The sequence below is a fragment of the Rutidosis leptorrhynchoides genome, chromosome 1 (assembly GCF_046630445.1).
Source record: "Rutidosis leptorrhynchoides isolate AG116_Rl617_1_P2 chromosome 1, CSIRO_AGI_Rlap_v1, whole genome shotgun sequence".
Classification (NCBI taxonomy): Eukaryota; Viridiplantae; Streptophyta; class Magnoliopsida; order Asterales; family Asteraceae; genus Rutidosis; species Rutidosis leptorrhynchoides.
This window is the reverse complement of record NC_092333.1, coordinates 320,331,105-320,403,193: the sequence shown is the minus strand read 5'-3', so window position 1 is coordinate 320,403,193 and position 72,089 is coordinate 320,331,105.

The following is a 72,089-nucleotide window of genomic DNA, read 5'->3' as shown; positions in this document are numbered from 1 at the left end:
TCCTTATCCTTATCCTTACTATCGTAACAATCATTCTCCTTTTCCAACTTCCACCCGAGGAATCTGCTTACTTTTACTTTGCTCTTGGGGTTATAGTGCTTTTAATTTTCCCGTGTCTTTATGTTGCGATAAACATTGATATACACGGTTTGTAATTTATGCGTTGTTATCGGGCTTTATATCTCTCCTTATATTTCAATGTCCCCCTTTCTGTTTCCTATAATCATTGTTATCCACAGTTAATACTCCCTCCTATTTGCTGCGATTTATACTCTAATTTCTATTTCAGAGCTTTGTCCCTTCGTTTCTTCTTCTGCCGATTTGGCATCTCTTGTAATGGTCCAGAATTCGCAGATATAAGTTTCAGAATGAACATTATTAATGTTCTAAATAAGAAGGAACGTAATAGCACGATTTGATTTGTCAATTTACCAGATTCACTGAGAATAGAATTATCAAGAATATACTTTCTTGATATGTTCAGAAGTTAAGCAGAATGACAGAGTTATGTAACATGGCACATGATGACGTTATGATCTATGAATCATCACGTCCCATTAGAAACTCAGCATGACTTACTGTAATATAATCACGTTGATCAAGTGTCATTATATTATACTAACTCATGCATCAGTTCCCAACACTACTTCAAAATCCTTCATATTTTATACTCGAAAGTTTACAGAATATAGTAACTAACAGTTTCTATATGATGTAACACTGAGAGTACGAATAGATTAATGATTTCAGATAAGAATAGTTATGAAAATATCTTCAAAAATATGGAGAATATTTATTATGAAGATACGATAATATCTTTGAATATCTAAGATCATTGAATGATGGAGACTATTGTCTGCAAGGGTTTAGAGTAACGAGCAAGATATTCGCTAAAGACTTCAGCAGATATTGAATCATTTAGATTCTTTGAAGTCAAACTTATTCTTTGTGATTTGTCCACGGTTTCCATCATAGTTTTGCATAATCCGCCTTCAGGTACTAATTTTTTTCTATTGAATGTTTCCAATTTAATGATACACGGGTAGCACGAAGAGGTATATAATTTTGGGCAAGAATATTTATGAAAATATCCTCAGAAATATCAAAGATATTGATGATGATATTTTGGGATTTCTAAGTTCGATGGTTGATGAAAAAGATTTTTCCACAAGATTTTAACATGAGTACGGAGCAAGATATTCGTTGAAGGTTTCATCGGATCCAGAATTACTTGGATTCTTTGAATATATGGTATGGTCCTTGTATTTGTCCTTGGTCTCCTTCGTGGTTAGTTCAATCCATTTTCCAGTTCTAACTTTTCTGAGCTTTTCCAACATACTATTATTTATCATCAAACTTCCGATGATTAAGGTCGTTTACGGTTGTCTATGGTTTCTGCTGCTTCCTTCAGCTTTTTCAACATTCAGAGTATTGATTTGTGACTGAGTGCTTTTCAAAATTTCAGAATGAGAGATCGTAATTCTAAGAGATAAATGTCATATATATAACTGTTGATGTAGATATGCTGTGAGTTTTCAAAGTACTGATTGCTGATTCCCGATAATTGTTATGGCAGTTCTCGTTACAAGATACGGATGAGTACATGACGAGACTTCAATAGATAATTATAGTGATTTGTCGGAGGGATTTAAACTAAGGAGCGACAAGGTTGCTGGTACATTTGCTGGTAATGTGGTGGAACATAAAAGAATTCTCCGGTATCAAAAGGGTAATTGTATATATCAGGATTATAGTAAGGCTACTTCGAATGAAAAGTCGAAGTTGATTTGATGGAGCTGTGACAAAATTGGCTACTTTGAAAAGGGATCGCAAAGTTATTTTTGCTAATAAATGCCAAAGGATCTGACGCGGCTACGTGTTAAACTTTTACTCAGTTGCCGAAAGTTTTTCAGGTGCATAACTATATGCATAAATCTTTCCTTCCGCAGGTGAAGTTCGGTTGGTTCATCCTCTCGATTGAGGTGTTTTCAAGAATCATGAAAGGTTTGAACGCGGGTTGTAATCGTCAAGATACAAATGAGGTTTAAGATGAAATCAAGTGGCAAACTTGAAGAATTGTTTAGTTTCATATGTTATAATCAATATTTTAATTCATTTTAATTGTCCAGTGTTGGTAGTCCACAGTTGATATTCCACAGTAACAGTCCAGTAATTCATATATAATTTAATATATAATATTCGAATTGATTAATAAATATCGTGACCCGTGTACATGTCTCAGACTCGATCACAACTCAAAGTATATATATTATTTGAGAATCAACCTCAACCCTGTATAGAGAACTCGATCATTACTGCATATAGAGTGTCTATGGTGATTCCAAATAATATATATAGATGCGTCGATATGATATTTCAAAACCTTGTATACATGTCCCGATATTTAAAGTGCGTAAAATAAATAACCGAAATTAAATGACGATAAATAAAGTGCGTAAAGTAAATAACAGAAATTAAATGACGATAAATAAAATTGCGAGAATGTAAATTGCGATAAATAAACTGCGATAAATAAATTGCGATAATTAAATGGTAATACGGAATTAACAGTTAGCTAGGAACAGTTAGCTAGGATTTTGTCAGCGTGGATTCTTATTAGAATTTCATATTGTTAATTAATCTGTTTCTAATCAATTTTTATTGTGTCCATTATTTCTTCATTATGCCACTTGTTGGATTCTGATAGGTCAAAATCCAAATATGTATTTGGATGAATATGGTTATTCGGTGGTGAACGGATTTGTATATCGGTGGATGTAAGTAGGATAGTATATGACTGTTGAAACAGATTCGAAGAACGTATAATGTAACTTATTAATGTGAAATTTAAATAGTCCTCGGGTATTACCTACCCGTTAAAATATTTTCACCATTAACAGTTTGTACAAGAGAATTTGTAATTACAATCTTTATGAAAACATATATACATATACATATATATATATATATATATATATATATATATATATATATATATATATATATATATATATATATATATATATATATTTTCTTCAGATGTATTCATGGATTTAATGAGTTAATATGATATTAAACTCATTTGCTTTTTGGTTGGAACTAGAATAACTAATCTCTAAAACTTTAGAGATTACATATTCGTCATGTCGAACGAAGATAAATGAGGTAGAACGATACGTAGAACGAAGATCATACTCAAAGTACAGATGATGATATTGAAGCATGGATTGTTGATGGTACTGGTGCTGTTATTGATGGTACTGTTGGTGCCGGTGATGTTGCTGAAGCTGGTACATTTTGCACCATATTCTTCGAATTGATTATTCGAGCGCGAAGTTCGTTGACTTATTACTTCAGGATGATTGTCGGTCGGAACGAGCGGATGAATAAGGTTCAGAATTGTGGATAGAATATAATCTTGTCGAGTTACCCTAGAAATGAGACTGAAAATGGTGTCTCGAACAGGTTCGCTGGTAAATGCTTCAGGTTCATTGTCAAGAGGTGAATTCAGTTGGTGGAAGGGATTGCCTTCTGCGCATTTCCATTAAATAAGTCGACTACGAACCCATCAGATATAATCACTGATTGGTTGATTCATGCCGATGACGCTGTTTTCGGAGCTCAGGTGAACATCTATGTCGGAATAGCTGTAGTGACCCGAACTTTTCCATGTTTATATATATTAATTGAGATTGATATTTACATGATTAAATGTTTCCAACATGTTAAGCAATCAAACTTGTTAAGAGTTGATTAATTGAAATATGTTTCATATAGACAATTGACCACCCAAGTTGATCGGTGATTCACGAACGTTAAAACTTGTAAAAACTATATGATGACATATATATGGATATATATATATAGTTAACATGATACTATGATAAGAAAACATATCATAAAGTATATTAACAATGAACTACATATGTAAAAACAAGACTACTAACTTAATGATTTTTAAACGAGACATATATGTAACGATTATCGTTGTAAAGACATTTAATGTATATATATCATATTAAGAGATATTCATACATGATAATATCATGATAATATAATAATTTAAAATCTCATTTGATATTATAAAAATTGAGTTAACAACATTTAACAAGATCGTTAACCTAAAGGTTTCAAAACAACACTTACATGTAACGACTAACGATGACTTAACGACTCAGTTAAAATGTATATACATGTAGTGTTTTAATATGTATTTATACACTTTTGAAAGACTTCAATACACTTATCAAAATACTTCTACTTAACAAAAATGCTTACAATTACATCCTCGTTCAGTTTCATCAACAATTCTACTCGTATGCACCCGTATTCGTACTCGTACAATACACAGCTTTTAGATGTATGTACTATTGGTATATACACTCCAATGATCAGCTCTTAGCAGCCCATGTGAGTCACCTAACACATGTGGGAACCATCATTTGGCAACTAGCATGAAATATCTCATAAAATTACAAAAATATGAGTAATCATTCATGACTTATTTACATGAAAACAAAATTACATATCCTTTATATCTAATCCATACACCAACGACCAAAAACACCTACAAACACTTTCATTCTTCAATTTTCTTCATCAAATTGATCTCTCTCAAGTTCTATCTTCAAGTTCTAAGTGTTCTTCATAAATTCCAAAAGTTCTAGTTTCATAAAAATCAAGAATACTTTCAAGTTTGCTAGCTCACTTCCAATCTTGTAAGGTGATCATCCAACCTCAAGAAATCTTTGTTTCTTACAGTAGGTTATCATTCTAATACAAGGTAATAATCATATTCAAACTTTGGTTCAATTTCTATAACTATAACAATCTTATTTCAAGTGATGATCTTACTTGAACTTGTTTTCGTGTCATGATTCTGCTTCAAGAACTTCGAGCCATCCAAGGATCCATTGAAGCTAGATCCATTTTTCTCTTTTCCAGTAGGTTTATCCAAGGAAATTAAGGTAGTAATGATGTTCATAACATCATTCGATTCATACATATAAAGCTATCTTATTCGAAGGTTTAAACTTGTAATCACTAGAACATAGTTTAGTTAATTCTAAACTTGTTCGCAAACAAAAGTTAATCCTTCTAACTTGACTTTTAAAATCAACTAAAAACATGTTCTATATCTATATGATATGCTAACTTAATGATTTAAAACCTGGAAACACGAAAAACACCGTAAAACCGGATTTACGCCGTCGTAGTAACACCGCGGGCTGTTTTGGGTTAGTTAATTAAAAACTATGATAAACTTTGATTTAGAAGTTGTTATTCTGAGAAAATGATTTTTATTATGAACATGAAACTATATCCAAAAATTATGGTTAAACTCAAAGTGGAAGTATGTTTTCTAAAATGGTCATCTAGACGTCGTTCTTTCGACTGAAATGACTACCTTTACAAAAATGACTTGTAACTTATTTTTCCGACTATAAACCTATACTTTTTCTGTTTAGATTCATAAAATAGAGTTCAATATGAAATCATAGCAATTTGATTCACTCAAAACGGATTTAAAATGAAGAAGTTATGGGTAAAACAAGATTGGATAATTTTTCTCATTTTAGCTACGTGAAAATTGGTAACAAATCTATTCCAACCATAACTTAATCAACTTGTATTGTATATTATGTAATCTTGAGATATCATAGACACGTATACAATGTTTCGACCTATCATGTCGACACATCTATATATATTTCGGAACAACCATAGACACTCTATATGTGAATGTTGGAGTTAGCTATACAGGGTTGAGGTTGATTCCAAAATATATATAGTTTGAGTTGTGATCAATACTGAGATACGTATACACTGGGTCGTGGATTGATTCAAGATAATATTTATCGATTTATTTCTGTACATCTAACTGTGGACAACTAGTTATAGGTTACTAACGAGGACAGCTGACTTAATAAACTTAAAACATCAAAATATATTAAAAGTGTTGTAAATATATTTTGAACATACTTTAATATATATGTATATATTGTTATAGGTTCGTGAATCAACAGTGGCCAAGTCTTACTTCCCGACGAAGTAAAAATCTGTGAAAGTGAGTTATAGTCCCACTTTTAAAATCTAATATTTTTGGGATGAGAATACATGCAGGTTTTATAAATGATTTACAAAATAGACACAAGTACGTGAAATTACATTCTATGGTTGAATTATCAAAATCGAATATGCCCCTTTTTATTAAGTCTGGTAATCTAAGAATTAGGGAACAGACACCCTAATTGACGCGAATCCTAAAGATAGATCTATTGGGCCTAACAAACCCCATCCAAAGTACCGGATGCTTTAGTACTTCGAAATTTATATCATATCCGAAGGGTGTCCCGGAATGATGGGGATATTCTTATATATGCATCTTGTTATTGTCGGTTACCAGGTGTTCACCATATGAATGATTTTTATCTCTATGTATGGGATGTGTATTGAAATATGAAATCTTGTGGTCTATTGTTACGATTTGATATATATAGGTTAAACCTATAACTCACCAACATTTTTGTTGACGTTTAAAGCATGTTTATTCTCAGGTGAATATTAAGAGCTTCCGCTGTTGCATACTAAAATAAGGACAAGATTTGGAGTCCATGTTTGTATGATATTGTGTAAAAACTGCATTCAAGAAACTGATTTCGATGTAACATATTTGTATTGTAAACCATTATGTAATGGTCGTGTGTAAACATGATATTTTAGATTATCATTATTTGATAATCTACGTAAAGCTTTTTAAACCTTTATTTATGAAATAAAGGTTATGGTTTGTTTTAAAAATGAATGCAGTCTTTGAAAAACGTCTCATATAGAGGTCAAAACCTCGCAACGAAATCAATTAATATGGAACGTTTTTAATCAATAAGAACGGGACATTTCAGTTGGTATCCGAGCGTTGGTCTTAGAGAACCAGAAAATTTGCATTAGTGTGTCTTATCGAGTTTGTTAGGATGCATTAGTGAGTCTGGACTTCGACCGTGTTTTCTTTAAAAATGATTGCTTAACATTTTTGTTGGAAACTATATATTTTTAACATATGAATATTATGTGATATATTAATCTCTTAACGTGTTTGATATTATGTGATAGATGTCTACCTCTAGAACAAGTCCCATTGACTCACCTAATAATAATGAAGAGTCAAATGTAAATTGGAATGATTTGTGGACTGATTCACAAGTTCCCGAAGAGGAACCGGAAGAAGAGTCGGAACCGGAAGAAGAATCGGAACCGGAAGAAGAATCGGAACCGGATGAAGAAATAGAACCGATGGGGGAAATAATAAAACGGTTAAGTAAAAGAAAATCCTCAACCAACCGACCAAAGTTAATTATGGTCAATGGTGTTTCCGCCAAGGAAGCAAAATATTGGGAGGATTACCAATTCTCCGATGAATCGGATTCCGACGAGAATTCCGATGATGTTATAGAAATTACCCCAACTGAATTTAAAAAGGCAAAAGAAAATAATAAGGGAAAGGGCATAAAAATAGAGAAATCTAATTCCAACCCCGATGAACTTTATATGTATCGTCAACCCCCGAAGTCCTTAAGTTGTAACAATGACCCGGGAACCTCTAAACCACCAGGTTTTTCTAAACCAATGTGGACAACGACGGCTCGTATTAGGGGAACATCATATATCCCTAGAAACTTGGCAAAACGAACCAAAACTGAAGAAGAAGAAACGAGCAAGTCGGAATAAGATAGTTGTATTCGTGTGGTGTAATATATGTAATATAGTGTTCTTATGCTTTATGATATATGTAAAAATTGCTTGTATTAATAAGTATTTTTTTATGAAACTAACTCTTGTCTATTTTACAGTTTAAAAACACAAAATGGATAGACAACCCAATATTTTAAGAGACCTACCCGGAGACATGATTGATGAAATCTTGTCTAGAGTCGGCCAGAATTCTTCGGCACAACTATTTAAGGCGAGATCAGTTTGTAAGACATTCGAAGAACGTTCCAAGAATGTCTTGGTTTATAAGAGACTTTCGTTTGAAAGATGGGGGATATCACATTGGGAAACCCATAAGTTACGATGTGTTTACTTTGACGCATATATTGCGGGGAACCCAAATGCTATTTTACGCAACGGGTTAAGAAATTATTTTGACTCAATATATCCGAATATTGGACTTCGTGATTTAGAAAAAGCGGCTAACATGCAACATAAAGAAGCATGTTATGCTTACGGATTAGTAATGTTCGCTTCTCACCAAAGTGAGAACAAGAACATCGGGCTACAACTATTAAACAAAACATTTCCACAAGTGACGGAGTCGGTAATTGGGGTAAGAAATGAGGTTTTTAGATTATTACGGGACTGTTGGACATTACGTAACCCTCGTCCCTTTGATGACGTTACAACACGCTGTCTTATCAACGGCCATAACGGTTATGTTGCACAAGACCAAGGATGGGAAGTAGTCCTAGTAAAACCAGAATGCATGACTTGTTTCTGGACGTATGAATTACGTGTCTTTATTGCCTTTGCCGAACGACTTGTGTACTAGCTAGAATTGTCTTCACAACTATCTTGTATCAAAGTTATTGTGTGCTATATTTCATGCTTTATGTAAAATAAGCGGTATTGTAAGTTTGTAAAATATTGTATAAAAGTTTGAACGCGAAATATTATTACAATCAGTTTTTCATATAGAATTGTAGTAGTTGAATTGTATATTAGCTACTAAGTATGAACTTAACGGGTAGGTACTACCCGAATTTAAACTTATAAAACGCTAATATGAAGAAAAAGCTTTTATAAATGAGTTCATATTATGCTATGAAATACTATTAACTACTCTTAATATTCTGTATGATTAACTTGTTCCATTTAACTATTTTGAAGGAAATGGCACCGACTACTCGACACACCGTGAATATGAATGAAGAGGAATTCCGTACTTTTCTAGCTTCAAACATAGCCGCAGTACAGGCTGCGCTACATACCAACAATAACCTTGGATCTAGCAGTACAGGAAATCGTGTAGGATGCACCTACAAAGAATTCACTGTCTGCAAACCTTTGGAATTTGATGGAACCGAAGGACCGATCGGATTGAAACGGTGGACCGAGAAGGTTGAATCGGTGTTTGCCATAAGTAAGTGTACTGAAGAGGACAAAGTGAAGTACGCTACGCATACCTTCACAGGTTCTGCGTTAACATGGTGGAATACCTATCTAGAGCAAGTGGGACAAGATGATGCGTACGCACTACCGTGGTCAGCATTCAAGCACTTGATGAACGAGAAGTACCGTCCCAGAACCGAGGTCAATAAGCTCAAGACAGAACTTAGAGGGTTACGAACCCAAGGATTTGATATTACCACGTACGAAAGACGATTCACAGAATTGTGCCTATTGTGTCCGGGAGCATTCGAAGATGAGGAAGAGAAGATCGACGCGTTTGTGAAAGGATTACCGGAAAGAATCCAAGAAGATATAAGTTCACACGAGCCCGCCTCCATACAACAGGCATGTAGAATGGCTCACAAACTAGTGAACCAGATTGAAGAAAGAATTAAAGAACAGACTGCTGAAGAGGCCAATGTGAAGCAAGTCAAAAGAAAGTGGGAGGAAAACGGTGATAAGAATCACCAATACAACAACAACAGTAATTACAACAATAATCGCAACAATTATCCCAACAATCGCAACATCAATCGCAACTACAACAAACGGCCCAACAACAACAACAACAACAGCAACTACAACAATCATCCCAACAACAATAATAACCGCAACAACAACAACAATCAGAAGCAGCTATGCCAAAGGTGTGAAAAGAATCACTCGGGGTTCTGCACCAAATTTTGCAACAAGTGTAAAAGAAATGGTCATAGCGCGGCGAAGTGTGAGGTCTACGGACCAGGGGCTAATAGAACGAAAGGAACAAATGGTGTCGGAACGAGTAATGGCGGAGCAAGTAGTGTCGGAGCAAGTTATGCCAATGTAGTTTGTTATAAATGTGGAAAACCAGGCCACATTATTAGAAATTGCCCGAACCAGGAGAACACGAATGGACAAGGCCGTGGAAGAGTTTTCAATATTAATGCGATAGAGGCACAGGAAGACCCGGAGCTTGTTACGGGTACGTTTCTTATTGACAATAAATCTGCTTACGTTTTATTTGATTCGGGTGCGGATAGAAGCTATATGAGTAGAGATTTTTGTGCTAAATTAAGTTGTCCATTGACGCCTTTGGATAGTAAATTTTTACTCGAATTAGCAAATGGTAAATTAATTTCAGCAGATAATATATGTCGGAATCGAGAAATTAAACTGGTTAGCGAAACATTTAAGATTGATTTGATACCAGTAGAGTTAGGGAGTTTTGAAGTGATAATCGGTATGGACTGGTTGAAAGAAGTGAAAGCGGAGATCGTTTGTTACAAAAATGCAATTCGCATTATACGAGAAAAAGGAAAACCCTTAATGGTGTACGGAGAAAAGGGCAACACGAAGCTACATCTTATTAGTAATTTGAAGGCACAAAAACTAATAAGAAAAGGTTGCTATGCTGTTCTAGCACACGTCGAGAAAGTACAAACTGAAGAAAAGAGCATCAATGATGTTCCCATTGCAAAAGAATTTCCCGATGTATTTCCGAAAGAATTACCGGGATTACCCCCACATCGATCCGTTGAATTTCAAATAGATCTTGTACCAGGAGCTGCACCAATAGCTCGTGCTCCTTACAGACTCGCACCCAGCGAGATGAAAGAACTGCAAAGCCAATTACAAGAACTTTTAGAGCGTGGTTTCATTCGACCAAGCACATCACCGTGGGGAGCTCCTGTTTTGTTTGTCAAGAATAAAGATGGTACATTCAGGTTGTGTATCGACTACCGAGAGTTGAACAAACTTACCATCAAGAACTGCTACCCACTACCGAGAATCGACGACTTATTTGATCAACTACAAGGCTCGTCTGTTTATTCAAAGATTGACTTACGTTCCGGGTATCATCAAATGCGGGTGAAAGAAGATGATATTCCAAAGACTGCTTTCAGAACACGTTACGGTCATTACGAGTTTATGGTCATGCCGTTTGGTTTAACTAATGCACCAGCTGTGTTCATGGACCTTATGAACCGAGTGTGTGGACCATACCTTGACAAGTTTGTCATTGTTTTCATTGATGACATACTTATTTACTCAAAGAATGACCAAGAACACGGTGAACATTTGAGAAAGGTGTTAGAAGTATTGAGGAAGGAAGAATTGTACGCTAAGTTTTCAAAGTGTGCATTTTGGTTGGAAGAAGTTCAATTCCTCGGTCACATAGTGAACAAAGAAGGTATTAAGGTGGATCCGGCAAAGATAGAAACTGTTGAAAAGTGGGAAACCCCGAAAACTCCGAAACACATACGCCAGTTTTTAGGACTAGCTGGTTACTACAGAAGGTTCATCCAAGACTTTTCCAGAATAGCAAAACCCTTGACTACATTAACGCATAAAGGGAAGAAATTTGAATGGAATGATGAACAAGAGAAAGCGTTTCAGTTATTGAAGAAAAAGCTAACTACGGCACCTATATTGTCATTGCCTGAAGGGAATGATGATTTTGTGATTTATTGTGATGCATCAAAGCAAGGTCTCGGTTGTGTATTAATGCAACGAACGAAGGTGATTGCTTATGCGTCTAGACAATTGAAGATTCACGAACAAAATTATACGACGCATGATTTGGAATTAGGCGCGGTTGTTTTTGCATTAAAGACTTGGAGGCACTACTTATATGGGGTCAAAAGTATTATATATACCGACCACAAAAGTCTTCAACACATATTTAATCAGAAGCAACTGAATATGAGGCAGCGTAGGTGGATTGAATTATTGAATGATTACGACTTTGAGATTCGTTACCACCCGGGGAAGGCAAATGTGGTAGCCGATGCCTTGAGCAGGAAGGACAGAGAACCCATTCGAGTAAAATCTATGAATATAATGATTCATAATAACATTACTACTCAAATAAAGGAGGCGCAACAAGGAGTTTTAAAAGAGGGAAATTTAAAGGATGAAATACCCAAAGGATCGGAGAAGCATCTTAATATTCGGGAAGACGGAACCCGGTATAGGGCTGAAAGGATTTGGGTACCAAAATTTGGAGATATGAGAGAAATGGTACTTAGAGAAGCTCATAAAACCAGATACTCAATACATCCTGGAACGGGGAAGATGTACAAGGATCTCAAAAAACATTTTTGGTGGCCGGGTATGAAAGCCGATGTTGCTAAATACGTAGGAGAATGTTTGACGTGTTCTAAGGTCAAAGCTGAGCATCAGAAACCATCAGGTCTACTTCAACAACCCGAAATCCCGGAATGGAAATGGGAAAACATTACCATGGATTTCATCACTAAATTGCCAAGGACTGCAAGTGGTTTTGATACTATTTGGGTAATAGTTGATCGTCTCACCAAATCAGCACACTTCCTACCAATAAGAGAAGATGACAAGATGGAGAAGTTAGCACGACTGTATTTGAAGGAAGTCGTCTCCAGACATGGAATACCAATCTCTATTATCTCTGATAGGGATGGCAGATTTATTTCAAGATTCTGGCAGACATTACAGCAAGCATTAGGAACTCGTCTAGACATGAGTACTGCCTATCATCCACAAACTGATGGGCAGAGCGAAAGGACGATACAAACGCTTGAAGACATGCTACGAGCATGTGTTATTGATTTCGGAAACAGTTGGGATCGACATCTACCGTTAGCAGAATTTTCCTACAACAACAGCTACCATTCAAGCATTGAGATGGCGCCGTTTGAAGCACTTTATGGTAGAAAGTGCAGGTCTCCGATTTGTTGGAGTGAAGTGGGGGATAGACAGATTACGGGTCCGGAGATTATACAAGAAACTACCGAGAAGATCATCCAAATTCAACAACGGTTGAAAACTGCCCAAAGTCGACAAAAGAGCTACGCTGACATTAAAAGAAAAGATATAGAATTTGAAATTGGAGAGATGGTCATGCTTAAAGTTGCACCTTGGAAAGGCGTTGTTCGATTTGGTAAACGAGGGAAATTAAATCCAAGGTATATTGGACCATTCAAGATTATTGATCGTGTCGGACCAGTAGCTTACCGACTAGAGTTACCTCAACAACTCGCGGCTGTACATAACACTTTCCACGTCTCGAATTTAAAGAAATGTTTTGCTAAAGAAGATCTCACTATTCCGTTAGATGAAATCCAAATCAACGAAAAACTTCAATTCATCGAAGAACCCGTCGAAATAATGGATCGTGAGGTTAAAAGACTTAAGCAAAACAAGATACCAATTGTTAAGGTTCGATGGAATGCTCGTAGAGGACCCGAGTTCACCTGGGAGCGTGAAGATCAGATGAAGAAGAAATACCCGCATCTATTTCCAGAAGATTCGTCAACACCTTCAACAGCTTAAAATTTCGGGACGAAATTTATTTAACGGGTAGGTACTGTAGTGACCCAAACTTTTCCATGTTTATATATATTAATTGAGATTGATATTTACATGATTAAATGTTTCCAACATGTTAAGCAATCAAACTTGTTAAGAGTTGATTAATTGAAATATGTTTCATATAGACAATTGACCACCCAAGTTGATCGGTGATTCACGAACGTTAAAACTTGTAAAAACTATATGATGACATATATATGGATATATATATATAGTTAACATGATACTATGATAAGAAAACATATCATAAAGTATATTAACAATGAACTACATATGTAAAAACAAGACTACTAACTTAATGATTTTTAAACGAGACATATATGTAACGATTATCGTTGTAAAGACATTTAATGTATATATATCATATTAAGAGATATTCATACATGATAATATCATGATAATATAATAATTTAAAATCTCATTTGATATTATAAACATTGAGTTAACAACATTTAACAAGATCGTTAACCTAAAGGTTTCAAAACAACACTTACATGTAACGACTAACGATGACTTAACGACTCAGTTAAAATGTATATACATGTAGTGTTTTAATATGTATTTATACACTTTTGAAAGACTTCAATACACTTATCAAAATACTTCTACTTAACAAAAATGCTTACAATTACATCCTCGTTCAGTTTCATCAACAATTCTACTCGTATGCACCCGTATTCGTACTCGTACAATACACAGCTTTTAGATGTATGTACTATTGGTATATACACTCCAATGATCAGCTCTTAGCAGCCCATGTGAGTCACCTAACACATGTGGGAACCATCATTTGGCAACTAGCATGAAATATCTCATAAAATTACAAAAATATGAGTAATCATTCATGACTTATTTACATGAAAACAAAATTACATATCCTTTATATCTAATCCATACACCAACGACCAAAAACACCTACAAACACTTTCATTCTTCAATTTTCTTCATCTAATTGATCTCTCTCAAGTTCTATCTTCAAGTTCTAAGTGTTCTTCATAAATTCCAAAAGTTCTAGTTTCATAAAAATCAAGAATACTTTCAAGTTTGCTAGCTCACTTCCAATCTTGTAAGGTGATCATCCAACCTCAAGAAATCTTTGTTTCTTACAGTAGGTTATCATTCTAATACAAGGTAATAATCATATTCAAACTTTGGTTCAATTTCTATAACTATAACAATCTTATTTCAAGTGATGATCTTACTTGAACTTGTTTTCGTGTCATGATTCTGCTTCAAGAACTTCGAGCCATCCAAGGATCCATTGAAGCTAGATCCATTTTTCTCTTTTCCAGTAGGTTTATCCAAGGAAATTAAGGTAGTAATGATGTTCATAACATCATTCGATTCATACATATAAAGCTATCTTATTCGAAGGTTTAAACTTGTAATCACTAGAACATAGTTTAGTTAATTCTAAACTTGTTCGCAAACAAAAGTTAATCCTTCTAACTTGACTTTTAAAATCAACTAAAAACATGTTCTATATCTATATGATATGCTAACTTAATGATTTAAAACCTGGAAACACGAAAAACACCGTAAAACCGGATTTACGCCGTCGTAGTAACACCGCGGGCTGTTTTGGGTTAGTTAATTAAAAACTATGATAAACTTTGATTTAGAAGTTGTTATTCTGAGAAAATGATTTTTATTATGAACATGAAACTATATCCAAAAATTATGGTTAAACTCAAAGTGGAAGTATGTTTTCTAAAATGGTCATCTAGACGTCGTTCTTTCGACTGAAATGACTACCTTTACAAAAACGACTTGTAACTTATTTTTCCGACTATAAACCTATACTTTTTCTGTTTAGATTCATAAAATAGAGTTCAATATGAAATCATAGCAATTTGATTCACTCAAAACGGATTTAAAATGAAGAAGTTATGGGTAAAACAAGATTGGATAATTTTTCTCATTTTAGCTACGTGAAAATTGGTAACAAATCTATTCCAACCATAACTTAATCAACTTGTATTGTATATTATGTAATCTTGAGATACCATAGACACGTATACAATGTTTCGACCTATCATGTCGACACATCTATATATATTTCGGAACAACCATAGACACTCTATATGTGAATGTTGGAGTTAGCTATACAGGGTTGAGGTTGATTCCAAAATATATATAGTTTGAGTTGTGATCAATACTGAGATACGTATACACTGGGTCGTGGATTGATTCAAGATAATATTTATCGATTTATTTCTGCACATCTAACTGTGGACAACTAGTTATAGGTTACTAACGAGGACAGCTGACTTAATAAACTTAAAACATCAAAATATATTAAAAGTGTTGTAAATATATTTTGAACATACTTTAATATATATGTATATATTGTTATAGGTTCGTGAATCAACAGTGGCCAAGTCTTACTTCCCGACGAAGTAAAAATCTGTGAAAGTGAGTTATAGTCCCACTTTTAAAATCTAATATTTTTGGGATGAGAATACATGCAGGTTTTATAAATGATTTACAAAATAGACACAAGTACGTGAAATTACATTCTATGGTTGAATTATCAAAATCGAATATGCCCCTTTTTATTAAGTCTGGTAATCTAAGAATTAGGGAACAGACACCCTAATTGACGCGAATCCTAAAGATAGATCTATTGGGCCTAACAAACCCCATCCAAAGTACCGGATGCTTTAGTACTTCGAAATTTATATCATATCCGAAGGGTGTCCCGGAATGATGGGGATATTCTTATATATGCATCTTGTTATTGTCGGTTACCAGGTGTTCACCATATGAATGATTTTTATCTCTATGTATGGGATGTGTATTGAAATATGAAATCTTGTGGTCTATTGTTACGATTTGATATATATAGGTTAAACCTATAACTCACCAACATTTTTGTTGACGTTTAAAGCATGTTTATTCTCAGGTGAATATTAAGAGCTTCCGCTGTTGCATACTAAAATAAGGACAAGATTTGGAGTCCATGTTTGTATGATATTGTGTAAAAACTGCATTCAAGAAACTGATTTCGATGTAACATATTTGTATTGTAAACCATTATGTAATGGTCGTGTGTAAACATGATATTTTAGATTATCATTATTTGATAATCTACGTAAAGCTTTTTAAACCTTTATTTATGAAATAAAGGTTATGGTTTGTTTTAAAAATGAATGCAGTCTTTGAAAAACGTCTCATATAGAGGTCAAAACCTCGCAACGAAATCAATTAATATGGAACGTTTTTAATCAATAAGAACGGGACATTTCAATAGCTATCGGAATAACTATCGGAATAGCTATCGGAATCTGAGGGACTCGAACTGGTTGCAGGATTCATCTCGTACGATCAGATGGAGGATTTTCGATAAGAAATAGATTATAGGATGTAGATTAGTACCCTGCAATACATAATTTACATATGCATATATAATACTAAAATCCCATAAGTTACGGAGGAATCTACGGAAGTTGTCAGGCAAAGTTACAGTAACAGATACGCTAAGATATAAAGTATCAGATACGCTAATATATGAATTTTGTCTATACACTATTCATGCAGTCAATGCAGTAAAACGTGTCTAGACTAAGATTGATAAGCAAGTGATTCCCTAAGAATGATAAGCAGGAAATTTTCGACACGAAATGATAAGCAAAACTTTTGACATGCAGACACGGTCGGAGTCCAGACTCACTAATGCATCCTAACGACTTATCAGTTAGACACACTATTGCAGACCTGGTTCGCTAAGACCACCGCTCTGATACCAACTGAAAGGACCCGTCCTAATCCATCCGGACGAAGTCCATGTCGATTATAAACGATTCACAACAGTTGATTACATCGCGAGGTACTTGACCTCTATATGATACATTTTACAAACATTGCATTCGTTTTGAAAAGACAATCTTTCATTACATCTAAAGTTGACAGACATGCATACCATTTCATAAAATATCCAACTATAATTGACTTAATAATGATCATGATAAATTCAACGACTCAAATGCAACATCTTTTGAAATATGTCATGAATGACTCCAAGTAATATCTTTAAAATGATCAAATGCACAGCGGAAGATTTCTTTCGTACCTGAGAATAAACATGCTTTCAAGTGTCAACCAAAAGGTTGGTGAGTTCATTAGTTTAGCATAAATAATCATTTCATAATTTTAATAGACCACAGGATTTCATATTTCCATTTCTCATAAACATACGTCCCATACATAGAGACAAAAATATCATTCATATGGATTGAACACCTGGTAACCGACATTCACAATATATATAAGAATATCCCCATCATTCCGGGATCCTCCTTCGGACATGATATAAATTTCGAAGTACTAAAGCATCCGGTACTTTGGATGGGGCTTGTTGGGCCCGATAGATCTATCTTTAGAGTTCGCATCAATTAGGGTGTTTGTTCCCTAATTCTTAGATTACCAGACTTAATAAAAGGGCATATTCGATTTCGATCATTCAACCATACAATGTAGTTTCGATTACTTGTGTCTATTCCATAAAACATTTATAAAAGCGCATGCATTCTCAGTCCCAAAAATATATATTGCAAAAGCATTTAAAAAGGAATCAAATGAAACTCACGCATATAAATATTGTAAAACAGTTAATAAAGCATTTGCATGTATTCTCAGCCCAAAAATGTAATGAGTAAAAAGGGCAAATGAAACTCACCATAATGTATTTTGTAGTAAAAATACATATGACATCATTTATCAAGTGTAGGGTTGGTCTCGGATTCACGAACCTATATTAGTTATACATATTAAAACCTATAATAACATTTAAACAAGTTGATATTATTGATATGCTAGTTTTATTAATGATTTATATGTCACTCTTAATAAATATATTAATTATATCTACTTTATATATTTTAAACACACAGTTAACATTTATATATATCGAATGTTTATTAAAGTACTTTAAGTAAAACATATATGATATATTAAAATCTATATATATAGTTATATTAAAATATATTTATATCTTATATGTAATTTAATTAATAATAAATAATAATAATTTATTTTGAAAACAAAAATAGTTTGTAATATTAACATAAGTATTATATATGTGTTAGATAAATTTTAGTAAGTAATATATGTTGTATGATAATAATAATAATAATATAATAATAATTAACTAATAATAATAATAATACCTTAAAGGAATTCATAATCTTCCCTAAAAAGGAAAATTATTTCTGCCACTACCCGGGTTCGAACCCGCGACATCTTAATAAACCGCAACACTCTCTACCACTCGTCTGATTATGTTTTCTTGTATTTAATCATAACCCAAATATACTTAAACTATTCCTTCTGTTTCTACTTCTTCTCAAAAAAATATTTATGCCCCAGACCAGGATTGAACCTGGGACCTTCTACTTCAACGCACGCACCTTTAACCATCAAACTATCAGTTTCTTTCTGTAATAACACCGATTTAATTTCTTATAACTCGTATTTCTGTCCTCTAAATCATCAGCTTATATTCGATATTCCTAAACTATCATCTTCATCATCAATCAACTATATTAAAAATCATTATTAATTTCGTGATCATCTTCATCCAACATCCTTATCACATATCATAATATTATCATCATTCTTGCATTATTTCATCACTATCATCATCGTAGCAGGGGAAGAAATCGAACAGCAAAAGTAAAAATAAAATAAGAGAGTTAATAACCTCATGGACCCGTTTTCCTTAGGAGCTCAACAGATATATCTCGGATTCGAAACAGGAAAAGCAATACCGATATCCACTTGATATCTTTATCGATATTTAAATCCCCACATTCCATTATTCTTAATTCGTTAATCATTAGCATGATTCAACAGCTCATCACTCGTCATCATCCATTAACTTAAATTATGATTAGCCCATATTTACACTAACTTAAACATGGTAATATGCTTAATTAATACCTTTTAGAAACACCATTGAGTGGATGAGGTGGGTTGAAAGCTTTATAAATGTCGGCCATCTAATTCCTTTTTGTTCCAATCATGAAGTTCTATTATATATATATATATATATATATATATATATATATATATATATATATATATATATATTCACGTTGACATCCATAACCTGCATCATCATTCTTCCTCATTTAAAGTGTTCGATATATAGCTGTTACTAGTTTCGTGAGGTTTGGTTGAGTGATTGTTTGTGATGATGAAGGTGGTTATTTTAATGAAGAAGAAGGTGGAGAGAGAGAGAGATAAGGTGACGGGTTATGGTGATGATGCTCGGCAGTGGTGGTAGTTTATGATGGTTGGGCCGTGATGGTGATACATTCTGATGGTGGCGGCTGTTGAGCAGTTGGGATGGCGAATGAGTGGTGATTCTCGATTATAATTAGGAGAAAGAGGGAACGAGATAGAGAGATGGTCGTGTTCAATGATGACTGTAGAGTGGCGGTTATCAAGGGTTTTTGGTTTTGTTGGGCATCGAAAAGAGACACGAAGAGGTACAGCAGGAGTTGCAGGAATTAAAATAAGAACTGCAGTGTATGGTTTATGAGTTTGTTTTTCGTACAAGGAAGCAATCAAGATGAAAGGTAATATTATTCGATGATAGTGGTTGATATGATTTAATCGTCACGAAACAATAACAGTAGTATTAACAATAAGTGGGGGTGTTTTTGGAGTGATAACTAAGTGGGTTTACGAAGCCAGAACAAGAAAGGGGAAGGTGGTTGATGGCGTGAAGAATCAAAATAAATTTAGTAGCAATAGATTACATTACAAGTGTTTTGGATTGGTAATCTGATTAATTAGAAGAAGAAGCAATAAAGGTGCTGTAGGTTTGAGTTATAACACAAGTAGTTGTAAAGTGGCAAGGATGATTAACAATTGAGCTGTGATATTGATTTGGGATTTTGACGTTTAACAACTCCATCAATTACTAGACAAAAACAAAAGATGAAACAGGAAAAAGAAATACAAACAAAATGATGGTTGATTAAATTGATAAACTGTGATTTGAATTTGATATGAACATCAATCAGTTAGACAAATTGAATAGAAAGACAGCGACTTGAAACTAAAGTTGCAATTATCTGTATATGATTTTGTATATAACAGAATATATTGATAACCGTATTTATACATTGATTTATATATCTGTTTATTTAACTGTATTTATATAAAATTGTGTTTACATATATCTGTTTATATCAATTCATTGTATTAAATTTTGTAATATTAATTAATAGTAAAAATCTATCAATAAACCTGTAACTGTTATTATTTTTAATAAAAATACTATTAATAATCATAGAGATAATACTAATCTTAGTGATAATAATTAACAACATCAAATCATACTAATAATAATAGTAAAGATATATAATATTAAAACTACTAATAGTAATTTTCTCAAAAATGCTACTAATAATATTAACAAAGATAACCCTAGCAATATAAATACAACAGGTTATACTTATCAAATCTCATATATTATATACTAGATGAATAATATTAATACGACTGATATTAATACTAATAGTAAATAATTTAATAATATTATTAATATAATAACTATATTTTAGCTTGTAGTTTAATACATAAATTTTAAATATTATTAATTATGTAATATTTAATAATTAGATAATATATACATATAGTTTTTATATATTATACATATATATATATATATATATATATATATATATATATATATATATATATATATATATATATATATATATATATTTACATAATTATTTATACACATTTGTTCGTGAATCATCGAGAATAGTCTAAGGTCAAATATATATATATATATGAACACAGTTCAAGATTTTTGAGATTTCAATATTACAGACTTTGCTTATTGTGTCGAAAACATATAAAGATTAAGTTTAAATTTGATCGAAAATTTTCGGGTCATCACAGTACCTACCCGTTAAAGAAATTTCGTCCCGAAATTTGAGTGAGGTCGTCATGGCTAACAATAAATATGTTTTCCTGACGAATATGAGCTGATAAATAGAGTTTTATCATTATTGAATATTTTGAATAAAACGATTCGATTACTCGAAGCGTACAAGTGAAGCTATCACAAAAGAGTGAAATGAATAAATGAAGTTTCGTTTTAAATGGGATCCTAACATAAGCACCAACTTTAGACAACCATTAACCAAAAAGCAAACTTGTCCCCCCCTTTTGTCCCCCCATAACCTACAGCCTAAGGAGCCTCCTGACACCCTCATTCCTTATAAATACCAAGCTTATTCATTTCATTTTACACTTGATCTCATTAATAATTTACACACACTTACTCTCTTATTTTCTCTCTAGTCTTTCTCACTCTAAAAAGTGTAAGTTTTAAATTTTCTTTTCTTCTTCTTCTTCTTATGGTCACGAAATCATCATCATAGGAAGATCAAAGTGAAAGGACCCGTCCTAATCCATCCGGACGAAGTCCATATTGATTATAAACGAATCACAACAGTTGATCACATCGCGAGGTACTTGACCTCTATATGATACATTTTACAAACATTGCATTCGTTTTTGAGAAGACAATCTTTCATTACATCGAAAGTTGACAACATGCATACCATTTCGTAATATATCTTATTATAATTGACTTAATAATAATCTGGATGAACTCAACGACTAGAATGCAACGTCTTTTGAAATATGTCATGAATGACTCCAAATAATATCTTTAAGATGAGCAAATGCACAGCGGAAGATTTCTTTCGTACCTGAGAATGAACATGCTTTAAAGTGTTAACCAAAAGGTTGGTGAGTTCATTAGTTTAACATAAATAATCATTTCCATCATTTTAATAGACCACAAGATTTTCATTTCTCATAAATATACGTCTCATGCATAGAGACAAAAATATTATTCATATGGATTGAACACCTGGTAACCGACATTCACAATATGTATATAAGAATATCCCCATCATTCCGGGATCCTCCTTCGGACATGATATAAATTTCAAAGTACTAAAGCATCCGGTACTTTGGATGGGGCTTGTTGGGCCCGATAGATCTATCTTTAGAGTTCGCGTCAATTAGGGTGTCTGTTCCCTAATTCTTAGATTACCAGACTAAAAAGGGGCATATTTGGTTTAATAATCCAACCATTGAATGTAGTTTCGATCACTTGTGTCTATTTCGTAAAGCATTTATAAAGCAGCGCATGTATTCTCAGTCCCAAAAATATATATAGCAAAAGCATTTAAAAAGGGAGCAAATGAAACTCACCTAATGTATTTTGTAGTAAAAATACATAGAATGACATTGAACAAGTACAGGGTTGACCTCGGATTCACAAACCTATATCATTTGTATATTCATTAATATATATAATAGTAATCGAATAAATATTTTTATTACAATTTAAATTATATATTATGTATAGTTAATTTGTGTACATATTCAAATTGATTAATGTTTGTATAGTTATATTAATATGCCCATATTTATATATATAATTGTTAAGTGTTACAATTAAAATCGGTAGTTTGTCATTTGTAAGTATTTATATAAATAATTGTAATAGATTTTAATATATATATATATATATATATATATATATATATATATATATATATATATATATATATATATATATATATATAGTTATATGAAATTTTATTATAATTATAGTATATATAATAAGTATATTTTTGTGTAAAATATTTATCTATTTGAAAAGATAGTTTTTGTTAATAATGATGATTTACTAATAATAATAATAATAATAATTTTATTAATAATAATCCTAATATTGTTAATACTGATGCTTTTACAATAATAGAAATTTTATTGATAATGATAATATTTTTATTTCCTAACACTCTTCCTAACATTCTAATATCTTTATATAAAAATAATACAAAGTAAGGTTTAATGTTATTACTAATCTTACTAATAATTGTAACACCCCAGCTTAACATGACCACAATATTGTCCGCTTTGCCCGTAGGCGCACGGCTTTTTCTTGGCGACCACACACGAGAAGCACTTTCCCAGGAGGTCACCCATCCTGGTAGTGCTCTCGCCCGAGCACGCTTAACTGCAGCGTACTCACACATCTGCTCTGCCTGTAGTCCCAAAACGCATTGTGTCATTTAAGCGTGAGTATTACCTTATAATCCCATGATCACTCATGTCCATGGGCGATGTGGGATTTGCCTAAGGTGTTACATTCACCCCCATTAGGGACTCATCGTCCTCGATGAGGTTTGCCCTACCACCCCCAACGGTACATGAGTGGCTCTGATACCATTCTGTAACACCCCAGCTTAACATGACCACAATATTGTCCGCTTTGCCCGCAGGCGCACGGCTTTTTCTTGGCGACCACACACGAGAAGCACTTACCCAGGAGGTCACCCATCCTGGTAGTGCTCTCGCCCGAGCACGCTTAACTGCAGCGTACTCACACATCTGCTCTGCATATGATCTCAAAACTCGTTGGGTCATTTAAGCGTGAGTATTACCTTATAATCACATGATCACTCATGTCTGTGGGCGATGTGGGATTTGCCTAGGGTGTTACATTCACCTCCCCTCAGGGACTCATCGTCCTTGATGAGGTTTGCCCCACCACCCCCAACGGTACATGAGTGGCTCTGATACCATTCTGTAACACCCCAGCTTAACATGACCACAATATTGTCTGTTTTGCCCGTAGACGCACGGCTTTTTCTTGGCGACCACACACGAGAATCACTTTCCCAGGAGGTCACCCATCCTGGTAGTGCTCTCGCCCGAGCACGCTTAACTGCAGCGTACTCACACATCTGCTCTGCCTGTGGTCCCAAAACGCGTTGTGTCATTTAAGCGTGAGTATTATCTTATAATCCCATGATCACTCATGTCCATGGGCGATGTGGGATTTGCCTAGGGTGTTATGTAACACCCTAGGCAAATCCCACATCGCCCACAGACATGAGTGATCATGGGATTATAAGGTAATACTCATGCTTAAATAATACAACGCGTTTTGGGATCACATGCAGAGCAGATGTGTGAGTACGCTGCAGTTAAGCGTGCTCGGGCGAGAGCACTACCAGGATGGGTGACCTCCTGGGAAAGTGCTTCTCGTGTGTGGTCGCCAAGAAAAAGCCGTGCGCCTGCGGGCAAAGCGGACAATATTGTGGTCATGTTAAGGTCGGGTGTTACAGTAATGGTATCAGAGCTGGGGCCCACATCGATGTGCACTGCGGGGACGCAGTGTCCCGAAGGGGGGGAGAGTTGTAACAGACTCGTCCCACATCGGTGGGAGAGGAAAACAAAGCACTCCTTATAAGGGTGTGGATACCTCTTCTGGTATGACGCGTTTTGAGGGTGTTTACCCGAGAAGCAAATCCGTGAGGTAGAAGTGCGATCCAGGGTTGTACTCGTGCGCGGGTTGCCCGTCGGTGATCGGCTTGTGTCTAAAGCGGACAATATCATACTACGGGCTGATGGTGATGTTACTAATTGTATCAGAGCCACTCATGTGCCGTTGGGGGTGGTGGGGCAAACCTCATCGAGGACGATGAGTCCCTGAGGGGGGTGAATGTAACACCCTAGGCAAATCCCACATCGCCCACAGACATGAGTGATCATGGGATTATAAGGTAATACTCACGCTTAAATGATACAACGCGTTTTGGGATCACATGCAGAGCAGATGTGTGAGTACGCTGCAGTTAAGCGTGCTCGGGCGAGAGCACTACCAGGATGGGTGACCTCCTGGGAAAGTGCTTATCGTGTGTGGTCGCCAAGAAAAAGCCGTGCGCCTGCGGGCAAAGCGGACAATATTGTGGTCATGTTAAGCTGGGGTGTTACAGTAATGATAATAATAGTAGTTTTTAAATAAAACAAAAAGTTTGATAACAATAATAACGAAAATAATACTTTTGATACATAACACTTAATGATCATAATAATAATAACAACAATATTTTATTATTAATGTTAATATTTATGATAACGCTTACTTCATGATATTTCTAGTGAGGATAATAATATTGGTAATAACAATATTAATAATGATAAAAATCCTAATTGTAATTGTAACTATAATACTTTTATTAATAACAACAATAATAATAACAATAATAGATATAATAAAAATAATAATAATAATAATGATAATGATGATGATGATAATAATAATAATAATAATAATAATAATAATAATAATAATAATAATAATAATAATAATAATAATAATAATAATAATAATAATAATAATAATAATAATAATAATAATAATAATAATACTTAAAATTGAAACTACCTTCCAAGGAAATCAGCCCAAAAAAAAGTAGTGCCCCATCAGGGACTCGAACCCGAGACCTCTCGAATACTAATCACTCTCTAAACCATACGGGCTGTGCCCGTTTTCTGTTATAAACACCCAGACTAAAACATATAACTCGTACATCTATTTGATCCTTCATCTTCTTCATCATCAACTCAATCGATCCATCTCCCTTTCTAACTATTTGACCAGAAAATCGATTGATTCGAATACAGCCTCAATTTTCGGATTTTATACTCAACATAGAATAATTATATGTGTTAAAATGAATTGAAAAAAAAAAAATAAGAACACAAGCATGCCGTCGCTGTTCTAGTCAAAAAAAAATTACATTTCGATTTTCATAATGTATTAGGTAAAAGTTATAACACAACATACCTTGGAAATCCATCCTAGAAACTATCTCCATTGTCAATTTAACTGGAAACATCAAAATAAGATGGATTTTATTGAAAACGAACGGTTGACTTTTTGAATTCTTAACTTTGACCTTGAAATTCGAATTCGATATAGAAATTTGGAACTTCAAACTTTATAGAAAGTTTTCTTAAAGCATTGCTAACAAAACTACATTTTTAGATTTTTAAAATTGTTACAAAATCGAGTCTTGAAGAAATTGAAGCAAGAACAGGGATAACAGACTAGTTTCCTTACTTTCCGTTTTAATTTCTTGATAAAAATGATTATAATTGGTATTTGATAATACTTGTGATAGACTCAAATGGTTTATGTCTTATATCATCAGTCATTGAATGGTTATACATATAATTAAAAGTCGACAGCTAGAATCAATTAGGAAGGAAAAAAATAAAAGCAGATAACAATTGTCCCACAGAAATTGTTTGTATACATGTACTGAGATCGACTGCTAACTGAATGGGGATAGAAACAAAAAAAAAATAGTACAGATTGATGGGTACGTGACCTGAACTAGTTCCACTCTGATTTTTAAAAAAAATATATATTACTAATTATGATATATAATTATATTTATAAAAAAAATAATATTATCAATATTAATAATAATAACTAATAATAATAATAATGATAATATTATTATTAATAGTAATATTATTTATAATAGTAATAGTAATTATAATGATTTCAATTCAGATAATAATAATAATATTAAGGTAATGTTAACAATAATAAAGATAATGATAAGAGTAATAATAATAATGATAATAATACTTTTAATAATGGTACTAATAAAATTATTTATAATAATATTAACATTATTAATGATAATAATATTAATACTAATATTAATAATGTAACAACTTGTATATATCAAGTTTTTATACATATATTTATATCTCATAATAGAGTTAATAATACAAATATTAATATCAATATTAACCTTAGTAATAATGGAAGTAATAATAATAGTATTGTTATATTCTTTTAACTTGTAATAATATATTAACTTTACATTATATAATAATATTTATTAAATATTATATATCACGATCTATTAATATTTATTAATAGAATTCATGTACAGAATTATAATAATATATATGTATAATAATAATTTATTTATTCTATTTATTATTATTTTTTTATGTTTAAATCCTATTGATTAAAGTATACTTTATTAGTTCATAATATATATATATATATATATATATATATATATATATATATATATATATATATATATATATATTATTTATTTACAACCAAAGTTCGTGAATCGTCGGGATTAGTCAAAGGTCAAATGTTTACATGAACACAGATCAGAGTTTTTGAGTCTTCAACTTTACAAACTTTGCTTATCATATCGAAATTATATAAAGATAAAGTTTAAATTTAGTCGGAAATTCCCGGGTCATCACAGTACCTACCCATTAAAGAAATTTCGTCCCGAAATTTGAGTGAGGTGGTCATGGCTAACAATAAAAATGTTTTCATGAAGAAAATGAGTTGATAACTTGAGTTTTATCATCATTGAGTAATATGGATAAAATAATTCGATTATTCTAAGAGTACGAGTGAAGTTATCACCAAAGAGTGAAATAGGAAAGTAAAGATTCATCTTAACTTTTGACAGATTCAGGGTTGAATTCCGGAATTCAAGGTATTTAAAGAAAATCTTTGAAATCTACAAGATCTGATTCTTCGTTGAATAAGGTAATTAAGATCTTTTAAATTAAATGCGGATATCTGCCTCGATTGTTATGTCGGATAATCTTATTATAAATTTACCTCTACCGTCCCATTATTTTCACCACTTCTATATTTTCTGAAATGTCCCGTTCTTATTGATTAAAAACATTCCATATTAATTGATTTCGTTGCGAGGTTTTGACCTCTATATGAGACGTTTTTCAAAGACTGCATTCATTTTTAAACAAACCATAACCTTTATTTCATCAATAAAGGTTTAAAAAGCTTTACGTAGATTATCAAATAATGATAATCTAAAATATCCTGTTTACACACGACCATTACATAATGGTTTACAATACAAATATGTTACAACAAAATAAGTTTCTTGAATGCAGTTTTTACACAATATCATACAAGCATGGACTCCAAATCTTGTCCTTATTTAAGTATGCGACAGCGGAAGCTCTTAATAATCACCTGAGAATAAACATGCTTAAAACGTCAACAAAAATGTTGGTGAGTTATAGGTTTAACCTATATATATCAAATCATAATAATAGACCACAAGATTTCATATTTCAATACACATCCCATACATAGAGATAAAAATCATTCATATGGTGAACACCTGGTAACCGACATTAACAAAATGCATATATAAGAATATCCCCATCATTCCGGGACACCCTTCGGATATGATATAAATTTCGAAGTACTAAAGCATCCGGTACTTTGGATGGGGTTTGTTAAGCCCAATAGATCTATCTTTAGGATTCGCGTCAATTAGGGTGTCTGTTCCCTAATTCTTAGATTACCAGACTTAATAACAAGGGGCATATTCGATTTCGATAATTCAACCATAGAATGTAGTTTCACGTACTTGTGTCTATTTTGTAAATCATTTATAAAACCTGCATGTATTCTCATCACAAAAATATTAGATTTTAAAAGTGGGACTATAACTCACTTTCACAGATTTTTACTTCGTCGGGAAGTAAGACTTGGCCACTGGTTGATTCACGAACCTATAACAATATATACATATATATCAAAGTATGTTCAAAATATATTTACAACACTTTTAATATATTTTGATGTTTTAAGTTTATTAAGTCAGCTGTCCTCGTTAGTAACCTACAACTAGTTGTCCACAGTTAGATGTACAGAAATAAATCGATAAATATTATCTTGAATCAATCCACGACCCAGTGTATACGTATCTCAGTATTGATCACAACTCAAACTAAATATATTTTGGAATCAACCTCAACCCTGTATAGCTAACTCCAACATTCACATATAGAGTGTCTATGGTTGTTCCGAAATATATATAGATGTGTCGACATGATAGGTCGAAACATTGTATACGTGTCTATGATATCTCAAGATTACATAATATACAATACAAGTTGATTAAGTTATGGTTGGAATAGATTTGTTACCAATTTTCACGTAGCTAAAATGAGAAAAATTATCCAATCTTGTTTTACCCATAACTTCTTCATTTTAAATCCGTTTTGAGTGAATCAAATTGCTATGGTTTCATATTGAACTCTATTTTATGAATCTAAACAGAAAAAGTATAGGTTTATAGTCGACAAATAAGTTACAAGTCGTTCTTGTAAAGGTAGTCATTTCAGTCGAAAGAACGACGTCTAGATGACCATTTTAGAAAACATACTTCCACTTTGAGTTTAACCATAAGTTTTGGATATAGTTTCATGTTCATAATAAAAATAATTTTCTCAGAATAACAACTTTTAAATCAAAGTTTATTATAGTTTTTAATTAACTAACCCAAAACAGCCCGCGGTGTTACTACGACGGCGTAAATCCGGTTTTACGGTGTTTTTCGTGTTTCCAGGTTTTAAATCATTAAGTTAGCATATCATATAGATATAGAACATGTGTTTAGTTGATTTTAAAAGTCAAGTTAGAAGGATTAACTTTTGTTTGCGAACAAGTTTAGAATTAACTAAACTATGTTCTAGTGATTACAAGTTTAAACCTTCGAATAAGATAGCTTTATATGTATGAATCGAATGATGTTATGAACATCATTACTACCTTAAGTTCCTTGGATAAACCTACTGGAAAAGAGAAAAATGGATCTAGCTTCAATGGATCCTTGGATGGCTCGAAGTTCTTGAAGCAGAATCATGACACGAAAACAAGTTCAAGTAAGATCATCACTTAAAATAAGATTGTTATAGTTATAGAAATTGAACCAAAGTTTGAATATGATTATTACCTTGTATTAGAATGATAACCTACTGTAAGAAACAAAGATTTCTTGAGGTTGGATGATCACCTTACAAGATTGGAAGTGAGCTAGCAAACTTGAAAGTATTCTTGATTTTATGAAACTAGAACTTTTGGAATTTATGAAGAACACTTAGAACTTGAAGATAGAACTTGAGAGAGATCAATTAGATGAAGAAAATTGAAAAATGAAAGTGTTTGTAGGTGTTTTTGGTCGTTGGTGTATGGATTAGATATAAAGGATATGTTATTTTGTTTTCATGTAAATAAGTCATGAATGATTACTCATTTTTTTTGTAATTTTATGAGATATTTCATGCTAGTTGCCAAATGATGGTTCCCACATGTGTTAGGTGACTCACATGGGCTGCTAAGAGCTGATCATTGGAGTGTATATACCAATAGTACATACATCTAAAAGCTGTGTATTGTACGAGTACGAATACGGGTGCATACGAGTAGAATTGTTGATGAAACTGAACGAGGATGTAATTGTAAGCATTTTTGTTAAGTAGAAGTATTTTGATAAGTGTATTGAAGTCTTTCAAAAGTGTATAAATACATATTAAAACACTACATGTATATACATTTTAACTGAGTCGTTAAGTCATCGTTAGTCGTTACATGTAAGTGTTGTTTTGAAACTTTTAGGTTAACGATCTTGTTAAATGTTGTTAACCCAATGTTTATAATATCAAATGAGATTTTAAATTATTATATTATCATGATATTATCATGTATGAATATCTCTTAATATGATATATATACATTAAATGTCTTTACAACGATAATCGTTACATATATGTCTCGTTTAAAAATCATTAAGTTAGTAGTCTTGTTTTTACATATGTAGTTCATTGTTAATATACTTAATGATATGTTTGCTTATCATAGTATCATGTTAACTATATATATATATCCATATATATGTCATCATATAGTTTTTACAAGTTTTAACGTTCGTGAATCACCGGTCAACTTGGGTGGTCAATTGTCTATATGAAACATATTTCAATTAATCAAGTCTTAACAAGTTTGATTGCTTAACATGTTGGAAACATTTAATCATGTAAATATCAATCTCAATTAATATATATAAACATGGAAAAGTTCGGGTCACTACAGTACCTACCCGTTAAATAAATTTCGTCCCGAAATTTTAAGCTGTTGAAGGTGTTGATGAATCTTCTGGAAATAGATGCGGGTATTTCTTCTTCATCTGATCTTCACGCTCCCAGGTGAACTCGGGTCCTCTACGAGCATTCCATCGAACCTTAACAATTGGTATCTTGTTTTGCTTAAGTCTTTTAACCTCACGATCCATTATTTCGACGGGTTCTTCGATGAATTGAAGTTTTTCGTTGATTTGGATTTCATCTAACGGAATAGTGAGATCTTCTTTAGCAAAACATTTCTTCAAATTCGAGACGTGGAAAGTGTTATGTACAGCCGCGAGTTGTTGAGGTAACTCAAGTCGGTAAGCTACTGGTCCGACACGATCAATAATCTTGAATGGTCCAATATACCTTGGATTTAATTTCCCTCGTTTACCAAATCGAACAACGCCTTTCCAAGGTGCAACTTTAAGCATGACCATCTCTCCAATTTCAAATTCTATATCTTTTCTTTTAATGTCAGCGTAGCTCTTTTGTCGACTTTGGGCAGTTTTCAACCGTTGTTGAATTTGGATGATCTTCTCGGTAGTTTCTTGTATAATCTCCGGACCCGTAATCTGTCTATCCCCCACCTCACTCCAACAAATCGGAGACCTGCACTTTCTACCATAAAGTGCTTCAAACGGCGCCATCTCAATGCTTGAATGGTAGCTGTTGTTGTAGGAAAATTCTGCTAACGGTAGATGTCGATCCCAACTGTTTCTGAAATCAATAACACATGCTCGTAGCATGTCTTCAAGCGTTTGTATCGTCCTTTCGCTCTGCCCATCAGTTTGTGGATGATAGGCAGTACTCATGTATAGACGAGTTCCTAATGCTTGCTGTAATGTCTGCCAGAATCTTGAAATAAATCTGCCATCCCTATCAGAGATAATAGAGATTGGTATTCCATGTCTGGAGATGACTTCCTTCAAATACAGTCGTGCTAACTTCTCCATCTTGTCATCTTCTCTTATTGGTAGGAAGTGTGCTGATTTGGTGAGACGATCAACTATTACCCAAATAGTATCAAAACCACTTGCAGTCCTTGGCAATTTAGTGATGAAATCCATGGTAATATTTTCCCATTTCCATTCCAGGATTTCGGGTTGTTGAAGTAGACCTGATGGTTTCTGATGCTCAGCTTTGACCTTAGAACACGTCAAACATTCTCCTACGTATTTAGCAACATCGGCTTTCATACCCGGCCACCAAAAATGTTTCTTGAGATCCTTGTACATCTTCCCCGTTCCAGGATGTATTGAGTATCTGGTTTTATGAGCTTCTCTAAGTACCATTTCTCTCATATCTCCAAATTTTGGTACCCAAATCCTTTCAGCCCTATACCGGGTTCCGTCTTCCCGAATATTAAGATGCTTCTCCGATCCTTTGGGTATTTCATCCTTTAAATTTCCCTCTTTTAAAACTCCTTGTTGCGCCTCCTTTATTTGAGTAGTAATGTTATTATGAATCATTATATTCATAGATTTTACTCGAATGGGTTCTCTGTCCTTCCTGCTCAAGGCATCGGCTACCACATTTGCCTTCCCCGGGTGGTAATGAATCTCAAAGTCGTAATCATTCAACAATTCAATCCACCTACGCTGCCTCATATTCAGTTGTTTCTGATTAAATATGTGTTGAAGACTTTTGTGGTCGGTATATATAATACTTTTGACCCCATATAAGTAGTGCCTCCAAGTCTTTAATGCAAAAACAACCGCGCCTAATTCCAAATCATGCGTCGTATAATTTTGTTCGTGAATCTTCAATTGTCTAGACGCATAAGCAATCACCTTCGTTCGTTGCATTAATACACAACCGAGACCTTGCTTTGATGCATCACAATAAATCACAAAATCATCATTCCCTTCAGGCAATGACAATATAGGTGCCGTAGTTAGCTTTTTCTTCAATAACTGAAACGCTTTCTCTTGTTCATCATTCCATTCAAATTTCTTCCCTTTATGCGTTAATGCAGTCAAGGGTTTTGCTATTCTGGAAAAGTCTTGGATGAACCTTCTGTAGTAACCAGCTAGTCCTAAAAACTGGCGTATGTGTTTCGGAGTTTTCGGGGTTTCCCACTTTTCAACAGTTTCTATCTTTGCCGGATCCACTTTCATACCTTCTTTGTTCACTATGTGACCGAGGAATTGAACTTCTTCCAACCAAAATGCACACTTTGAAAACTTAGCGTACAATTCTTCCTTTCTCAATACTTCTAACACCTTTCTCAAATGTTCACCGTGTTCTTGGTCATTCTTTGAGTAAATAAGTATGTCATCAATGAAAACAATGACAAACTTGTCAAGGTATGGTCCACACACTCGGTTCATAAGGTCCATGAACACAGCTGGTGCATTAGTTAAACCAAACGGCATGACCATAAACTCGTAATGACCGTAACGTGTTCTGAAAGCAGTCTTTGGAATATCATCTTCTTTCACCCGCATTTGATGATACCCGGAACGTAAGTCAATCTTTGAATAAACAGACGAGCCTTGTAGTTGATCAAATAAGTCGTCGATTCTCGGTAGTGGGTAGCGATTCTTGATGGTAAGTTTGTTCAACTCTCGGTAGTCGATACACAACCTGAATGTACCATCTTTCTTCTTGACAAACAAAACAGGAGCTCCCCAAGGTGATGTGCTTGGTCGAATGAAACCTCGCTCTAAAAGTTCTTGTAATTGGCTTTGCAGTTCTTTCATCTCACTGGGTGCGAGTCTGTAAGGAGCACGAGCTATTGGTGCAGCTCCTGGTACAAGATCTATTTGAAATTCAACGGATCGATGTGGGGGTAATCCCGGTAATTCTTTCGGAAATACATCGGGAAATTCTTTTGCGACGGGAACATCATTGATGCTCTTTTCTTCAGTTTGTACTTTCTCGACGTGTGCTAGAACAGCATAGCAACCTTTTCTTATTAGTTTTTGTGCCTTCAAATTACTAATAAGATGTAGCTTCGTGTTGCCCTTTTCTCCGTACACCATTAAGGGTTTTCCTTTTTCTCGTATAATGCGAATTGCATTTTTGTAACAAACGATCTCTGCTTTCACTTCTTTCAACCAGTCCATACCGATTATCACATCAAAACTCCCTAACTCTACTGGTATCAAATCAATCTTAAATGTTTCGCTAACCAGTTTAATTTCTCGATTCCGACATATATTATCAGCTGAAATTAATTTACCATTTGCTAATTCGAGTAAAAATTTACTATCCAAAGGCGTCAATGGACAACTTAATTTAGCACAAAAATCTCTACTCATATAGCTTCTATCCGCACCCGAATCAAATAAAACGTAAGCAGATTTATTGTCAATAAGAAACGTACCCGTAACAAGCTCCGGGTCTTCCTGTGCCTCTGCCGCATTAATATTGAAAACTCTTCCGCGGCCTTGCCCATTCGTGTTCTCCTGGTTCGGGCAATTTCTAATAATGTGGCCCGGTTTTCCACATTTATAACAAACTACATTGGCATAGCTTGCTCCGACACTACTTGCTCCACCATTACTCGTTCCGACACCATTTGTTCCTTTTGTTCTATTAACCCCTGGTCCGTAGACCTCACACTTCGCCGCGCTATGACCATTTCTTTTACACTTGTTGCAAAATTTGGTGCAGAACCCCGAGTGATACTTTTCACACCTTTGGCATAGCTGTTTCTGATTGTTGTTGTTGTTGCGATTATTATTGTTGTTGGGATGATTGTTGTAGTTGCTGTTGTTGTTGTTGTTGTTGTTGTTGTTGAGCCGTTTGTTGTAGTTGCGATTGATGTTGCGATTGTTGTTGTATTGGTGATTCTTATCACCATTTTCCTCCCACTTTCTTTTGACTTGCTTCACATTGGCCTCTTCAGTAGTCTGTTCTTTAATTCTTTCTTCAATCTGGTTCACTAGTTTGTGAGCCATTCTACATGCCTGTTGTATGGAGGCGGGCTCGTGTGAACTTATATCTTCTTGGATTCTTTCCGGTAATCCTTTCACAAACGCATCGATCTTCTCTTCCTCATCTTCGAATGCTCCCGGACACAATAGGCACAATTCTGTGAATCGTCTTTCGTACGTGGTAATATCAAATCCTTGGGTTCGTAACCCTCTAAGTTCTGTCTTGAGCTTATTGACCTCGGTTCTGGGACGGTACTTCTCGTTCATCAAGTGCTTGAATGCTGACCACGGTAGTGCGTACGCATCGTCTTGTCCCACTTGCTCTAGATAGGTATTCCACCATGTTAACGCAGAACCTGTGAAGGTATGCGTAGCGTACTTCACTTTGTCCTCTTCAGTACACTTACTTATGGAAAACACCGATTCGACCTTCTCGGTCCACCGTTTCAATCCGATCGGTCCTTCGGTTCCATCAAATTCCAAAGGTTTGCAGGCAGTGAATTCTTTGTAGGTGCATCCTACACGATTTCCTGTACTGCTAGATCCAAGGTTATTGTTGGTATGTAGCGCAGCCTGTACTGCGGCTATGTTTGAAGCTAGAAAAGTACGGAATTCCTCTTCATTCATATTCACGGTGTGTCGAGTAGTCGGTGCCATTTCCTTCAAAATAGTTAAATGGAACAAGTTAATCATACAGAATATTAAGAGTAGTTAATAGTATTTCGTAGCATAATATGAACTCATTTATAAAAGCTTTTTCTTCATATTAGCGTTTTATAAGTTTAAATTCGGGTAGTACCTACCCGTTAAGTTCATACTTAGTAGCTAATATACAATTCAACTACTACAATTCTATATGAAAAACTGATTATAATAATATTTCGCGTTCAAACTTTTATACAATATTTTACAAACTTACAATACCGCTTATTTTACATAAAGCATGAAATATAGCACACAATAACTTTGATACAAGATAGTTGTGAAGATAATTCTAGCTAATACACAAGTCGTTCAGCAAAGGCAATAAAGACACGTAATTCATACGTCCAGAAACAAGTCATGCATTCTGGTTTTACTAGGACTACTTCCCATCCTTGGTCTTGTGCAACATAACCGTTATGGCCGTTGATAAGACAGCGTGTTGTAACGTCGTCAAAGGGACGAGGGTTACGTAATGTCCAACAGTCCCGTAACAATCTAAAAACCTCATTTCTTACCCCAATTACCGACTCCGTCACTTGTGGAAATGTTTTGTTTAATAGTTGTAGCCCGATGTTCTTGTTCTCACTCTGGTGAGAAGCGAACATTACTAATCTGTAAGCATAACATGCTTCTTTATGTTGCATGTTAGCCGCTTTTTCTAAATCACGAAGTCCAATATTCGGATATATTGAGTCAAAATAATTTCTTAACCCGTTGCGTAAAATAGCATTTGGGTTCCCCGCAATATATGCGTCAAAGTAAACACATCGTAACTTATGGGTTTCCCAATGTGATATCCCCCATCTTTCAAACGAAAGTCTCTTATAAACCAAGACATTCTTGGAACGTTCTTCGAATGTCTTACAAACTGATCTCGCCTTAAATAGTTGTGCCGAGGAATTCTGGCCGACTCTAGACAAGATTTCATCAATCATGTCTCCGGGTAGGTCTCTTAAAATATTGGGCTGTCTATCCATTTTGTGTTTTTAAACTGTAAAATAGACAAGAGTTAGATTCATAAAAAAAATACTTATTAATACAAGCAATTTTTACATATATCATAAAGCATAAGAACACTATATTACATATATTACACCACACGAATACAACTATCTTATTCCTACTCGTTCATTTCTTCTTCTTCGATTTTTGTTCGTTTTGCCAAGTTTCTAGGGATATATGATGTTCCCCTAATACGAGCCGTCGTTATCCACATTGGTTTAGAAAAACCTGGTGGTTTAGAGGTTCCCGGGTCATTGTTACAACTTAAGGACTTCGGGGGTTGACGATACATATACAGTTCATCGGGGTTGGAATTAGATTTCTCTATTTTTATGCCCTTTCCCTTATTATTTTCTTTTGCCTTTTTAAATTCAGTTGGGCTAATTTCTATAACATCATCGGAATTCTCGTCGGAATCTGATTCATCGGAGAATTGGTAATCCTCCCAATATTTTGCTTCCTTGGCGGAAACACCATTGACCATAATTAACCTTGGTCGGTTGGTTGAGGATTTTCTTTTACTTAACCGTTTTATTATTTCCCCCACCGGTTCTATTTCTTCATCCGGTTCCGATTCTTCTTCCGGTTCCGACTCTTCTTCCGGTTCCTCTTCGGGAACTTGTGAATCAGTCCACGAATCATTCCAATTTACATTTGACTCTTCATTATTATTAGGTGAGTCAATGGGACTTGTTCTAGAGGTAGACATCTATCACTTAATATCAAACGCGTTAAGAGATTAATATATCACATAATATTCACATGTTAAAAATATATAGTTTCCAACAAAATTTGTTAAGCAATCATTTTTCAAGTAAACACGGTCGAAGTCCAGACTCACTAATGCATCCTAACAAACTAGATAAGACACACTAATGCAAAATTCTGGTTCTCTAAGACCATCGCTCGGATACCAACTGAAATAATAGTGGGGACGCATCCCACTCAGTGCCTTCCCAGCTAATCGCCTGGTGACCACTGAGCGTACCTCAGACACTGATTTTACGGCCCGCCTCTCGGCAGTACAGTCAACCCTAATAGGGACCGCGAGGAGTAAGAGCCAATGCTTCGTCACAGGTAACACTGTGAGAACCCCCTCTACGATTAACCCGCTCATAAACGGCATTAAACCAGCTCTGATACCAACTGAAATGTCCCGTTCTTATTGATTAAAAACGTTCCATATTAATTGATTTCGTTGCGAGGTTTTGACCTCTATATGAGACGTTTTTCAAAGACTGCATTCATTTTTAAACAAACCATAACCTTTATTTCATCAATAAAGGTTTAAAAAGCTTTACGTAGATTATCAAATAATGATAATCTAAAATATCCTGTTTACACACGACCATTACATAATGGTTTACAATACAAATATGTTACAACAAAATAAGTTTCTTGAATGCAGTTTTTACACAATATCATACAAGCATGGACTCCAAATCTTGTCCTTATTTAAGTATGCGACAGCGGAAGCTCTTAATAATCAACTGAGAATAAACATGCTTAAAACGTCAACAAAAATGTTGGTGAGTTATAGGTTTAACCTATATATATCAAATCATAATAATAGACCACAAGATTTCATATTTCAATACACATCCCATACATAGAGATAAAAATCATTCATATGGTGAACACCTGGTAACCGACATTAACAAAATGCATATATAAGAATATCCCCATCATTCCGGGACACCCTTCGGATATGATATAAATTTCGAAGTACTAAAGCATCCGGTACTTTGGATGGGGTTTGTTAAGCCCAATAGATCTATCTTTAGGATTCGCGTCAATTAGGGTGTCTGTTCCCTAATTCTTAGATTACCAGACTTAATAACAAGGGGCATATTCGATTTCGATAATTCAACCATAGAATGTAGTTTCACGTACTTGTGTCTATTTTGTAAATCATTTATAAAACCTGCATGTATTCTCATCCCAAAAATATTAGATTTTAAAAGTGGGACTATAACTCACTTTCACAGATTTTTACTTCGTCGGGAAGTAAGACTTGGCCACTGGTTGATTCACGAACCTATAACAATATATACATATATATCAAAGTATGTTCAAAATATATTTACAACACTTTTAATATATTTTGATGTTTTAAGTTTATTAAGTCAGCTGTCCTCGTTAGTAACCTACAACTAGTTGTCCACAGTTAGATGTACAAAAATAAATCGATAAATATTATCTTGAATCAATCCACGACCCAGTGTATACGTATCTCAGTATTGATCACAACTCAAACTAAATATATTTTGGAATCAACCTCAACCTTGTATAGCTAACTCCAACATTCACATATAGAGTGTCTATGGTTGTTCCGAAATATATATAGATGTGTCGACATGATAGGTCGAAACATTGTATACGTGTCTATGGTATCTCAAGATTACATAATATACAATACAAGTTGATTAAGTTATGGTTGGAATAGATTTGTTACCAATTTTCACGTAGCTAAAATGAGAAAAATTATCCAATCTTGTTTTACCCATAACTTCTTCATTTTAAATCCGTTTTGAGTGAATCAAATTGCTATGGTTTCATATTGAACTCTATTTTATGAATCTAAACAGAAAAAGTATAGGTTTATAGTCGGAAAAATAAGTTACAAGTCGTTCTTGTAAAGGTAGTCATTTCAGTCGAAAGAACGACGTCTAGATGACCATTTTAGAAAACATACTTCCACTTTGAGTTTAACCATAATTTTTGGATATAGTTTCATGTTCATAATAAAAATAATTTTCTCAGAATAACAACTTTTAAATCAAAGTTTATCATAGTTTTTAATTAACTAACCCAAAACAGCCCGCGGTGTTACTACGACGGCGTAAATCCAGTTTTACGGTATTTTTCGTGTTTCCAGGTTTTAAATCATTAAGTTAGCATATCATATAGATATAGAACATGTGTTTAGTTGATTTTAAAAGTCAAGTTAGAAGGATTAACTTTTGTTTGCGAACAAGTTTAGAATTAACTAAACTATGTTCTAGTGATTACAAGTTTAAACCTTCGAATAAGATAGCTTTATATGTATGAATCGAATGATGTTATGAACATCATTACTACCTTAAGTTCCTTGGATAAACCTACTGGAAAAGAGAAAAATGGATCTAGCTTCAATGGATCCTTGGATGGCTCGAAGTTCTTGAAGCAGAATCATGACACGAAAACAAGTTCAAGTAAGATCATCACTTAAAATAAGATTGTTATAGTTATAGAAATTGAAACAAAGTTTGAATATGATTATTACCTTGTATTAGAATGATAACCTACTGTAAGAAACAAAGATTTCTTGAGGTTGGATGATCACCTTACAAGATTGGAAGTGAGCTAGCAAACTTGAAAGTATTCTTGATTTTATGAAACTAGAACTTTTGGAATTTATGAAGAACACTTAGAACTTGAAGATAGAACTTGAGAGAGATCAATTATATGAAGAAAATTGAAGAATGAAAGTGTTTGTAGGTGTTTTTGGTCGTTGGTGTATGGATTAGATATAAAGGATATGTTATTTTGTTTTCATGTAAATAAGTCATGAATGATTACTCATTTTTTTTGTAATTTTATGAGATATTTCATGCTAGTTGCCAAATGATGGTTCCCACATGTGTTAGGTGACTCACATGGGCTGCTAAGAGCTGATCATTGGAGTGTATATACCAATAGTACATACATCTAAAAGCTGTGTATTGTACGAGTACGAATACGGGTGCATACGAGTAGAATTGTTGATGAAACTGAACGAGGATGTAATTGTAAGCATTTTTGTTAAGTAGAAGTATTTTGATAAGTGTATTGAAGTCTTTCAAAAGTGTATAAATACATATTAAAACACTACATGTATATACATTTTAACTGAGTCGTTAAGTCATCGTTAGTCGTTACATGTAAGTGTTGTTTTGAAACTTTTAGGTTAACGATCTTGTTAAATGTTGTTAACCCAATGTTTATAATATCAAATGAGATTTTAAATTATTATATTATCATGATATTATCATGTATGAATATCTCTTAATATGATATATATATACATTAAATGTCTTTACAACGATAATCGTTACATATATGTCTCGTTTAAAAATCATTAAGTTAGTAGTCTTGTTTTTACATATGTAGTTCATTGTTAATATACTTAATGATATGTTTACTTATCATAGTATCATGTTAACTATATATATATCCATATATATGTCATCATATAGTTTTTACAAGTTTTAACGTTCGTGAATCACCGGTCAACTTGGGTGGTCAATTGTCTATATGAAACATATTTCAATTAATCAAGTCTTAACAAGTTTGATTGCTTAACATGTTGGAAACATTTAATCATGTAAATATCAATCTCAATTAATATATATAAACATGGAAAAGTTCGGGTCACTACATTTTCTTTCCTTGATTTATATTTCTAAGGATTGTGAAAATGCTTAATCCAGTTCTAATCATTGTTCTTATTCTGACTATCGTAACATTTATTCTCCTCTTCCAACTACCACCGGAGGAATCTGTGTTCTTCTACTTCGCTCTTGGGGTTATAGTGTTTTTAATTCTCCCGTGTCTTTATGTTGCGATAAACATTGACATACACGGTTTGTAATTTACGGGTTGTTATTGGGTTTTATATTTTCCTTTATATTTCAAAGCTCTATGCTTTTGTTTTCTCTTCCTGACTTCAAGTCAAGCGAATAATAGTCCAGAATTTGTAGATATAGAGTTTCGAATAATTATAATGTTCTAAACAGGAAGGAACGTGATAGCACGGTTTGATTTGTCAAATTACCAGAATCACTGAGAATAGAACTATCAAGAATATATTTTCTTGATATGTTCGGAGGTGAAGTAGAATGAACGAGTCGTGTAACATGGCACATGATGAAGTTATGATATGTGAATCATCGCGTTTCATTAGAACTCAGCATGAGTTACTATAATATAATCACGTTGATCAAGTGTCATTATATTATACTAACTCATGCATCAGTTCCCAACATTACTTCAATAACATTCATATTTTAAGCTCGAAAGTTTACAGAATATAGAAACTAACAATTTCTATATGATGTAATACTGATAGCACGAAGAGATTAATGATTTCAGATAAGAATAGTTATAAAAATATCTCCATAAATATGGAGGATATTTATAATGAAAGATACGATAATATCTCCGAATATCTAAGATCAGGGGATGATAGAAACTATTATCTTCAAGGGTTTAGAGTAAGGAGCAAGATATTCACTAAAGACTTTAGTAGACATTGAATCATTTGGATTCTTTAAAGTCAAACTTATTCTTTGTGATTTGTCCACGGCTTTCTTCCTAGTTTCGCATAATCTGCTTTTCGGTACTAAATTTTCTATTGAATGTTTCCAATATAATGATACACAGGAAGCACGAGGAGGTATATAATTTCGGACGAGAATATTTATGAAAATATTCTCAGAAATATCGAAGATATTGATGATGATATTTTGGAATTTCTAAGTTCGGTGGTTGATGGAGAAAGATTTTCCGCAAGATTTTAACATGACTTCGGAGCAAGATATTTTCTAAAGATTTCAACGGATCCAGAATTATCTGGATTCTTTGAATATAGGATATGATCCTTGTATTTGTCCTTGGTCTCCTTCATGGTTAACTTTAACCGTTTTCTAGTTCCAACGTTTCTGAGCTTTTCCAACATACTATTCTTTATCATTAAACTTCTGACGATTAAGGTCGTTTACAGTTGTCTACAGTTTCTGCTGCTTCATTCAGCTTTTTTAACATTCAGAGTATTGGTTTGTAGGTTGAGTGCTGTTCAGAATTTCAGAATGAAGGATCATACTTCTAAGAGACGAATGTCATACATACAACTGTTGATATAGATATGCTGTGAGTTTTTAAAGTACTGATTGCTGATTCCCGATAATTGGTATGTCAGTTCTCGTTACAAGATGCGGATGAGTATATGATAGGGTTTCAATGAATAAATATAATGATTTATTAGAGAGATTTAAGTCAAGAAGTAACGAGGTTGCTGGTACGTCTGCTGGTAATATAGTGGAATATAAATGGTTCTCCGGTAACAATAAAAGAACACACATATAAATCAAGGTTATAATATGGTTGTTTCGAATGAAAAGTCGAAGTTGTCTTGCTGGAGCTGTGACAAAATTGGCTATTTTGAAGAAGAACTGCAAAGTTATTTTGGGTAATGATAACACTAAAGGAATTAGCACAGCTACGTGTTAAATGTTTACTTAGTTGTCGAGAGTTTCTCAGGTGTATGACTATATGCATCAACCTTTTCTTCCCGTAGATGATGTGCGGTTGATTTATCCTCTCGATTGAGGTGTTTTCAAGAATCATGAAAGGTTTGAACGCAGATTGGAATCGTCAAGATACAATTGAGGTTTAAGATGAAATCAAGTGGCAAACTTGAAGAATTGTTTAGTTTCATATATTATAATCAATATTTTAATTCATTTTAATTGTTCAATGTTATTAGTCCACAGTCGATAGTCCACAGTTGACAGTTCAATAATTCATATATAGTTTAATATATAATATTTGAATTAATTAATACGTATCGTGACCCGTATTCGTCTCAGACTCAATCACAACTCAAGGTATATATATTATTATAGAATCAACATCAACCCTGCATAGAGAACTCGATCATTACTGCATATAAAGTGTCTATGGTGATTCCAAATAATATATATAGATGCGTCGATATGATATGTCAAAACTTTGTATACGTGTCCCGATATTTAAAGTGCGTAAAATAAATAACAGAAATTAAATGATGATAAATTAAATGTGTAAAGTAAATAACAGAAATTAAATAACGATAAATAAAATTGCGATAATTAAATTGCGATAAATAAACTGTGATAACTAAAATGTAATCAGTTAGCTAGGAATAGTTAGCTAGGAACAATTAGCGTGGATTCTTAACAAAATTTCAATTAGTTAATTCGTTTGTTTCTAACAACTTTTATTTTGTTCAATGTCTTCTTCATTATGCCACTTGTTGGATTGTGATAAATCAAAATCCAAATATGGAATTGAATAAAAAAAAATGGTTATTCTGCGGTGAACGGATTTGTATCTCTGTAGATGTAAGTAGGATAGTAAATGGATGTTGAATAGAATTCGAAGAATGTACAGTAGAACCTATTAAAGTGAAATCTAAATATTCCTCGGGTATTACCTACCCGTTAAAATATTTTCACCATTAACAGTTTATACGAAAGAATTTTTAATTTCAATCTTTATGAAAATATACTTACTGATATATTTTCTTCAGATGTAATCATAGATTTAATGAGTTAATATAATATTAATCTCATTTGATTTACCATTAGAACTAGAATATATAATCTCTAAAACATTGAAGATTACATAATCGTCATGTCGAACGAAGATAACTGATGTAGAACGATTCGCAGATTGACGAATATGTTTGAGGTACATAATTAGATGTTGAGGTGTATGATGTGAACTTGAGTTGTTGGTGGTACTTCTATTGATGTTGGTACTGGTGATGTTGCTGAAGCTGGTACGTTTTGCACCATATTCTCCAAATTGATTACTAGAGCGCGAAGTTCATTGACTTCTTGTATTACTCTGGGATGATTGTCGGTCGGAACGAGCGGATGAATAAGGTTTAGAATCTGAGTTACGATATAGTCGTGGCGAGATATTCGAGAAATGAGGATGAAAATGGTGTTACGAACAGGTTCGCCGGTAAGTGCTTCAGGTTCTTCGCCAAAAGGTGAATTCGGTTAGTGGATGGGATCGCCTTCTGCGCGTCTCCGTTGATTAAGTCGACTATGAATCCATCAGATGAATTGGGGGTGGATGATTGGTTGATTCATTCTGGTGTCGTTGCTTCCGGAGCTTAGATGACTATCCATCCTGAATAACTGTCGGGATAACTATCGGAATAGCTGTCAGAATCTGAGGGACTCGATCTAGTTGAGGGATTCATCTCGTACGATCAGATGAAGGATTTTTGATAAGAAATAGATTATAGGATATAGATTAGTACCCTGCAGTACATAATTTACATATTCATATATAATACTAAAATCTCATAAGTTACGGAGGAATCTACGGAAGCTGTCAGACATCGGTAACAATAACAGGTACGCTAAGATATGAATTAGCAGATATGCTAAGATATAAATTTTTGTCTGTACACTAATCATGCAATTAATGCAATAAGATGTGTCTAGACTAAGGATGATAAGCAAGTGATTCCCTAAGAATGATAAGCAGGAAATTTTTTGACACAAAATGATAAGCAAAACTTTTGACATGCAGACACGGTCAAAGTCCAGACTCACTAATGCATCCTAATGACTTATCAGTTAGACACACTAATGCAGACCCAGTTCACTAAGACCACCGCTCTGATACCAACTGAAAGGACCCGTCCTAATCCATCCGAACGAAGTCCATATCGATTATAAATGAATCACAACAGTTGATTACATCGCGAGGTACTTGACCTCTATATGATACATTTTACAAACATTGCATTCATTTTTGAAAAGACAATCTTTCATTACATCGAAAGTTGACAACATGCATACCATTTCGTAATATATCTTATTATAATTGACTTAATAATAATCTGGATGAACTCAATGACTAGAATGCAACGTCTTTTGAAATATGTCATGAACGACTCCAAATAATATCTTTAAGATGAGCAATGCACAGCGGAAGATTTCTTTCGTACCTGAGAATGAACATGCTTTAAAGTGTCAACCAAAAGGTTGGTGAGTTCATTAGTTTAACATAAATAATCATTTCTATCATTTTAATAGACCACAAGATTTTCATTTCTCATAAATATACGTCCCATGCATAGAGACAAAAATATCATTCATATGGATTGAACACCTGGTAACCGACATTCACAATATGTATAAAAGAATATCCCCATCATTCTGGGATCCTTCTTCGGACATGATATAAATTTCAAAGTACTAAAGCATCCGGTACTTTGGATGGGGCTTGTTGGGCCCGATAGATCTATCTTTAGAGTTCGCGTCAATTAGGGTGTCTGTTCCCTAATTCTTAGATTACCAGACTAAAAAGGGGCATATTCGGTTTAATAATCCAACCATAGAATGTAGTTTCGATCACTTGTGTCTATTTCGTAAATCATTTATAAAGCAGCGCATGTATTCTCAGTCCCAAAAATATATATAGCAAAAGCATTTAAAAAGGGAGCAAATGAAACTCACCTAATGTATTTTGTAGTAAAAATACATAGAACGATATTGAACAAGTACAGGGTTGACCTCGGATTCACAAACCTATATCATTTATATATTCATTAATATATATAATAGTAATCGAATAAATATTTTTATTACAATTTAAATTATATATTATGTATAGTTAATTTGTGTACATATTCAAATTGATTAATGTTTGTATAGTTATATTAATATGCCCATATTTATATATATAATTGTTAAGTGTTACAATTAAAATCGGTAGTTTGTGATTTGTAAGTATTTATATAAATAATTATAATAGATTTTAATATATATATAGTTATATGAAATTTTATTATAATTATAGTATATATAATAAGTATATTTTTGTGTAAAATATTTATCTATTTGAAAAGATAATTTTTGTTAATAATGATGATTTACTAATAATAATAATAATAATAATAATAATAATAATAATAATTTTATTAATAATAATCCTAATATTGTTAATACTGATGCTTTTACAATAATAGAAATTTTATTGATAATGATAATATTTTTATTTCCTAACAGTCTTCCTAACATTCTAATATCTTTATATAAAAATAATACAAAGTAAGGTTTAATGTTATTACTAATCTTACTAATAATGATAATAATAGTAGTTTTTAAATAAAACGAAAAGTTTGATAACAATAATAATGAAAATAATACTTTTGATACATAACACTTAATGATCATAATAATAATAACAACAATATTTTATTATTAATGTTAATATTTATGATAACGCTTACTTCATGATATTTATAGTGAGGATAATAATATTGGTAATAACAATATTAATAATGATGAAAATCCTAATTGTAATTGTAACTATAATACTTTTATTAATAACAACAATAATAATAACAATAATAGACATAATAAAAATAATAATAATAATGATAATGATGATAATAATAATAATAATAATAATAATAATAATAATAATAATAATAATAATAATAATAATAATAATAATAATAATAATAATAATAATAATAATAATAATAATACTTAAAATTGAAACTACCTTCCAAGGAAATCAGCCCAAAAAAAAAAGTAGTGCCCCATCAGGGACTCGAACCCGAGACCTCTCGAATACTCATCACTCTCTAAACCATACGGGCTGTGCCCATTTTCTGTTATAAACACCCAGACTAAAACATATAACTCGTACATCTATTTGATCCTTCATCTTCTTCATCATCAACTCAATCGATCCATCTCCCTTTCTAACTATTTGACCAGAAAATTGATTGATTCGAATACAGCCTCAATTTTCGGATTTTATACTCAACATAGAATAATTATATGCGTTAAATTGAATTGAAAAAAAAAAATAAGAACACAAGCATGCCGTCGCTGTTCTTGTCAAAAAAAAATTACATTTCGATTTTCATAATGTATTAGGTAAAAGTTATAACACAACATACCTTGGAAATCCATCCTAGAAACTATCTCCATTGTCAATTTAACTGGAAACATCAAAATAAGATCGAATTTTATTGAAAACGAACGGTTGACTTTTTGAATTCTTAACTTTGACCTTGAAATTCGAATTCGATATAGAAATTTGGAACTTCAAACTTTGTAGAAAGTTTTCTTAAAGCATTGCTAACAAAACTACATTTTTAGATTTTTAAAATTGTTACAAAATCGAGTCTTGAAGAAATTGAAGCAAGAACAGGGATAACAGACTGGTTTCCTTACTTTCTGTTTTAATTTCTTGATAAAAACGATTATAATTGGTATTTGATAATACTTGTGATAGACTTGAATGGTTTATGTCTTATATCATCAGTCATTGAATGGTTATACATATAATTAAAAGTCGACAGCTAGAATCAATTAGGAAGGAAAAAAATAAAAGCAGATAAAAATTGTCCCACAGAAATTGTTTGTATACATGTACTGAGATCGACTGCTAACTGAATGGGGATAGAAACAAAAAAAAAATAGTACAGATTGATGGGTACGTGACCTGAACTAGTTCTACTCTGATTTTTAAAAAATATATATATTACTAATTATGATATATAATTATATTTATAAAAAAATAATATTATCAATATTAATAATAATAATAACTAATAATAATAATAATGATAATATTATTATTAATAGTAATATTATTTATAATAGTAATAGTAATTATAATGATTTCAATTCAGATAATAATAATAATATTAAGGTAATGTTAATAATAATAAAGATAATGATAAGAGTAATAATAATAATGATAATAATACTTTTAATAATGGTACTAATAAAATTATTTATAATAATATTAACATTATTAATGATAATAATATTAATACTAATATTAATAATGTAACAACTTGTATATATCAAGTTTTTATACATATATTTATATCTCATAAAAGAGTTAATAATACAAATATTAATATCAATATTAACCTTAGTAATAATGGAAGTAATAATAATAGTATTGTTATATTCTTTTAACTTGTAATAATATATAATCTTTACATTATATAATAATATTTATTAAATATTATATATCACGATCTATTAATATTTATTAATAGAATTCATGTACAGAATTATAATAATATATATGTATAATAATAATTTATTTATTCTATTTATTATTATTTTTTTATGTTTAAATCCTATTGATTAAAGTATACTTTATTAGTTCATAATAATATATATATATATATATATATTATTTATTTACAACCAAAGTTCGTGAATCGTCGGGATTAGTCAAAGGTCAAATGTTTACATGAACACAGATCAGAGTTTTTGAGTCTTCAACTTTACAAACTTTGCTTATCATATCGAAATTATATAAAGATAAAGTTTAAATTTAGTCGGAAATTCCCGGGTCATCACAGTACCTATCCGTTAAAGAAATTTCGTCCCGAAATTTGATTGAGGTGGTCATGGCTAACAATAAAAATGTTTTCATGACGAAAATGAGTTGATAACTTGAGTTTTATCATCATTGAGTAATATGGATAAAATAATTCGATTATTCTAAGAGTACGAGTGAAGTTATCACCAAAGAGTGAAATAGGAAAGTAAAGATTCATCTTAACTTTTGACAGAGTCAGTGTTGAATTCCGGAATTCAAGGTATTTAAAGAAAATCTTCGAAATCTAAAAGATCTGATTCTTCGTTGAATAAGGTAATTAAGATCTTTTAAATTAAATGCGGATATCTGCCTCGATTGTTATGTCGGCTAATCTTATTATAAATTTACCTCTACCGTCCCATTATTTTCACCACTTCTATATTTTCTTTCCTTGATTTATATTTCTAAGGATTGTGAAAATGCTTAATCCAGTTCTAATCATTGTTCTTATTCTGACTATCGCAACATTCATTCTCCTCTTCCAACTACCACCGGAGGAATCTGTGTTCTTCTACTTCGCTCTTAGGGTTATAGTGTTTTTAATTCTCCCGTGTCTTTATGTTGCGATAAACATTGACATACACGGTTTGTAATTTACGGGTTGTTATCGGGTTTTATATTTTCCTTTATATTTCAAAGCTCTATGCTTTTGTTTTCTCTTCCCGACTTCAAATCAAGCGAATAATAGTCCAAAATTTGTAGATATAGAGTTTCGAATAATTATAATGTTCTAAACAGGAAGGAACGTGATAGCACGGTTTGATTTGTCAAATTACCAGAATCACTGAGAATAGAACTATCAAGAATATATTTTCTTGATATGTTCGGAGGTGAAGTAGAATGAACGAGTCGTGTAACATGGCACATGATGAAGTTATGATATGTGAATCATCGCGTTTCATTAGAACTCAGCATGAGTTACTATAATATAATCACGTTGATCAAGTGTCATTATATTATACTAACTCATGCATCAGTTCCCAACATTACTTCAATAACATTCATATTTTAAGCTCGAAAGTTTACAGAATATAGAAACTAACAATTTCTATATGATGTAATACTGATAGCACGAAGAGATTAATGATTTCAGATAAGAATAGTTATAAAAATATCTCCAGAAATATGGAGGATATTTATAATGAAAGATACGATAATATCTCCGAATATCTAAGATCAGGGGATGATAGAAACTATTATCTTCAAGGGTTTAGAGTAAGGAGCAAGATATTCACTAAAGACTTTAGTAGACATTGAATCATTTGGATTCTTTAAAGTCGAACTTATTCTTTGTGATTTGTCCACGGCTTTCTTCCTAGTTTCGCATAATCTGCTTTTCGGTACTAAATTTTCTATTGAATGTTTCCAATATAATGATACACAGGAAGCACGAGGAGGTATATAATTTCGGACGAGAATATTTATGAAAATATCCTCAGAAATATCGAAGATATTGATGATGATATTTTGGAATTTCTAAGTTCGGTGGTTGATGGAGAAAGATTTTCCGCAAGATTTTAACATGACTTCGGAGCAAGATATTTTCTAAAGATTTCAACGGATCCAGAATTATCTGGATTCTTTGAATATAGGATATGGTCCTTGTATTTGTCCTTGGTCTCCTTCATGGTTAACTTTAACCGTTTTCCAGTTCCAACGTTTCTGAGCTTTTCCAACATACTATTCTTTATCATTAAACTTCTGACGATTAAGGTCGTTTACAGTTGTCTACAGTTTCTGCTGCTTCATTCAGCTTTTTTAACATTCAGAGTATTGGTTTGTAGGTTGAGTGCTGTTCAGAATTTCAGAATGAAGGATCATACTTCTAAGAGACGAATGTCATACATACAACTGTTGATATAGATATGCTGTGAGTTTTTAAAGTACTGATTGCTGATTCCTGGTAATTGGTATGTCAGTTCTCGTTACAAGATGCGGATGAGTATATGATAGGGTTTCAATGAATAAATATAATGATTTATTAGAGAGATTTAAGTCAAGAAGTAACGAGGTTGCTGGTACGTCTGCTGGTAATATAGTGGAATATAAATGGTTCTCCGGTAACAATAAAAGAACACACATATAAAATAAAAGAACACACATATAAATCAAGGTTATAATATGGTTGTTTCGAATGAAAAGTCGAAGTTGTCTTGCTGGAGCTGTGACAAAATTGGCTATTTTGAAGAAGAACTGCAAAGTTATTTTGGGTAATGATAACACTAAAGGAATTAGCACAGCTACGTGTTAAATGTTTACTTAGTTGTCTAGAGTTTCTCAGGTGTATGACTATATGCATCAACCTTTTCTTCCCGTAGATGATGTGCGGTTGATTTATCCTCTCGATTGAGGTGTTTTCAAGAATCATGAAAGGTTTGAATGCAGATTGGAATCGTCAAGATACAATTGAGGTTTAAGATGAAATCAAGTGGCAAACTTGAAGAGTTGTTTAGTTTCATATATTATAATCAATATTTAAATTCATTTTAATTGTTCAATGTTATTAGTCCACAGTCGATAGTCCACAGTTGACAGTTCAATAATTCATATATAGTTTAATATATAATATTTGAATTAATTAATACGTATCGTGACCCGTATTCGTCTCAGACTCAATCACAACTCAAGGTATATATATTATTATAGAATCAACCTCAACCCTGTATAGAGAACTCGATCATTACTGCATATAGAGTGTCTATGGTGATTCCAAATAATATATATAGATGCGTCGATATGATATGTCAAAACTTTGTATACGTGTCCCGATATTTAAAGTACGTAAAATAAATAACAGAAATTAAATGACGATAAATTAAATGTGTAAAGTAAATAACAGAAATTAAATAACGATAAATAAAATTGCGATAAATAAACTGTGATAACTAAAATGTAATCAGTTAGCTAGGAATAGTTAGCTAGGAACAATTAGCGTGGATTCTTAACAAAATTTCAATTAGTTAATTCTATTGTTTCTAACAACTTTTATTTTGTTCAATGTCTTCTTCATTATGCCACTTGTTGGATTGTGATAAATCAAAATCCAAATATGGAATTGAATAAAAAAAAATGGTTATTCTGCGGTGAACGGATTTGTATCTCTGTAGATGTAAGTAGGATAGTAAATGGATGTTGAATAGAATTCGAAGAATGTACAGTAGAACCTATTAAAGTGAAATCTAAATATTCCTCGGGTATTACCTACCCGTTAAAATATTTTCACCATTAACAGTTTATACGAAAGAATTTTTAATTACAATCTTTATGAAAATATACTTACTGATATATTTTCTGCAGATGTAATCATAGATTTAATGAGTTAATATAATATTAATCTCATTTGATTTACCATTAGAACTAGAATATATAATCTCTAAAACATTGAAGATTACATAATCGTCATGTCGAACGAAGATAACTGATGTAGAACGATTCGCAGATTGACGAATATGTTTGAGGTACATAATTAGATGTTGAGGTGTATGATGTGAACTTGAGTTGTTAGTGGTACAGGTATTGATGTTGGTGCTGGTGATGTTGCTGAAGCTGGTACGTTTTGCACCATATTCTCCAAATTGATTACTAGAGCGCGAAGTTCATTGACTTCTTGTATTACTCTGGGATGATTGTCGGTCGGAACGAGCGGATGAATAAGGTTTAGAATCTGAGTTATGATATAGTCGTGGCGAGATATTCGAGAAATGAGGATGAAAATGGTGTTACGAACAGGTTCGCCGGTAAGTGCTTCAGGTTCTTCGCCAAAAGGTGAATTCGGTTAGTGGATGGGATCGCCTTCTACGCGTCTCCGTTGATTAAGTCGACTATGAATCCATCAGATGAATTGGGGGTAGATGATTGGTTGATTCATTCTGGTGTCGTTGCTTCCGGAGCTTAGATGACTATCCATCCTGAATAACTGTCGGGATAACTATCGGAATAGCTGTCAGAATCTGAGGGACTCGATCTAGTTGAGGGATTCATCTCGTACGATCAGATGAAGGATTTTTGATAAGAAATAGATTATAGGATATAGATTAGTACCCTGCAGTACATAATTTACATATTCATATATAATACTAAAATCCCATAAGTTACGGAGGAATCTACGGAAGCTGTCAGACATCGGTAACAATAACAGGTACGCTAAGATATGAATTAGCAGATATGCTAAGATATAAATTTTTGTCTGTACACTAATCATGCAATTAATGCAATAAGATGTGTCTAGACTAAGGATGATAAGCAAGTGATTCCCTAAGAATGATAAGCAGGAAATTTTTCGACACAAAATGATAAGCAAAACTTTTGACATGCAGGCACGGTCAAAGTCCAGACTCACTAATGCATCCTAACGACTTATCAGTTAGACACACTAATGCAGACCCGGTTCACTAAGACCACCGCTCTGATACCAACTGAAAGGACCCGTCCTAATCCATCCGGACGAAGTCCATATCGATTATAAATGAATCACAACAGTTGATTACATCGCGAGGTATTTGGCCTCTATATGATACATTTTACAAACATTGCATTCATTTTTGAAAAGACAATCTTTCATTACATCGAAAGTTGACAACATGCATACCATTTCGTAATATATCTTATTATAATTGACTTAATAATAATCTGGATGAACTCAATGACTAGAATGCAACGTCTTTTGAAATATGTCAAGAACGACTCCAAATAATATCTTTAAGATGAGCAAATGCACAGCGGAAGATTTCTTTCGTACCTGAGAATGAACATGCTTTAAAGTGTCAACCAAAAGGTTGGTGAGTTCATTAGTTTAACATAAATAATCATTTCTATCATTTTAATAGACCACAAGATTTTCATTTCTCATAAATATACGTCCCATGCATAGAGACAAAAATATCATTCATATGGATTGAACACCTGGTAACCGACATTCACAATATGTATAAAAGAATATCCCCATCATTCCGGGATCCTTCTTCGGACATGATATAAATTTCAAAGTACTAAAGCATCCGGTACTTTGGATGGGGCTTGTTGGGCCCGATAGATCTATCTTTAGAGTTCGCGTCAATTAGGGTGTCTGTTCCCTAATTCTTAGATTACCAGACTAAAAAGGGGCATATTCGGTTTAATAATCCAACCATAGAATGTAGTTTCGATCACTTGTGTCTATTTCGTAAAGCATTTATAAAGCAGCGCATGTATTCTCAGTCCCAAAAATATATATAGCAAAAGCATTTAAAAAGGGAGCAAATGAAACTCACCTAATGTATTTTGTAGTAAAAATACATAGAACGATATTGAACAAGTACAGGGTTGACCTCGGATTCACAAACCTATATCATTTGTATATTCATTAATATATATAATAGTAATCGAATAAATATTTTTATTACAATTTAAATTATATATTATGTATAGTTAATTTGTGTACATATTCAAATTGATTAATGTTTGTATAGTTATATTAATATGCCCATATTTATATATATAATTGTTAAGTGTTACAATTAAAATCGGTAGTTTGTGATTTGTAAGTATTTATATAAATAATTGTAATAGATTTTAATATATATATAGTTATATGAAATTTTATTATAATTATAGTATATATAATAAGTATATTTTTGTGTAAAATATTTATCTATTTGAAAAGATAATTTTTGTTAATAATGATGATTTACTAATAATAATAATAATAATAATAATTTTATTAATAATAATTCTAATATTGTTAATACTGATGCTTTTACAATAATAGAAATTTTATTGATAATGATAATATTTTTATTTCCTAACAGTCTTCCTAACATTCTAATATCTTTATATAAAAATAATACAAAGTAAGGTTTAATGTTATTACTAATCTTACTAATAATGATAATAATAGTAGTTTTTAAATAAAACGAAAAGTTTGATAACAATAATAATGAAAATAATACTTTTGATACATAACACTTAATGATCATAATAATAATAACAACAATATTTTATTATTAATGTTAATATTTATGATAACGCTTACTTCATGATATTTCTAGTGAGGATAATAATATTGGTAATAACAATATTAATAATGATGAAAATCCTAATTGTAATTGTAACTATAATACTTTTATTAATAACAACAATAATAATAACAATAATAGACATAATAAAAATAATAATAATAATGATAATGATGATGATAATAATAATAATAATAATAATAATAATAATAATAATAATAATAATAATAATAATAATAATAATAATAATAATAATAATAATACTTAAAATTGAAACTACCTTCCAAGGAAATCAGCCCAAAAAAAAAGTAGTGCCCCATCAGGGACTCGAACCCGAGACCTCTCGAATACTCATCACTCTCTAAACCATACGGGCTGTGCCCATTTTCTGTTATAAACACCCAGACTAAAACATATAACTCGTACATCTATTTGATCCTTCATCTTCTTCATCATCAACTCAATCGATCCATCTCCCTTTCTAACTATTTGACCAGAAAATTGATTGATTAGAATACAGCCTCAATTTTCGGATTTTATACTCAACATAGAATAATTATATGCGTTAAATTGAATTGAAAAAAAAAAATAAGAACACAAGCATGCCGTCGCTGTTCTTGTCAAAAAAAAAATTTACATTTTGATTTTCATAATGTATTAGGTAAAAGTTATAACACAACATACCTTGGAAATCCATCCTAGAAACTATCTCCATTGTCAATTTAACTGGAAACATCAAAATAAGATCGAATTTTATTGATAACGAACGGTTGACTTTTTGAATTCTTAACTTTGACCTTGAAATTCGAATTCGATATAGAAATTTGGAACTTCAAACTTTGTAGAAAGTTTTCTTAAAGCATTGCTAACAAAACTACATTTTTAGATTTTTAAAATTGTTACAAAATCGAGTCTTGAAGAAATTGAAGCAAGAACAGGGATAACAGACTGGTTTCCTTACTTTCTGTTTTAATTTCTTGATAAAAACGATTATAATTGGTATTTGATAATACTTGTGATAGACTCGAATGGTTTATGTCTTATATCATCAGTCATTGAATGGTTATACATATAATTAAAAGTCGACAGCTAGAATCAATTAGGAAGGAAAAAAATAAAAGCAGATAACAATTGTCCCACAGAGATTGTTTGTATACATGTACTGAGATCGACTGCTAACTGAATGGGGATAGAAACAAAAAAAAATAGTACAGATTGATGGGTACGTGACCTGAACTAGTTCTACTCTGATTTTTAAAAAAAATATATATTACTAATTATGATATATAATTATATTTATAAAAAAAATAATATTATCAATATTAATAATAATAACTAATAATAATAATAATGATAATATTATTATTAATAGTAATATTATTTATAATAGTAATAGTAATTATAATGATTTCAATTCAGATAATAATAATAATATTAAGGTAATGTTAATAATAATAATAATAAAGATAATGATAAGAGTAATAATAATAATGATAATAATACTTTTAATAATGGTACTAATAAAATTATTTATAATAATATTAACATTATTAATGATAATAATATTAATACTAATATTAATAATGTAACAACTTGTATATATCAAGTTTTTATACATATATTTATATCTCATAATAGAGTTAATAATACAAATATTAATATCAATATTAACCTTAGTAATAATGGAAGTAATAATAATAGTATTGTTATATTCTTTTAACTTGTAATAATATATTAACTTTACATTATATAATAATATTTATTAAATATTATATATCACGATCTATTAATATTTATTAATAGAATTCATGTACAGAATTATAATAATATATATGTATAATAATAATTTATTTATTCTATTTATTATTATTTTTTTATGTTTAAATCCTATTGATTAAAGTATACTTTATTAGTTCATAATAATATATATATATATATTATTTACAACCAAAGTTCGTGAATCGTCGGGATTAGTCAAAGGTCAAATGTTTACATGAACACACATCAGAGTTTTTGAGTCTTCAACTTTACAAACTTTGCTTATCATATCGAAATTATATAAAGATAAAGTTTAAATTTAGTCGGAAATTCCCGGGTCATCACACAAAGCTTTTTAGCTTTTGATCTTGTTACATCTTGTAGATTCAAACTTAGATTTGAATCCTTCAAGAACATGGAAGATTCAAGCTTTCTAGCTTTGAATCTTCACCTATTTTGTAGATCTAAATCTTTTTAGCTTTTAATCTCTTTATTTTGTTGTAAAAATTCAAACTTTTGTTTGTAATCTTCATGTAACTTAGAGATCTAGCTTCATGCTTCAAGGATCTTCAAGAACAATCAAGATTCAAGATTTCTAGCTTTGAATCTTCATTTCTTTTGTTGGATCTAAGTTTTCTAACTTATGATCTCATTATTTTGTTATAAAGATCAAAACTCGTGTTTATGATCTTCATGTAACTTGAAGATCTAAGCTTTATGCTTCAAGATCTTCAAGAACACCAAAGATTCAAGCTTTCTAGCTTTGTAATCTCATAACTTGTATAAAAAGGATCCAAGATCTCTAGCTTAGGGTTCCATTACTTTGTTTGATCAAGTTTATATTCATACTTGTTTGATTGAATGAAAGTTTGTAACTTTTGTTGTAGATAGAACTTGTAATTGTGTTAAGACTAAGAACATGATGTAACCTAGGTTCATCATCCTTCTAAAACTCTTAAGTGATTTGTAATCTTACTTATTCTTGACATTTTTTGTGTTGATGGTTGAATCTTGGTCAAAGTGATGCTAACACATCAATGAGTTGTACACTTGAAGCTACAAACATCAAGGATGAGAACCGTGATGAGCATCAAGCACCAAGAATCCCACTGGAGCACTTGTTTACTATTTTTTGGGGTCTGATCAGACTCTTTGGGCTTTTTTAAAGTTGATTTTCAGATATTTCGTTTCGGGTAGATGACTTTTCGTTTAAGACTCACCTAAATCCGATATGCGGTTTTAGGATTTATAGCCTTTCTAAAACCACTACGCCTTTGTAATGTTGTGCTGAAATTTCTAACCTACTCGTACTTAAACTGTCGTCACGGTCAAACAAAGATGAGTTAGGTTCTGAAAACTGGTCAGTGGTTAGAGGACTCACATACGGAGCCATGGCCACTGACTACGCATCTTTTTGATTTGTATAGAGGTCGTAACAGCTGTCCAAGTTCAGCCTTTTGTTTCGATCTCTATTCTTGTTAAACTAACTCTAGCTTTGATGAATGATGACGATGATGATGATGACACTTAAAACTTAATTTATGCACTTTTAAACTTATGGGGACAACATACTGACTTAGTGACCTTTGACTTAGGTTGAGGACCTTTTGGATCGACCAACTTACTTGTTTGGACCGACTTACTACTTGCATACTTTTCGTATCGACTTTTACTGCTTATTCACTGTGAGTTATAGCATCCCTTTACTACTTTTACTATTTTTGGGACTGAGAATACATGCGCTTTTTACGTTTTACATACTAGACACGGGTACTTAAACTTTATATATGTGTGGGTTACAAAACGGCACAAAGATTCCCCTTAGCTCGGTAACGTTTAATCATTGGTTTCCTAACCGTGAACGCGAATCTTAGAAATGGATCCATAGGGTTTGACAACCCCACTCGGGCTAGTCGCGCTAGCAGACAATGGGTGTTTAATACTTCGAGGACAAACGCACTCGCCAAGTGCACTTTTAGGGGGTGATAAACATACGTTAAGTCTAGTTACCGGGTGCCCACGGTTAAGCATATACTTTTCATACTGATTTAAACTGCTGGTTGAAGCACTGAAATCTCGTGGTCTACATTACATTACTGATTACAAACAAACTATAGCTCACCAACATTCGTGTTGACTTTTTAAGCGTATATTTCTCAGGTGCTTAGACGTTGTTGCTTCCGCTGTTAGACTTGCTGTCTTGGTGTTATAGACTTGCTGTTATGGACCTGTTGTGTTAGATTTCCGCTGCATTACTTAGAGATATCTCAATCATGAAACTTTTATTTTGCATTCGTAACTTATGTTATTTTCAACAAATGGCTTTGTAACGACCTTTGGGTCACATACTTTGTTAATGCTTCTATTCATCGGAAGCACGTTATCTTTTGTAAAACGCTATCTTTTTATGAATGCAAAACTGGTTTTCAAACAGCATATAGTGTTTGACCTTGTAATGATCCTGTTGTTGATGAACCGTACACGATGGTTTTGTAAGGGGCATCACATACTAGTGTGTATATATATATATATATATATATTATATAAAATTATATATATAATTATTATATATATATATATATATATATATATAATTCTTATAAATATAAAATTAACTAATCATTGAATCATATTAAGATAAAATGCATTGAGTTTTAGGTAACAGATAAAAAATTAATTATGACCCGTGACTACATAGTAATACCCGTGTTTTTCTAATTATTACACCCGTGATATATCTATTTACCCGTGACCACACATTTAATACATGTGTTTATTAATTATTACATCTGTGATATCTATTATTGAGATAGATATATATCCGTGACATATCTATCTATCTCTAACCCTAATTCATTTCATCAAACACACACACATACTTTAAACCCATTTCCATCATCACTTTAAACCTCAAGAACACTTCCAATATTTGCTTGATCGTAAAACCGTTTACATATTCAAATTCCTCTCGACGATCTCTACACATCTATACAAACAATTTCTTGATTAGGGTAAGTTTTAAAAACTCCAATTATCTAGTTTTCATGTTTTTGTTACATATTAGGGTAGATATAGTGTCTAGTGCTCAAGTCCTTGAATGTTTATAAATGAATTTGTGTTCAATTGATCATTTGGGTAGTTTTAATGAAATCACGAATTTGAATCGTATGTTACTGATATGAAAATAATATTTTCAGTTTATGATATGTGTATAATTGTAAAGCTCTTAAAAATTAATAACTTTTTATTAAGATATCATGTGATTTTGATGTCTAGATCAAAAGTTATGATTAATTGAGTTCGGTTTGAAAATTCGTATTTGATATTGCTAATCTAGAAAATTTGAGTTTATAATCTGATCATGGCATGATGATATTTGAAAAGAGCTTAAAAAATTATTATCTTTTCGTTTAGATATCATATGTTTTCGATTTATAGAACTTAAGTTATGAACGATTTAAGTTATGTTTTTGTATGATTAAAGGAGAACATTTTTGGCATTTTAAATGACATATAACTAATAATATGAGTTCATAGGGTTGTTGGCCTTTAAAAAATACTGAATTTGGACTCAAGAATCGGGTCAATCTGAGTTTTCTTGGAACTTTTACACTCATTTAACAAGATCATGTTTACAATTGAATTCATAATTAAATCATTCGATTACGTGAAATAGATTTATCGAATTCAATTTTAATTCATGTCCCACGAATGGCGCCAATTGATCAATCCTAAATTAGATGTTAATATCTAATTTAGGAATTGAGTGCAATGAGGGGTGAATGGTGCTGTTGATAATGTTTTTGGGACCTTATTATCGTCTTTCACTTAGATTCAAGTGATCAATCACCATGTCTCGGTCTTGATCGCATTATCTTGGATCGATTATGATTGCTACTTGGGCGTAGTCACAAGTGAATCACAAAGACCAGAGCAATTGCACAAAATCAGTAACCTAAAATGAGAGGTCAAGCTCCCTATTTATACGTTTAGGATATCTGTGGAATCAATGTTCACGCAAAAGTAGTAGATCCGCGATGTTTATGCGGGACATCTTCGCAATCTCAATTTATGCGGGCATCCGCAATGTCATAGCGCAATACGCAATTACTTATCTGTTTGCGTAGTTCTGTTTGTACTTGCTTTTGAATTGCCTTTTGCACTTGAAATATACATATATATATGCCTATATATATGATCATCAATTCATCTATCATTTATGTAAATTAATTAATAGTTACTCTGTAATAATCAACGACACCGGCGTTCTTTTATCCGCTAAAGCCATTCAACATCTTGAACAAACGTTGCCGGAAAATAGGATTCTGACGTTTGTGCTTGTTGGCGTGTCAGAGTGTTTATTAAAGCGAGTTTAAGACTGTCGTGTTTAGAAAACTATTTCTAGATCTGAGATCAATAACTCTTCCAAACATATTCGACCACTAAAAATAAATAACTCATCCAATTTGATTGTTGACCAAAAACTAGCGAACTTTTACTTCTAGATCTGAGATTATGTGATGTTTATCAATTGAAATTGATGTTTGCTACAACTTAAACGAACATCAAGGAGCTCTAATCTATGCTCGATTCGAATTGAGAGTGACTAGATTGTATACATTTATAATTTGTATTGTTGATTTTATAAAATTAGGGTTTCTGATTTTGGAATGATGAACATGAGATTATGAGGATAAGGGCGAAAAGATTTGTTGACAGGTTTTTCAATTAATTAATGGGGTTTAAAAATCTTGAAAAGGTCTTTTTTCCGCTGGTGGTTGTGGGCGATGAAGATTGAAAATCAAGGGCCGTGTTTTTGAAATACATACATTTTCCAAGACCATTCACAACTAGGCATCATCTTCAAGTTTAAGTAAAAAGTTAAATAGTCCATAAAGAAAAAAAATGAAAGTACTCTCACATGTTTTGTATGTGACTTGACTTAACAATTGAAATTGACAGAAAATGAATGGAAGGAGAAAAGAATGTAGAACGTTCAAATATTAGGGACGAGGAATAAAAAAATAGAAAAGGACGAAGAGTTAAAGTTGATGTAAACAAAGTGATATTATGTCACTTAAATATGTCAAGTAATCAAAAAGCAGAACATAAAGTTCATCCATACTAAGTTATTAGCATCGTCCCATTACAAATATCTATCTCCACACAATTTTAGAAAATTATATTAACTTCATTATTCATCAATCAAAAATCTTACGGAGCATCTTTTTAGAATAAACTTTTTTTATTGGTTGAAATACAAAATGAAAACTTAGACCATTTGTAATGGTGGTTCGTGTTTTGGTTTCGTGTTGTGCATTTTTTGCACTTTTTGTGTGACTAGACGTGTTGTGTTGTTGAGTGGAGTAGTGGTAGTGTTGTTAGTTGGTGTTATATTAGTGGAATGTTGGTGTGACATTTAAATTTGTATTTTTCTATTTTATTTAATTGTTTTATTTTATTTTTATTATTAAAAAAATATTTGTTATAAAATTAAAAAGACAAAAAATTAATAACATTAAATAAAAAAAAGTACATAATTAAAAATCTAAAATAAAAAAATACATAAATTAAATACTTAATATAAAAATATGAAATAACATAAAGTGAATCTAGGCATTCGGGTTATCGTCGATGTTCAAGTTGTCTTTCATCTGTTTATGAACCAATTTTTTGAGATTTTGAAGACATATCACGTCTTCAGGTTCTTTCATTTGAGTCGATGATCTCCCCAACACATCAATTTATGTGAGCGCGGTTTGCATAGTGCAAAACTGCTTGAAACTTTCGATCGCACTTGTGTAACGACCCGACTTCGTTATTCTAAAAACACGCTTAAAAATTTTTTCCTGAACCAATACATCTGGACGGCGTCCAGTTATCTGGATGGCGTTCAGTTATCTGGACGGCGTCCAGTTATCTGGACGGCGTCCAGCAAGAGAAGACGAGGACGGCGTCCAAATGCACTGCCAGATTTTGACCTCGGTTCCAACTTATACGAGCGGAAAACCCGCTTCCCGACATTTTTAAACGAGACGACTTTCACAACAATTCATATTAAGTAAAACTAAGAAGTTTTCACAATAAACTGGGTTATACAACATCGGGCCCACATCGGTCGTTTTACGAATTTCTTTCAAAATACAATTTTCGACCATAAGAGTTTAATTTCCAAACGACACCTAGAGCATGGTGTTTGGGGTTAAACTACCCACATCTTGGCCGAACTTCCAAAAAGCTAAAACCCCGAGAGCCTCTACTAGTCCAAACAAATACCTTTACCCTTGTCCACGCCGGAGCCTAAAAAGGTAAACAACGAGAGGGTAAGCTAAAGCTTAGTGAGTGCAACAATTATACATATACATATATAACCTACTTATTTGCAATCACTTTCACAATACCGTATACAAGCTAGCAATTCGACAACTACGCAAATATTATGCATAAACTAATATTCGCAATTCGCAATAAGCTAGCAACATCAAAAGCATATGGATCACAATAAATATATGCTAATACAAAATTCACACAACCATGGTTAACCAATCGTACAAGGGAACGGTACTCGCGAAAGACCGTCGGAGTTCATAACATCCATTAGTATACATACGTCGCGTAATCACTAATCCCCCGGGTAATGTCTTGAACACCGCGACTAACTCACCCCCATGACAATGCGGTGTCTTGAACACCGCGACAATTCCACATGTCAATCAAACCAATGAGTGGTGTCTTGAACACCGTGACAATTCCACTCCCATGACAATGTGGTGTCTTGAACACCGCGACAATTACACATGTCAATCAAACCAATTAGTGGTGTCTTAAACACCGAGACAATTCCACTCGTTACGTAGAATGTGGTGTCTTGAACACCGCGACAATTCCACATTCCACGCTACACAAATAAATACATTATATACGTACACGCATAATTATTCCACTCACCTTAACACGTCGGTGATGATTAAACACTTCCGTACGCTTCAAAGCAAAGTACCTAATACATTAAGTACACATTCAATACACAAACTTGTGGAGCCAACCACCAACACTTAACTCTTGAGCATTTAATGGCCCAAATGCATTAAATGACCAATTTACACAAAACCGCCCATTTAAGGCCAAGACTCATCATTAATCGCTATAAGCTAGTGATTAGAGTCTACTAACCCCAACTAACTCAACTTAGGGTATTTCATACCCATCTCACCCAATTAGGTCAACCATTACCCATTTGACCTATTTTAACACTTAGACCCACAAATTTGGTCAAACTTGAACCCATTAACAAACTTACACTAATTCACAAGTGTACTAGTATTTTAACAACAAAATTAACACCTTCAAACACCAAATTCAAGACCAAACTCTAGATTGCAAGCCTTGGGGTTTTCATGCACCAATTTAACCCAAATTCACCCATTTAACCCCCCAAATGGGTCTTACAAGTCACAAAAGTACAAACCCTAGCCATAAATCAATTAAAACTCAAAACACGGAGTTAGGACTTACCAACGCTATCACAACGTAGCTAGAGACATAGGGAACAACTTTAGAACTCGTGCTTAAACCCGAAAGTAGCTTCTTCCTCTTTGGATTGAGCTTTCTCACACTAAAACCTCCTCTCTCTAGAATTGAAGTGAAAAGGATATGGTAGATAAAAAAGGAGTTAAGTCACCCACCAAACTAATCTTGGGGCCTTAATGTTGTCCACCATGTGAAAATACCAAAATACCCTTTTAAATATCTAAAAACAAAACAGCTGGCCCGCCAGTTCATCTGGACGGCGTCCAGAATACTGGACGGCGTCTAACCCTTCAAAACAGGACGGCGTCCTACATTTTGGACAATGTCCCAACCATCTGAGAAAACAGGATCTTACAACTCTCCCTCACTTGAACCGGATTGCGTTCTCTCAATCCAAGCCGCATGACAAGCAGGAAGATACACCAAAACAAACTCTTCGGATTCCCACGTAAATTCGGAACCTATACTTCGATGCCATTGAACCTTAAAAGTTCTCACCTCTTTATTTCTCAACCTTTTTACCTTTTCGTCGAGTATCGCAATCGGCTCCTCAACATACTCTAACTTGTTGTTTAGTTCAATTTCGTCTAATGGCATCCATTAAGAATCATCCGCAAGACACTTACAGAGATGGGAAACATGAAATGTATTATGGATCCCCGCAAGCTCTTCGGGTAATTCCAAACGATATGCAACTTCACCAACACGAGCTAAAATCTTAAATGGTCCAATAAACCGAAGAGCTAACTTTCCCCGTTTTTGAAACCGAATAATACCCTTCCATGGCGAAACCTTAAGCATCACCATGTCACCTTCTTGGAACTCAATCAGTCGCCTACGTTTTTCGGCATATGACTTTTGTCTATCTTGAGCCACTTTCAAACGAGTCCGAATCATCTCAATCTTGCTATTCGTCTCTAAAACCCAATAGGTACTCCCGATTTCCATTTGTCCCACTTCACCCCAATAAATCGGAGTTCGGCACCTCCGACCATAAAGCATCTCATAAGGTGGCATCCCGATACTAGTATGATAACTATTATTGTACGAGAATTCCACCAAGGGAAAGTGCTCATCCCAACTTCCACTGAAATCAATGATACACGCCCGTAACATATCCTCCAAAGTTTGATTCATACATTCGGTTAGACCGTCCGTTTGAGGATGGTACGCCATGCTCATTCTCAACTGTGTACCCATATCTTCATGAAACTTATTCCAAAACCGAGATGTGAAACGAGTATCCCGATCTGAAATAATAGATATAGGTACCCCATGTCTCGATATCACCTCCTTGATAAACAACTTTGACAAAGCCTCCGACAATATCGTTTCCCGAATGGGAAGAAACAAAGCACTTTTCGTCAACCGATCAACTATCACCCAAATCGTATCAAATTGGGTTCTCGCCGTCTTTGGTAACTTTGTAATGATGTAGCGACCCCGACAAATCGTCAAGTGACGGCGTCGGCTACGTGGGTCCCATTACCTGATTATAAGTCTTTAAGATAACGTTTGACCAAAATATGTCGCCTTCATTTCAAAATAAAGATTGTTTCAAAGTTTACAAGAATTGTTCAACCAAAAGTTATGTTACAACGTTATAAGTACGATTGAAATCTAGGCGACACGGTTTAAAGTAAAGTCAAAAGACGCTCCATGAAATGCATGTATACTCGACATCGGATGCAAGTATCAAATAGTAAGCGGAAGCATGTTTCACATATCGTGCAAGACCTGAGAAAAACATAGAAATCTGTCAACGAAAACGTTGGTGAAATCATAGGTTTAAGTAAGTAAGTACAAGTGAACCACAAGATTTGCATCAAAGAAATAATAGTAATACATTCCAAAAGTTTGTTTCACGAGCACCCAATTATCAAAGCTTAACATTCCATCCATTGTATACCCCATCCATAGTGCTAGAACAAACACTGATTCTCGAAAATATATTTCATCCGTAGACGGTAGCGAACCGTCAAAGATGAGGGTTGTCAACCCATATGGCCATATAACATAAGTTCTCGCTTACACCCGGCAAGTGTAACTAATGATAATCGAATTGAGGATTTTTGTTCTAAACTCGTATGTAGAATGTTTGTTTTCCCGTTCTTGTGTTCACTTAGTTCAAAAGAATCGTTTATGTTTTCTCATCCCAAATATAAGTTCAAAAAGAGTAAAAGTGGGACTATGATCTCACCTTGCGTGCAAGAGTTAATAAAGTACTTCAACAAGTAAACGCGTGCAAAGACAAAGCTAGTCTTGACCTAAACATATAGGTTATATCAATAACGGTAAACACAAACGGTCAAAGATGTTCAATTAGTCCTATGGCTCGTTACGACTCGATTATGTAGCATGTGAATCAATTAGTCAAGTTTCATGCACGATACAAGTAATTAAGCATGTTAGAACGATCGTATAATTGTTTGGTTAAGTTTGACTAAAAGTCAAACTTAGTCAAAGTCAAGGTCAACGGGGTCGGGTCGGGTGTCCGACAATTTTCTCATGATGAGAAGTCATATACGAGCATAATAGTCAAGTTTCATGGTAAACGGGGTTATAGTAAAGCGGGAAACATTTTTGTGACATGAAAAACAAAGACAAAATGAGCTGGGCAGTATGCGCGGCGCGCAATGGGTTGCGCGGCGCGCACCCAAGTGTAAATCCTGGTCAGAACTTAACCACGAAGGCAAACATCTGGGATTTCTAATTCTGCGCGGCGCGCGGGTATATGCGCGGCGCGCAATACCTGGGAAACATGTAGTTTGCAGAAAAATAGACCAAGTCACGAACCAAAACTCAAATTAACATATTTTATGAACCGAAAACATCCAAAATGCATACTATATATCGTTGGAAAGGTATTTTGACGAGGAATGCAACTAAACACATATCATCAATCAAACTTCCACTTATAACAACCAAAAACCGCAATTAATGTTCAAAATCAAAGTTTCAAGTTTAAAAACGCATTTCATGATTCGGGCAACCAATTTACATGTATGTTATGCCGTTTCGAAGGTAATCAAACACACATTGCAACCAAATACTTAACAACAATATATCATAGCATTTGATGCATCAAAAGTTCATGTAAAGCTTATTAAACCCTAATCCAAGTTCACAAAATCACTAATCATGTTCTTGGAGTTTCCTTAATCAACCTATACATCAAAATGAAGCTAATGATACTAGTAACACTTTTAAAACATGCACTTTAACAATCTAACAACATTTGATCATCCAAAATCAAGGATTTAGCAAGTAATTTTTATATTCAAGCTAGTTACACCAAAAACAACAAATCGAGCATACAAATTACATACACGACATCACAATGAGCCATAGACACTAATTGACACACTTTTAAGTCAAGAACATGAATTTAAAGAAATCTAGTGATTTTAGAAAGTTACCCAAATTTGATGAAATCGGTATGGAATCGAAGAGGAAGATGCAAGGATTCCAAATATGTAATTTGTTTGGATTGAAGCTTGATCGATTTGAAATGGATGATGATTTCCTTTTTGAAGGATTGAGAGAAAATGGAGAAGTATGAAAAGAAATTGGAAAAGAAAATGAAAAAGAAAGATAGGGAGGAGGTTGACTAGTCAAAGTGCTAGTCACCTCTTTGTCTTTTTGGCAAAACTAGTCCCTCTAGTTTGTAGTCGGGTGCGGGAATTAACCGAACGAATATTTTGAATTACACGGGAGTACGGGAGACGTTATAATCTAATAACGAAAATATTTTAAGAATGTAGCTAATGGAGGATACGAATTGAGATACTGAGGATATTAAATAATAAAATAAAATAAAAATAAAAAAAAGACGGCGTTAAAAATAATTTAACGGAAAAATGCGGGATGTTACATTATCCACACCTCAAAAGAAATTTCGTCCCGAAATTTAGTTGGAAGTAATAGTCGATGTCTCTTGCTCGAGACCTTTCGTTGTCAATGCTATAAGTAAGTGAGGATACGTCCTTGGACATTTTCACGATTTCGGATAGTCGGGATTTTACGTTGTATTAAGGTTTGGTTTTTACGATCCCCGGTTTCAACTGGTTTTCCTATGAAGAGTAGTTTGTCATCGATAGTTGATGTACCTAGCAGGATTGCACGTTCCTGTTCTGCAGGACACGTTTTTAAGTTTGTTACACGAAATGTAGGGTAAACGGAAACTTAATTGAGTCGAAAGTTCTAAACGGTAGGAAGCGGTTCCAATACGCCCCAAGGTTTCAAAAGGTTTGATATTGCGGATATAGCCTTTCTTGATTTCCCAAAATGGATTACACCTTTCCAAGGTGCGGTTTCTCAATATTATGCGGTTACACACTGGGATTTTGTGAGGTTTTCATCTAAGTTTGGTATAACTCTTCTGGCGACAATGGGTTGTCTCGAGCCCTTCTCGGACTTGAACGATCTCAATTGTTGTTTCTTGATGGAGTTCAGATTTCGGTGGTTGATGCTTTGGTTAAATGAACAGGGGTATGACATTAGCGGTCATATAGGGTTTCGGAAAGTGCGTGTGAACACACGAGTGGTATCTACTGTTGTAAGAGTGATCTACTAAAGGTGACAATACGAGTTTGTGACATGTCTTTCCAAGACGTAAATCGTACGTTTGCTCGGTTCGTCGGTTGTGGGAGATACGCGGTACATATGTCCAAGTGGGTTTCCAAGGTTTCTTGCAAAACTAGAAGCGATACGAGTATTTTGATCCGAGGTAATTGGCAATGGTACACCGTGTTAGAATAGGATCTCTTAAGATATGTTTGAACAAGTCAGTTAGGGTTCGAGAAAAAAAAAATGTTCGTTAGGACTATTCACCCTCGTGGCGAATACTAAGGTAATATGAGGAATTTCTCTATCCATGGAGAAATGTTACAAGGAGTTCCCTTAAACGGAAGTGCGAGCGATAAAGATAGGAGTGAAACGAGGACCTAGAATAGGATGAGTTTACATCTCGAGGTTGCCATAACGTGCCTCTAGTTGTCAAAAGTTGAAGTCTGAAGAGAAACGAGGTAGTACACGTAGTTGTATAGTTCGGGGTTGAATAATAGTTGACCGATTATCAGAAACACAAGGGCGTTAAGTCAAAGAAGAGTGAAATATCGTTGGATTGTGTGCTATCTTACATTCCAGTAATATCAGACGGTGACGGTGAAATAACAGAGGTAGGTAGTGTGGTACGGGATGACGAGAAAATTGATCGGATCCACAATTTTGTATTCGAATTCTTCGTGCAAAATAACGAATTTTAGTTATGTTGATTTTTGAGATGAGAGAGTATGCCTTTCGGCGTTCAAGTAGAAATATTTCCATGTTTGAGTTCCATCTAGTGCTATACGAATTTAGCTAGGAAGGTTGGTGTGAATAATCACGTTCAAGGCTCAGACATGAAGAGGTTTAAAGTTTTCCTTAGTGAGTTAACGAGTTTAAAAGTCGTGTAACACGAGAAAAGTCAGAAATGAATCTTCGGTAAAAATAGACGAGATCTAAGATTTTACGAATACAAGTCTGAGTTGGGAGAGTTTCCTGATTACATGTGGCTTGATTTCGAGATTGATTGTAATGCCTTGACCATTAACATCATGGTCTAGAAAATTGGACTTCGTTCAACAGAAATTCTCACTCGGAGAATTTGGTATAAAGTTGCTCTTTTCTCAAAAAAGTTCGAGCGTAAGATGGTGATGTTGTTCGTTTTCCTTCTTTACTTAAATAAGTTAAGATGTCATCTATAAATACGATAACAGATTTGTCTAGATAAGTTGCATACGTGGTTTAGGAGGTTCATGAATACGGACGGAGTCCTAAATAAATCAAACGGTACTAAGAGAGATTTACAACTAACGTTGTGAGTTCGGAAATGGCTTAGGAGACATCGTCTCCCTTAACCCCCAATTGGTGATAACCGGAACGGAGGTCGATTTGGAATACACACGAGTTTCACGCAAATAATCATGAGGTCATGGATACGAGGAAGTGGGTATCGGTTTCCAACCGAAAATTATTTAGTTCACAAAAATCCATACATAATTGTAGGAAAGAAAGAAAAAAAAAAATTTCCTTAACGAATAGGTTTTGAGCTCCTTAGTTCTATAGGTGTCAAGTCATAATTCTTAACGTATATCCTCTGATAAAATTTATAGGCACACAATATATTCCGTTGGTCACTTAAATTGCCTAAGTAGTGTCTAGGGAAAAAGTGGAGTGCAAAGAGCACGAGTCAAAGACTTGGTTATAAAACGTCTAACGGTAATGAAATCGAATAAGTATGAAGTATACGGTTTGTTGTGAAGAAACGTACCCGTTACTAGTCCATCGTCGTTCCGGGCATCCTAGGTGTCGATGTTGAAGGTTCAACGGCGTGCGTTGGGGTTGATTTTCTTATTTGGGCACACATTCCTAAAATGACCCAGTTGGCCACATTCGAAGCAAGCACCCGTTCTGTGTGCGTTGGGCATCTTTCGAGCGACGGGTCCTTGGCGCCGGTGGTGAAACCTGCCACATCCTTCAAAGTGATGCTTGTGGCATTCGTTACAAAAAGGTAGTTTTCCGGCATAGCCTTTCTTGTCGTTGGAGGTAAAAGGCTTCTTGGCGGGGTTGTTGTTATTGTTGTGGTTGCTTGATTGAGAGGCTTCCCATGTTCTTTTGTTGTTACTCGGGTGGTTCTCGACCATTGGTGCCGGTGCTTCCATTTCATTCACCGTTTCTAAGGCTTGGCGGGCCATTGTTAAAGCCTCTTGTAGGTTAGTGGGTTGAGATGTCATTACCTTGTGTTGAATGCTCTTAGGGAGGCCATCCATGTAAAGTTCGACTCTTAGGGATTCAGGAGTCATGAGATTTGGACACATCGAGACTAGTTCGGTAAACCGTTGATTATAAGCTTCGAGGTCATTTCCGACCGTTTTTAAATTCCTTAGACCCTGTTCGAGCCTTCGAGTCTCGTCGCGCGGGAAGTATTCGGTGATCATTCTTTCTCTTAATTCGGTCCAAGAGAGTGTGTGGGCTTCATCGCTTCCCACCAATTGTACATACGTGTTCCACCACGAGAGAGCAATGCCGGTGAAAGTGAGGGTGGAAAACTTGACCTTATCTTGGTCTCGACAACCGCTTGTGTTAAAAACGGTCTCCATTTGTTCAAACCATCGGGTGAGAGTAACCGGTCCTCCGGTTCCATCGAAAGTGGGAGGATTGTACTTCATGAAGTTCTTGTAGGAGCAACCTTCGATTGAATTACCGGCTCCATGATTGTTGTTGTTAGAAAAGTGATCGGCCACGGCCGTACCCACGGCGGTGGTTATCATTCGTTGAAGAGCTTGTTCTAGAGTTTCGAGAGGAGTATTGTGTTGACCTTGGTGAGCCATTGTTCCTTCATGAGACAAGAATATCGTTGGTTAGTATTTTCAACAATACTAACCGGAGTATGGAAATAGGATAGAGAGGAAATTTTTCCTTGACTCGCCTTAAATTCTTTACGTCATAATGTCGGAACGTCCATGTGAATCACCGTAATATAATCCCGGAAATTATATTACCCTGATTCTCATGTGCATTTAACATTACTTCATAAAGTCAAGGTGGCGCATCAACAAAATTTATCAACGTAAGATCAAGATCGAATACGAGTTAGATATGATAGAAGAGTTCGAGTATAAATGCGCAATTAGTCAAATAATTCCTACTTCAGTCTATATGCCGGTTGTAGTCTAGATTC